The 72,089-nt window shown below is 35.7% G+C and overlaps 3 protein-coding genes across 3 annotated transcripts; 2 read left to right on the top strand and 1 right to left on the bottom strand.

The window, feature by feature from the left end:
* Positions 1-11,031: 11,031 nt before the first annotated feature.
* LOC140856020 (uncharacterized) lies at positions 11,032-11,601 on the top strand. The gene is made up of 2 exons (XM_073253206.1): positions 11,032-11,250; positions 11,386-11,601. The coding sequence occupies exons 1-2, from the start codon at positions 11,032-11,034 to the stop codon at positions 11,599-11,601; spliced, it is 435 nt and encodes a 144-aa protein (XP_073109307.1).
* A 13,862-nt stretch (positions 11,602-25,463) lies between these two features.
* On the top strand, positions 25,464-37,452 carry LOC105042436 (uncharacterized). Its single transcript, XM_010919652.4, has 3 exons — positions 25,464-25,720; positions 36,213-36,363; positions 36,500-37,452. Exons 1-3 carry the CDS (start codon positions 25,613-25,615, stop codon positions 37,186-37,188), a joined length of 948 nt encoding a protein of 315 aa, XP_010917954.1. The 5' UTR covers positions 25,464-25,612; the 3' UTR covers positions 37,189-37,452.
* A 691-nt stretch (positions 37,453-38,143) lies between these two features.
* LOC105042437 (uncharacterized) lies at positions 38,144-51,351 on the bottom strand. The gene is given in 5 exon segments (XM_010919653.4): positions 38,144-38,448; positions 46,793-46,953; positions 50,133-50,234; positions 50,536-50,697; positions 50,700-51,351. Coding segments are annotated over 5 exon segments (693 nt in total). The 5' UTR covers positions 50,860-51,351; the 3' UTR covers positions 38,144-38,340.
* Positions 51,352-72,089: the final 20,738 nt, after the last annotated feature.

The raw sequence follows: 72,089 nt of genomic DNA, 5'->3' as shown, positions 1-72,089 counted from the left end.
CCAGCTTATCCTCTTTTGTGCGCCCTATATTCCACACGAGAAATAGTTTCTCGTGAAAGTCTCCACACATAAAAAAGAAAAAAAAAAGAAAGAAAGAAGAGATAAGGGGCCTGGGGAGGTTCTGGAAAAATTTTGAAGTGTTCAAAATTTATTGAGAGGAGAGAAAAAGGAGAGTGAAGTGGGCGCAGGGTTTTTGGTGTGTACCCTAGGGTTTCTACCTAGAGTTCGGGAAGTGAGATTGATGTGCCACGAGTGTCGTGAGTCCACCAAATTTCAGAGAGAGATCCATCAGCCTCTCAACCAATCGTGCAGATGATCTGGAGCATCCGAAGAGTCGGCACACATCGATCGAAGGAGTTTGATCAACATCAGCCATCAAAAGGGTGAAATCACGAACTAGCATTCGTGAGGAGCCGATCAGATGGGAGCTTCATGTGGATGATCCACAGAGGTCAGACACTAGTGTGGCTGTGACGTGACGATCAGAGCCCCTCGATGGTGATCAGATTGCGGTGATCGACTACCCGTAAAAGGTGATGTATTCTGAACATAGTACAGTAAAAAGTTTACTGTTTCAAATTTGAATTTCAAATTTAAATGCATGCTGTTGTATCATATTTAGATCCTAGTGTAAGGTTAATTAGTATTAATTAATGAGATTAATTAATAATTTTGCTATAAAATAGTAATTTTAAAAAAATTTTAAAATTACCATTTTGCCCCTGCACTGAATTTTCGCTTCAGATAAAGCAAAGAAAGTTGTTGATGGAAGCTTGTAAAGTCAGTAAGGTAGTTACTGAGCACAGTTAGCAAGTAGTTAGAAGTTAAGGAGTGAGAAGAAAAGAAAAGAAAAAGTATCGAAGAGACTTAGGGCTCTAAGGGTTGCTGAAGAAGCCTTTGAGGATGAAGAGTGTAACCCATATAGTAATGGTGAAGACGAAGAAAGTGATGACAATATACAGATGATAAGCTATTAATTGATGGTGATCGGTTGATAGCTGTGAGGGACAAACTAAAGGAAGAAAGGAGTAAGAATAAAAAAGCAGATAAGGTATACAAGGAGCGACCAACTCATATGAGTGGGATTATAGGACCAAGCTCTACTGCTGCTTTGAATGAAGTAGAAGAGCAAACTAGCTACTATAGTAAGTATCATGATATTTTTTGATTTGATACATTTGAGTCAAGTCCTAAGCATGAGGTTAGTGACCATAGGAAGAGGAAGAAGTGGGTTTATTTCATATTAATATTGGCATGTGAGATGTCAATTTTTCTAAAGATATAATATTTAATGCTATAGAGTTGTTCAAAGATATTATGATCAAGAATAGTGTAGCACAAAGGTATGATATGAGATTTAGAAAAAAATAATCGAGACCAATAAAGTACAGGTAAAATGTGCATTCAATGGTTGTCCATTTAGATTATATTCATGTGAAAAAAAATATAGATAAATTTTAAATTGAAACTTATGTTGGAGAATATAGATGTCTAAGAAGCTATAAGAATAGTCAAATAATAGTCAAGTGGATTGCAACAGTGTTCGAAGAGAAGTTTAGGATATGTCCTAGTTCCAAGTCTAAGAAGATTGGAGTATGATATTAAGACAAAATTTGAAATGAATGTAAATGTATCTAAATATTGGAGGGCAAGACAAATTGCTTTGAAGACTATTAGAGAGTCCCATCATAAGTATTATGGTAGGCTACTTTATTATTATGAAGAGATCAAAAGGAGCAACATGGGCACGATGATAATTATTTTCTAGAGGCAGCAACCTAAGAGGATGAGGGGTGGAATTGAATTTCTAAAAATTTGAAATAAAATTTATGCTTAAAAATAATTTTAAAAGCATTTGTATAGTGTCAAGATGAAATTAAATGAGTAGTAGCAAAGTGAAAGTAAAGGCAAGTACACAATCACAAATACAAATAATTTATAATGGTTTGATGCTAAATTCAGTACCTACATCCACTCTTCAAATCAATCGATTTGAAAATTTTAACTATAATCTCTTAAGATTGTAGTATAATTATTTTTTTGAATTTATAATTCAGTTAATTTTTTCTGACTCACCAACCATAACTTTTATAATAGTTGATTTTCTCAGGATCACCAGTAAAAATCTTTGTAACATCTAATTTATGGCTTGGACCAATCCTCAAAGTCTAAGTTTCTTTTCAAAAGAAACTTGTCGCAGTATAACAAAAATGATATACAAGAATTTAAAGCACTAAAAGATAAAATATTTTAGCTCTTGAAGAAGCCGAAGTGATTGAACTCTTGAATGCTTGGACTTCATCTTTGAATGCTAGGAGAGGATTGAATGAAGGCTTGAATGCTTTACTCAGATGGTTGTTGGCTCTATTGAATGCTCTAATTGTCTCACTTGAACTAAGTTAATGTGGAAATGTGAGAATTGAAAGCTCTTTGAATGCCTTCTTCTTTCTCTTTTTATATTTCTTTTTCTTATTGAGTAGCTCTCTTTCTTTTTTGGGTAGATATGTTCTTAAATTAAATTTTTTATATTTATAGCCTCAAAATGGCTAGAAATAACACTTTAACTATTGGAGGCTTAGCAATAATCATTAGATACAAAATATAGTCTTTTAAAATATTCTAGAAAACTAGCCGTTATGTTGTCAGAATTCTATGCGTCGGCTCATCCAAAATTTTAGTCGGCTAAGATAAAGTGTTGAGTCGATTAAGTAAAACTTTGAGTTAGCTCAGAAATAGATATTTATTTTTCTATTTTTTATCTTTTTTTTAAGTCGAGACTAGGTTGGCTCAGATCTCTTCTTAATCAGCTAATTCCATGACTTAGTTAGCTCACTTCTTTTCTAAGTCAGCTTAAAGAATGCTTAATTTTATACTACTTTCCATCTTCTTTTTGGCTCTGAGACTGAGTCGACTAACCAATTCTTGTAATTGATTAATTTTCTGCCTTGATAGACTAACTTGAATTTTTGATTGGCTCAAAAAGATGTCTGAAATCTTTATTTTTCTATCTTCAACCAAATTTTGAAACTAGCTTTCCATTTGTGTTAGTTGGCTATCACCATATCTTGTAGGCTCAAAAGAATACTTGGTCAGCTAAGAAAAAAATTTTAAATTTTATACCATTCTATCTTTCTCTAGAACTGAAACTAAGTTGACTAGGCTTCTATTTTAGTCAACTCAGAGGTGTGCCAAATGTGCCAGAGTCTGCTATCTTTGTTTATGAGTTGGCTCAAAAATATTTCAAATTTTTTAAGTGTTGGACTCAATTTCTTTGCTTCCATTACTTGAAAATTGGGTATGGAAACATAAAATTTAGTCAATATTTGAGAGGACTTCTTCATCAAATAAATTAACCCTTTAAGTATCTTAAGAATTTCTACAATCACTCTCATAAGCATCATTAGTGATTTTATTTTGTACTCAAATACTTTTGATATCATTAAAATTAATTCTTAGATCAACAATCTTCTCCTTTTTGATGATGATAAAATTTTTTGAGTACTAATTTTTGAATAACTTAAAAATTTGATACAAGATATTCTAAAAAGATTTAATGACTAATTTCAAAAAAGATTAAAGGATTAAAAAAATTGTATGCTCCTCGTTTGACTTACAATAAAAGTATTTATCAAATTTAAGCATATTTCAAAAGCAAGAATTATAACACAATCAAAGTTTTGAAATACTCCCCCTTTCTATATGTGATACCATAATTCTCCACCTTTTTATCATAATAAAAAATGATGGATACAACAAAAAATATAGCATTCATCACATACATTCATCCAATTCATTCAATCATTCTAAAAGGAGTAACACACAAAAATATAACATTCAATCACTTATTTCAAGAAATATGGTATATTATTCATAAAAAAGCCTTTATATATAATAGAGTGCATATCCTTTACAAAAGAAGATAGAGGTGGGTGCTGGGTCAAAGGACGGTGGCAGATCTCCGAAATTCAATGGTCCTGAAGCAGACCTAGCTCTGTCTTACCTATCCAGAACCCATCTAATGAGAACCTTCATGGAGCCCAATAGCTTGTGATGGATATGCTCCTCTAATTTTAGAAGTTTATTATTGATATGATCCTTCAGTTCTCTCATCTGATCTTTATCTAATCTGACCTTTGGAGGTGCAGAGTCCTTTGGCTGAGTAGATTGAGCTATAGATATGGAGGGAGCCTGCTCTTTTTGCTCCTCTGGCTCTGAAGGATTAAGCTCTTTTGCAATGTGAGCTCTCTTTCTATCTGACTATTCCCTGTCTATTTCTCATCTCACCCAATGACCGTCAACCTTAGAATATTCCATCCATTGTAGTGATTGATCATTATGAGTATCAAACTATTGCAGCTTTTTGGAAGTTTCTCCTTTCAAGACTACTCCAAACTCGTCAAACACAAGAGTTAGAAACATCCTATAAGGCAAAGATGGCTAAGCACAAAAAGCTGCATCCTATATAAATTTAATCATGAGGGTTGATAGGTTGAAAGGGATCTCTTGAACAATATAATGCATAACAATAACATCCCTCTCAGGGATGAAATCAAATAGGCTAGCCCTTGAAGAAAAATTCTAATAGTTATATGATATAGGAGTCTCATCTCCATAGATAATCATCTTATTAGTATATCCTCAAAATCTATGACATTCTCTTTGTCTAACATAGTACACAATCTATTGCAGAACCATAGTGGGTGCTCTGAGTATATGTCTGAGTCGGTCCACATTGAGTGTAATTTTAACTTTCTTTACTTTAGAATCAATGCTATTGATTCCAATATTGGCATTCCCATAGAATTAATGAACTAAGTTGAAATACATAGGTAAATCCAATATACATAAGTATACCCAATCTAGATTTTTAATCTTTTTTTGTATCTCAAACCCTTCCTTTTCTAAAAATTAAAAATTTATTTTTCTTCCAGTAGTCACTAACCTTGAGGAGGGTGGATGTTGCCCAGCTATGCAACCCAAGAGGGGAGGGTGAATTAGATTTTTAAAATTTTAAAATTAATTTAAAACCATGAGGATTAAATAACAATGAGCAGGATATACGTAGAAGTGATTTAAGCAAGGTGTAGAAATTAGATGCAAGAATGTAAGAAGATAAAAAAATTTAGAAAGAGAGCAAGTAAGCACAACACAAACAAACAAAATTTATAGCGGTTCGGTGCCAATCTTGCACCTACATCCACTCCCCAAGCTCCTACTTGGAAATTTTAAATCTACTAAAATATATTCAATCAAGAATACAACGTCAGTACCTCCGACTCTAGCTATCTCAAGCTAGAACACTTATTTCTTGGGTACAAGCCAACCCAATACAATCCGATTCAAGGTTCGGACCAACCTTTCTAAGTTTTAGAATCCTTCCAAAATTAAAAAACAAGACAAAACAGAGTATATGAGTTAATCACATGAAAATATAAATTTAGCTCCTTTAATAAGCAAATAAAATTTTAAATACACTTTACACAATACGAAGGAAGTTTTTTTGATTTTTCTCAAGGTGGTTGAAGACTTGAATGAGCTCTTGAGAGGTTGGTAAACTTGAATTGAAAGCTTCTTTTACTTGAAGAGGTCTTTTTGCTTAGGACTGAAATGAATGCTTGAATCTCTTTCTTTTTCCCTCCTTTAAGTACCTTTTTATCTTCAATGGATGGTAGAGAGTAATCTGGACAAAATTAGAGCCGTTGGAGTACATTAAATGAACATTAAATATGATCAAAATGAGCTAAAAAACTAACCATTATAAAAATTTTTCATCGTAGGGGTCAACTCATAGGGTCGACCTCTGCATAGGGGTCAACTCATAAGGTTGACCTCTGTGGTGCAGAACAAAAAGTTACTGTTCTATATCTTTGGCTTGCACAGTAATAGAGGTCGACTCATAGGGTCGTCCCCTTTGGGTGTGCCAGCCAAAAATATTATGCTATTCAGCCCTTTTGACAGGGATCGATCGATCCTAGGGGTCGATCCTTTTCTTTAAACTTGATTTTCTCTCAAAATATATATCCAAAAAATATGAAATTACCTCCAATAGATCACAAATCTTCTATTCTTGCTCTTGAGGCTTTTGAATTAGAACTTGATAAAATTATGATTTTATCCCTGAAATATAATAAATCTTTTTCTAAGCCAAAATCATTAATAACCCCCTCAAATATTTTGTAATCATCAAAATCAATTCAAAGAGCAACAATCTCTCTCTTTTTGATGATGACAAAATATTTGAACAAAAGCAAAATATAACATATAACATATATAAAGTATTAATTAAGAATTTCAAATTTATGAAGATGCATCACTTAAATATTATAGCCAATTGTTTGAATAGTAAGCATCATGAGTAGTTTGAAGATTAGTTTTAAGATAGCTTATAAGATTATTGCTTGATCAAAGAGGAAGGAGAACGAGGTGTCAGTTGTGGTGGAGGCAGAGATGGTGCCCATTATTCTGGAGGAGGGTGTGATAGAGCCTCGGATCAAGAAGATGGGGGAATAACTCTTTCTATTATCTATTTTCATCTGAGGATCCGATCTATACTTTGTTCTTCTTTCCTCCATAGAAGATTTGGGCAAATGAGTTCTTGATGGAGGGTGAAGACATGGTCTCCTCATCTGACATGCTAGCTACTTTTTTTAAGCTATTTGGAGACCAAATCCTGCCAAAAATAAAAAAAAGGAAATAGAGGATGGATTTTGGTGGGGCAAGGATTTTCGAAAGGAATGGTTCTAAAAAAGAAATAGAATAGTTAAAGGAGGTCTCTTAGGGCTTCTATTTAAAAAAAATGGATCCCGACATTTGGGTTGACTAAGCTTATAGGTTAGTCGGCTCAAAGTGGATCAACTAAGATTGAAGGTTAGATAGCTAATAGTGGGTTCACTAAGATTTCACATTAGTTGGCTCATATTGGCACAAAAAAATTTCAAAAAGGAAGGTTTCTAAATATGATGCAATTAATCAAAATTTATTTAAAGCTCATCAAAATCAATCAATTAAACATCCAAATATGCATTGAAATATAGAAAAATTCAATACATTTATTCACATAGAAGCAATTTGAATAAAATCAAATAAATCAACTATGTGGATCATAAAGTCTTAATTCTTTTTTAATCATACAAAATCTTTCTTCATTCAAAAGTTTAGTAAAAATATCAGTAATTTGATTTTTAATAGAAATAAATTTAAGCATGATATCATTATTTTGAATATAATGTCTAATGAAATGATACTTAACTTCAATATGCTTAGATCTAAAATACTCAAATAGATTTTTAATTAAATTAATAGCACTTATATTAACACATGTAATTGAAACTTTATTATAAGTAATATCAAAATCTTTTAGTTATTGTTTGATCTATAGGATTTGAGCATAATAACTTCTAACTGTAATTTATTTAGCTTTTACTGTATATAGTATCACTTAATTTTATTTCTTACTAAACCAATAGATCAAATTAGTCTCGTATTTTTTTTATCTAATTTACATCTAGCAAAATCAACATCAGAATATCCAATCAAATCCAAAGAATATTGCTTAGAATATTACAAATCAATATTTTGAGTGTTAATTAGATATTTGAAAATTCTTTTAGCAACTAATAGATGTGATTCTTTAGGATTGAATTGATACTTTGCACACATGTATATATTGAATATTATATCAAGTCTATTAGCTATTAAATAAAGCAGAGATTTTTTAATCATACCTTTGTAAAGCTCAGGATCAACTGCTTTATTATTTTTATTGAGATCGAACATGCAATTTGAGCTCATAGAAGTGCCAATGCTTTTAGCATTCTCTATACCAAATTTCTTTAGGATTTCTCTTGTGTATTTACTTTGGTTGATGAAGATCCTCCTCATTTGATTACTTGATCTAAAGTCTAATAAATAATATCAATTCTCCCATCATGCTTGTCTCAAACTCTCTTTATATTAGGTTATTAAATTCTTCACATAAATTTTTGTTAGTAACATCGAATATAATGTCATCAATATAAATTTGAATAAATTAAATGGTCATTAATTTTTTTAATAAATAGAGTAGTATCAATATTTTTTCTTTTAAAACTATTTTCAAATAAAAATTTACTCAATCTTTCATATCATACATAAGGTACTTATTTCAAACCATATAAAACTCTGTTTAATTTAAAAATATGATTTGAAAACTCATAATTTTCAAAATCTAAAAGTTGTTTAACATAAACTTTCTTCGCAATATGTTCATTTAAAAATATATTTTTAATATCCATTTGAAAGAGTTTAAAATCTATAAAACAAGCAAAAGCCAAAAGTAATCTAATAGTTTCAAGTCTAGCAATAAGTGTAAAAATCTCATCAAAATCAATTCTTTTTTTTTTATTATAGTCTTGAACAATAAGTTTAGCCTTATTTCTAATTACATTACTTTGTTCATCTAATTTATTTCTGCAAATCCATTTTGTGTCAATAATGGGATGAGTTTTAGATCTTTGAACGAAGTTTCAAACATTATTTCTTTCAAACTGATTTAATTTTTCTTACATAGTAATTATCTAATTTGCATCTTTTCAGCTGCAAAAATAATTTTAGATTTAATATGAGAGATAAATATAAAATGATTCAATGCTTTTCTAATTGAAGCTATAGTTGTAATCTCTTGAGATGAATTACTTGTAATAAGTTCTTTAAGATAACTATGAGCATACCTTCATTCTTTAGTAAACTAAGTGTACCTTGACAGTAGAAGTTGACAATTTATAAGATTTTCATTCTCTTCTTATTGTACTTCTTTCTTTTTTTCTTATTCTTGAGAAGAAGTCTCATCTAAAGATATTTTCTTTATTTTCTTTGTAAGAGAACTACATCATTATCTAGATCTACTTCTTTGGATTGAAAAAAGTTAGTTTCATCAAAATCAATATAAATGGATTCTTCTACTACAAGTATTCTTCTATGAAAAACTATAAGCTTTACTGATAGAGGAATAGCCAAGAAAAACATCTTCATCAAATTTTATATCAAACTTTTTTTATTTATCTTTGCCATTATTTAAAATAAAATATCAACAACTAAAAGTTTTAAAGTAAGAAATATTTGGCTTCTTTCTTTTATAAAGTTCATATGATTTTTTTCTTTAAAATAGGTCTTTCTTTTGTAAAGCTCGTAAGTTTTTTTTTTTTAAATAGATCTAATTAATGTATGATTTAGTACATAGCATACAATATTTATAGCTTCTATGTAAAAGTACTTTGATAGGTTGCTTTTACAAAGTATGGGCCATGTCACCTCTTGCAAAGTTCTATTCTTTTTTCTACTACCTTATTTTACGGAGGTATCCTAAGAGCTAAAAAGTTATGACCAATATTATTTTTAAAATATAATTTATCAAAAATTTGATTTTTAAATTTAGTACTATAATTATTTTTAATTTTTAAAATATTATAATATTTTTATTTAAAATTTTTTAAAATAATTTTATAAAAACTTCAAAAATTTCATCTTTATGTGCAAGAAATAAAATCTAAGTGAATATAAAAAAATCATCAATAATAATAAAATCAGATCATTTGCCATCAAGACTAGTAGTCTTGATAGGCCCAAACATATCTAGAGCAATAGTTTCAATGGCCTAATAGTTGAAATAATATTTTCTTTTGATTTGAATGAAGATGTAGCTTGTTTTCATAATTAAAATGCATTACAAACCCTTTTCTTTTCAAAATTATTTTTTGATAAATTTTTGACTAAATCTTTTCTAATCAATCTAACAATTGAATCTATTCTTACATGACCTAATCTACTATGCCGAATCCAACTAGCTTTATTGACTTTGGTATTCATAGCAACTAAACACTCCATGTTATCCTTGTATAGATTATCAAGATCTATCAAGTAAATATTTTTATTTTTTTTCTATGAACTTAATTGTAGGACCTGGTGTGGTGCTCCCAAGGCTCAAGGGACCAAGAAAAAGGCCAAGGTCCAAAGCCCATGAGGCATTCATGGGAGTTCTAGGGCTAGTTTGGGCCCTAAGGTGAAAGATTGTCAGCCTTTACAGTTTCGAGGTCCAGAAGATTTGGGCCTTAAGGGGCTAATTTGTATTGGGCTAGCATTGAGTCCAAGAGAGGTGAGATTGGGTTAAGTCATGGGTGTACATAGGTTTGGGTGAACACAATCTCACATTGAGTTAGCCATGGAAGTTTTTAGATTGGGTCACATTGATCTTGTATATATATACATTGTATTGTGATTCTGGTTGAACCAAGCTGAATACAAAGCTATTTTCTCTCAAAATTTTTTCTCTCTTCATCTCTCTCTCTCTCTTTATCTCTTTGTCTTCTCCACGCCACCAGCAGCCATTCCTAGGATTTCTAGAGTTTTCTTGGCTGCCACCTTCAAAATAGGAAGGTTTGAAGGTGCTAGCCTTCCTTCTTTAGTTTGCCACCCCATCTCAAAGGGGTTCCACGAGATTGCTGCCATCAAAAGATGATTTCTTATCTTTAATCCTCTGGTTTGAAGGTTCTCAAGGTGGAGTTTCAGATCTGGAAGCAAAAAGAATTGATCTAAGGCCCTTCCAAAGGTAAATCTCCTAGATCTACAAGATTACTGAATTTTCTTGTAGATTATTTTGTTCTATATGATAGATCAAAGATCAAAGCTTTTCTCAAACCCTTGTTGCTGGTTCCACGATCATCATGCATCAAGAGAAGATCCCAACATCTGGTATCAGAGCTTTGGGGATAGATTTGGTGGAGGAAAGATCTATAGGGACCGGCACCTGTTTCAGCTTGAGGTGGAGCTAGGTACCTTGTTACCTTCATAGATGACTTCTTTAGGAGAGTATGGGTGTATCTGATCAGAGAAAAGTCAGAGATATTTGCCTGATTTAAAGCCTGAAGAGCTGAGGTCGAGAAGGAAGTAGGACAGCTAGTGAAGTACCTGAGGTCTGATAATAAAGGGGAATACACAAGCCTGGAGTTTAGGAGGTACTGTGAGGAGAATGACATCAAACGTCATTATACAATAAAGATGATCCCTCAACAGAATGGTATTGCAGAGAGGATGAACCGAACACTGATGGAGAAGGCCAGAAGCTTGAGGCTGCAAGCATCACTGCCCAAATCTTTTTGGGGTGATGCAGTAACTTTTGCATATTTTTTGATTAACAGGTCTCCCCATAGAAAACTCAATGGAGGCATTCCAGAGGAGGTCTGGAGTGGGAAGAAAGTGGAGCTTGGCCACCTGAAGGTGTTCAGTTGTCCAGCTTATGCATTGATGGAGGGAGCCGAAAGGATCAAGTTGGACCCGAAGTCATAGAAGCTAATCTTCATCGGGTATCCAAAGGGCGTGAAGGGTTACCTACTAGTGAATCCTCATTTTCAGAGATCTATGATTAGTAGAAATATAATTTTTGATGAGAAGAGCACCTTGAAGAAGCTGGAAGGTGCTGATGAAGCTGAAAAGTCAACACAGGACAGCATTGGACAGCACTCGCATACAAATGATTTACCATCAATTTCTACCTTTAATCATATTTATTTTGAGGTGGAGAAGAGCAGGCATGTTCCCACACCTGTGGAGGACCAGCGAGGAGGGTAATCTATCCAGGAGAAGGTGCAGAGGTAGCCACATGCAGTAGACTTGCAGGACAGCGTAAGGGGAGTGGCACTGCATAAGCCGAAGCGTACTGTTTGCAAATCGATGCGGTATGGCATTGATGAGACTATTTCTTATGCTCTCATCACTATCAATAGAGATCCAGAGACCTTTGAGGAGGCCATGGAGAGTTTGGATTGGGAGTCATGGATGCAGGTCATGATGGAGGAGATGGAGTCCCTCAGGAAGAATCGGACATGGCAACTTGTGGATCTACCAGAAGGTGCTCGACCCATTGGCTCCAAATGGATTTTCACCAGAAAGAAGATACTTTCAGACCAAGGTGGAGTGAGGTACAAGGCTAGACTTATAGCCAAAGGATACTCACAGAGGGAAGGAGTTGATTATTCTGAGGTTTTCTCTCCAGTCGTCAGGCATACATCCATCAGGGTGCTGTTGAGTACATTTACAGCTCAAGATCTGAAATTGGAGCAGATGGATGTCAAGACAGTATTTCTCTATGGACATCTGGAGGAGAGCATCTACATGTAGCAGCCATAGGGATTTCGAGAGTCTAGGTCAAAGGGGGAGGTCTGTTTGCTGAAGAAGTCATTGTACAGACTGAAGCAGTTACCAAGGTAGTGGTACAAGTGATTCGACACCTATGCGAGGAGCATAGGATTTTTTAGGTGTGATTATGATCCATGTGTGTATATTAAATCTCTAGAAGATGGATCTTGATTGTACTTACTCTTGTATGTAGATGATATGCTGATAGCATGTAAGAGTAAGGAAGTTGTGCAGGAATTGAAAGCAGTCTTATCTTGAAAGTTTGAGATGAAGGACTTGGGGCCTGTGAGGAAGATCCTAGGCATAAAAATTTTTAAAAATTGAGCCAAGAGATTGCTGCATTTATCTCAAGGAGGCTATATATAAAAGGTCTTAGAAAGGTATGGGATGAAGGAAGCCAAACCGGCAGTGCTACCACTTGCTGGGCACATTAGTCTTTCGAAGACCGTGTCGCCACAGACTGAGGTGGAAGCTCAGAAGATGGAAAGAGTGCCATATGTCTCTGGTGTAGGGAGTATTATGTACTCCATAGTATGTTGTAGGCTGGATTTAGCCTATGCAGTGAGTCAGGTGAGCAGGTTTATGGCAGGGAGCACTAGCGAGCACTGAAGGGTATCTTCAGATACTTGGTGAGTTTTGTTAGAGTTGGCATCTGCTACAGACAGTTAGGAGGTGTTGAAAGACACTCCAATATGTCCAAGGAAGCTCATGGGCAAATACAAGGGTTTGTAGATGCAGATTTTGGTGGAGATGTGGACACCCGATGTTCAACAATAGATTTTGTGTTCAACATGTATGGAGGTCCCGTTTCATGGAGATCTTGCTTGCAACCATAACGGCCTTATCTACTACTGAAGCTGAGTACATTGGTATCATAGAGGTAGCGAAGGAGGCCCTATGGCTGAAGGGCTTGGCACTGAAGATGGGCATCCCATAGGAGGCCATCAGATTACACTGCGATAGTCAGAGTGCACTGTTGCTTGCACAGAATTCCATTTATCCTGCGAGGATAAAGCACATCGATATCAGGTACCATTAGAATAGAGAACTCATCGAGGATGGTGAGATGAAGCTGGTGAAGGTTCATACTAAGGAGAATCCAACTGATGTACTTACAAAGGTACTTTCGCGAGATAGCTTTCGCTATTGTGTGGGACTGATGGGCTTGATCGACAGGATGGAGTTTGCTGAGGCCTTGGGGCATCAAGATGGAGATTGTAGGACCTAGTGTGGTGTTTTTAAGGCTTAAGGGACCAAGAAAAAGGCCAAGGTCCAAAGCTCATGAGACATTCATAGGAGTTCTAGGGCTAGTTTGGGCCCTAGGATGAAAAGCGGTCAGTATTTATAGTTTCGAGGTCCAGAAAATTTAGATCTTGAGGGGCTAACTTGTATTGGGCTAGCATTGAGTCCAAGAGAGGTGAGATTGGGTTAAGTCATGAGTGTACATGGGCTTGGGTGAACACAATCTCACATTGGGTTAGCCATAGGAGTTTTTGGGTTGGGTCACATTGACCCTGTATATATATACATTGTATTGTGATTCTGGTTGAACCAAGCTGAATACAAAACTATTTTCTTTAAAAATTTTCTATCTCTTCATCTCTCTCTCTATCTCTTTGTCTTCTCCATGCCACCAGCAGCCATTCCTAAGGTTTCTAAGGTTTTCTTGGCTGCCACCTTCAAAATAGGAAGGTTTGAAGGTGCTAGCCTTTCTTCCTTGGTTTGCAGGGGTTCCACGAGATTGCTGCCATCAAAGGATAATTTCTCATCTTTAATCCTTTAGTTTAAAGGTTCTCAAGATGGAGTTTTAGATCTGGAAGCAAAAGAAATTGATCTAAGGCCCTTTCAAAGGTAAATCTCCTAGATCTACAAGATTGCTGAATTTTTTTGTAGATTGTTTTGTTCTAGGTGATAGATCAAAGATCAAAGTTTTTCTCAAACCCTTGTTGCTAGTTCTACGATCATCACGCATCAAGGGAAGATCCCAACATTAATACTATTATCAATAGAACTAGTCACAATGCAATACAAAGATTGAAAAGAAATATCAAAATCTTTATCACATAATTGACTAATACTAAATAAATTATACATTAGTCCATCGACAAGTGAAATATTTTCAATGTAAATTGTAGGAGTGATCCTTATATTATCAAGACTAATAATTTTTTGTCTTTACAATTGTATCAAAAATAACTATTCCTCTATCTTTAGCTTTAAAAGAGATAAATTGAGATTTATCTTCAGTCATATATCTTGAGCTTTCAGTATTTAGATACCATATTTTTTTTATTTCATAGGATGCCAAGCACTCCTACAAAATATAGATCAAGTCTTTTAGGCATCCAAGCTTTGTGGATCCTTTGAGGTTAAGAACAACGGTTCATTTTAGAGCCCAAATTTGTTTCACCTTAATATTTTCAAATTTGAATATATTACAATCAATTAATTTATGACCAATCTTATTGCATTTAAAATAGGTATTGGCATGCTTTTCAGTTTTAGGTTTTATAAATATATTTTTTATTTTATTCTTTTCAAACAAATCATTTTGTTATTATAAAAACTCTTTCTTTTTCTTTTTAAAAATTTGCTTTTCTTCAATTAAAGAATTAATTAATTTTTTATGTTCCTTATTTTTAAGAGAAAAAATTTTCAAATCACCAAGCAATTCATAACAAGCATCATGCAATTCTTTAAAAAAAATATTGTAATTTTTAAAATTTATCTCATCCTCATACGCAATGAGGCAAAGATTTGCTGATTCTTCTTTTGTTTCTTCTTCTTCTTCTTCAGAGCTTACATCTTCATCATTGTTGCAAGTGGCCACCATTATTTTTTTCTTAAATTTTTTATCTTTTTGAGTAGGGAGCGATCAGCTCTAAAATATCCTAGTTTCTTGCATTCATAATATAGTGCCAATTATTTCTTTTTTTTTCTTTATCCTTTTCTTTACTTCCTTCACCTTTGCTAACTCCTTTCTTCTTGAAGACATGTCTTTTTTTTTTCATAAATCTTTTGAATCTTCTTATGATCATAGCCATTTTGTTATTATTATAGGACCTTTCTAATATATCACTTTCCTCATTTTGCTTAACATTGACTTTAAGACAATAGTTCTTCTCTTCTTTACTTCTTTTTCTATATTTTGATTCATATTTAACTCATGAGTCATGAGTGAGCTAATGAGCTCTTCTAAAGATAATTTCTTAAGATCTTTTGCTTCTTAAATAGTAGTTATCTTAGTTTTTCAATTCTTTAATAATGATTTAAAAATTTTTCAAACAAATTCATTATTAGTGGAGTCTCAACCAAGATTTTTTAAACCATTATGATATTAGTAAATCTCGTAAATATATTAGTAATACTTTCAATAAATTTATTTTAAATATTTTTTATTTATGATAAGCATATTGATTTTAGATTTTTTAACTTGATTTATACCCCCATGGATAACTTCTAATTTATCTCAAATTTCTTTAGCAGGCACATATACAGAAATTAAGGATGGCAATTTTTTTCAACCCATCAGATATCGGATCCGATCCGAATAGATTTTATCTGATTTGATTAAAATTTGAGATAGATATGGATTTTAGAAAAAAATTTGAGATAAATTTAGATCGGGTGCGGATAACAGTATGTCTCACCTCGAATCTGATTCAATACTATAAAAGGCTTAAACCCACTACCTCCTAAGACCCTAACCCAGTAACCCCCATAAGCCACTTTTCATTTTTTGATCATTTCTTTCCTAAGGACCCCAACCCACCTGGCCGGCCACCCCCACTCAACCACCTCACGCCTCTTCTCCTCCCTTCCTCTCCATTCCTCCCTATCTCCCATCCATCCGAGTGGCGATGTCTTAAGGAGTGAGGATCATTGCTTCAATTGATGTCATGCTTCTGTCTATCACTGTACTTTTATCCAATACCACACTAGTCCATCCCTTCTTGTGTAAGCTTCTGCTCCTCCATTTAACCATCCCTCCTTAGGTTGCACTCTTCCGTCCGTTCAATGCCAGCTATTTCTCATCTTGATGATTCTTTCTTCCTCAATCTAAGATTAGGGTTTATGTTTTCTAGAATTAGGGTAGGGTGTATGTTTTCTTGACCTTTGTTAGCCCTTCCTACCAGCATGAGCTCAGCGGATTGGCATCCTTCTCTTTTTTTTCTGAGTAGACTAGCATCTTCTTTTACTTGGAAGTTTAAAAAAAATAAAGAATCTAAATCTTGATGGTGGTATTCTTACTAGATTTTTAATAGAAAAAATATAAAATTAGATTTGTTAGTTTTCTATTGGTATATTTTTTGAAATATAATGATATGATTGTTATATTTTAGAAGCTGTAAATCAAATGAGTAATCTATACTGTAATATTGGTATAAGTGTTATATTCTGATCAAAAGATTCACTAGTTAACTATTTTAAGACCTCTCAATCCTTCATAATAATCAAAATAATCTATATCCCTTAATCATGCAAGACTAGATCTTGTTTCATTCTTTTATATGGCCACAACTATAGTTTGTGCATATGAACAAGTTGTTCGTTGAATATCATGATGAATTCCTTTTGAATATCAGCTATTAGAAGTTATTTCTTTTTTTTCTATTTTATTATCTATTCAGTTAGAAAATTTTGTTCAATCTAATTTCAGATTATAATGATAGTTTATATATCTTTATTTGATGAAATATTTTAGACTATAAAATCAAGCTTATTACTTACAATGAGAATAGTGATTAAGAATAGTCCATTAGTCTCATTTACTTATTTTATATATTTATTTATTTACTCTTTAGTCATCTTAATCCTTCTATCAATTTTGTATGAATTAGTAATCATGCCATACACATTTTTTATTTATCAATCTTTTTTGCTTAAAAATTTTTGTGATGATCTGAATTTTTTATTTATATTTCTTTGATACTTTTTAGATCCAAAGTGTCTTCACAAGAAAATAGTTTCTCTCTCCCATCACCACTTGGGAGTAACCAATCTCCAAAAAAGATGACTCTGGTATCAACATCATAAATAAATAGTAGCTCTAAACTAGCTAGTATTGAACCTATTTATGATATTATAGATATTGATGAAAGTAGAAAAAAAATTGACATCTGATATATGAAATCATTTTAAGAAAATAAAAGTTGATGGAAAAGATAAAATACAATGCAATCATTATAAAAAATATCTTTTATGTGGGAGCAAATATGAAACATCTCATTTGCTTAACCACTTAAAAAGATGTTCAGGGCTAAAATATAGGAATATTAAGGATATGAGCCCAAAACTTTTGGTGAATGAGCTAAATAAGATGGATGGTAAACAGAGCTTGAGCACATGTCATTTTGATCAAGATGCAATTAGAAAAGAGCTTGCAAATAGGATCATCTGCATAAATTTTTATTTAGTATAGTTGACTATATTGGATTTAGAAGATATTCATATTCTTTCCAATCATTATTTAAAATAGTTTCTAGAAACACAATCAAGAAGGATATTTTCAAAATTTATGATTATGAGAAATCAAAGGTATTAGCATCATTGGAGAAGATTTAAAGTATGATTGCCATCACAATTGATGTGTGGACTTCAAGCAACAGAAAGAGAAGTTTCATGGTTGCCATGGCACACTTCATTGATGATTTTTGAATATTACAAAATTAGATTTTAAGATACATTTTTTTTTTTCAAATTGCAATTTGCATTTACATATATGTAGTTTCATTTAAGCTGGATGTTTATATTGTGTTTATTTTTTTTATAGGTTTATTTATGTTCCTTCCCCATACACAAAGGAAGTTCTTTTTGATTGCTTGTTAGAATGAAATATTAATAGAAAGTTGTCTACATTGATTGTTGATAATTATAGTACCAATGATGTTATGATCAAAATTTTCTTAGAAAACTTCAAAGAGTTCACTTATATTGCATGATTCACTTATGCATATGTATTGTCTCATATATATTTTAAATTTGATTGTTCCAGATTGTTTGAAAATTAGTGAAGAATGTATTGAGAAGATATGTGATAGTGTAGTATTTTGGACTGGATTAACAAAAAGAATGCAGAAATTTGAAGAAGCAATAAAGCAATTGCATATTTCATGTGGCAAAAAGTTAGTTCTTGATTGTAAAATTTGATAGAAGTCTATATATTTGATGCTTTCTACTATATTATTATATGAAAATATATTTTTTTACTTGAAACAACGTGATTCATCTTATACTTGCATGCTAAGTTAAGAAGAGTAGGAGGTAGTAAAAGATATTTCTAAGAAGTTAGAGTTATTCTATAATTTAACTGAGATATTTTCTGGGACTATTTATCCTATCGTTAATACTTATTTTATAAAGATATGTGAGGTAAAAATAGCATTATCTGGATAGCTCAAGTCTCAAAATGAGCTGATTAGAAATATGGCACAAGTATATTAGACAAGTTTAATAGTTATTAGAATGTAATTCATGGTGTTATGGGAGTGGCAGCTATCTTAGATCAAATATTCAAAATAAAATTGTTGAAGTGGATGTTCACCCAAATCTATGGAGATAAAATTTTTGATGAAATTATAAGGATTAAGAATATTTGTTATGAGTTACTTAATGTGTACACTAAAATGGCTCCTAATACTCATCATTTTGGTACTTCATTTGCTATGATAGAGGCTACTCAATCAATGGAAATAAATTCTTTTTGATTTTGATTTATTTGTTAGTAGTGAGAATAAGGTTGAGAACATGAAAGTAGAGCTGGATCACTATATTGAGGATAGTGTGCTTTTAAGAACCATGGATTTTGATATTTTAGCATGGTGAAAAAATCAAGACAAGTATCTTATTTTGTGGTTGATTGTTAGAGATATTCTAGCTATTCCTATATCAATAATTACTTCAGAGTCGGCTTTTAGCACAAGTAGTAGATTACTGAGCTCACCCTTTAGTACACTTCATTTCAAAATATTGGACATATTGATGAGTGCTCAAAATTAGTTATTGACTAAACTTAAAGGTAAGTAAAATATATTTTTCATTCATTAGGTTATATATAATACTCTATACATTATTGAATCATGGAGTTTGTTTTTTTTTTTAATATTTTTTTAGGTTCATTTATACCACCATAAGGTAGCACAATTTAGATAATCCTTAATGATTATGATGATAATGAAGAAGAAAATTTGGTGATGGACCATGAGAAAGATTGATAAAGTGGAGAAAGTTTTGTGCAAGTACTTGGTTGTTTTCTTTTTAGTTGATTATCTTTCTAAATACAAAGGGGAGATGACTTCCTAAAAAATAATATATTTATTATTTTGTTTCTATTATTATTCTTTTTATGTATTGTTTTATTGTGGGACTTGCCTTTAAGTGAAATGATTCATTGCATTATTGTTGTTCTGCTGTTCAGATATTATATTCTTTTTTATCATATTTTATATATTTTTTGTAGGTTAACTTTGCATCTAAGTGTCAGTGACATCCTTTTTATCCCTCTATTTTTCAATCTATTAATTCAAGATTTAAATGTAAGTTACTTCAATAACTTCGAAGTGCAATCTTTTTGTTCCGAGGTAAGATAGTTAACATTGAGCATAATTTCTATTGTTTAATTACTTAAATTATGTTCGTATTTTTGAATCTTAGTTTAATAAATTAAATAAAAAATTCTAAATTTTTCAAATAGATAGTTTTATTTGGGTAACTTTTTTTTTAAGTCAACTTATAAGTTCTATCATTTATGGTAACGTAATATTTATTTTTTGTTTCCCTCTAAACTATATTATCAGCTAATTGTTTTGCTGTATTTTGTAGATTAAAATGTATGATTTAAAAATAGTTGGTGCTTGTTTAGCATCAATAACTACTTGAGACATCTTGGCTTTACTTTGCTCCCATTTATGTGGGTTCACTGCTGATTTGATTGCCATAAATAATGTAGATTTTACAACTAGTAGCACCTATCGAGAGATTGCTAGAAGGTATTTGTCCTACCTAATTAGGTATCCAACTTATTCTTAACTTAATGGCCAAGTTTTTTTATTAGAAAGTTTGTAGGATGTTAGGATTTCAATTTGAACTCGGTATATGGTGTAGGATGGGTGTTTCCAATGACATTTTTTATTTAAAATAGGATTAATTATAGTCCATGTGTGAGGAAAATGTTAAAAAATGAAAAAAACTACTTTAAATTTAATTTTCATTTCAAAACTCTTCTTTAATTGTTCGATGCTTGATGCTTGTTTTAGTATTTTTTGGATATTAGCTGAGAACTATTATATTTTCTATTTCAACAAGAATATAATTAGACAGTATGAGAGTCACACTGCTTTCACTCTTCCTAGTTTCTATCATATTTTCTATGAAATTGACATTTTTGATCTCAAGTTCTATATTGTCTCCTTGAGAGTAGATATGTCTATTTATTTTTCATATTGGAAAAAAAAGGTGTACTTCTGTTCATAGTTCTAATTCAAAACCTACTGTATAATCCAGAGCAAAATAATGAGCATATGTGAGTACTTAATGACTATTAATTCATATACTGTATATATGATTTTGATTATCAAAAACATTCTGCTTATGTAGTTTAACTTGTGCATGCATTTCATTAATATCTATCAGTTCTATGAGTTGTTGTTTCTATATTGGTGCTATATTTTCATTCTAGAATAACTTAAGCATTGCTTTTTTATGAAATGATTATATCTTTTTAGCATGGTGTCTTGAGTTCTTATATATAACAATGCGCATAATATAAAATAGTTAAAGATATGACCTTGTTTGTGAAATGACTGAAATAACTACATAATTTTTTATTTAATAGAAAGATCATTTTTTTTCAACTCAACAAATATATGCCCAGCCTAATCTGACCCAACCTGATCCAAGGGAAGATATTTGACCCAACTCGATCTAAGAAAAGTGGGTATACTTGACCTGATCCAACCTAACTTGGGTTCTTCATGTTATTCGACTCGACCTGACTTAAGATGGGTATGAGGTGGGTATAAATATAGATTTTTTCATGGTGGAATGGATACATGTATGGATTGACTTGACCCATACTCTACTCATTGCCATCCTTAATAGAAATTCAATTAAATTCATTGGCATTTAAAGCATGGTAAAGAATATTTATAGCTTTAGCATTTAACTAAGATAATCTTTTATCTACTCCATCCCAATCCTTTTCAAGCTTAAAAAAAGATATACCATCAATCAAAATAGTAGATGTTTGAGCACTATTTAGTATGATCTTCCATAAATCATAATCTTATACTTATATAAAATTTTTTATTCATACTTTTCAATACATATAATTTGTACCATTAAATTAAGGTAGTCTATTAGTTGATTGACCTTCAACCAACGAAGTACTAACAGAGATTTCATGATCTTTAACTCTTAATAATTAGATCAATTGGGCTGAGTATCCACTCTGATACTACTTATTTTTCAGAGACAGCAATCCAAGAGGTGGGATGTATTGGGTTTTTAAAAATTTGAAGTGAAATTTATGCTCAAAAATACTTTTAAAAGTGTTTGCACAGTATCAAGATAAAATTAAATAAGCAGCAACATGATGAAAGTAAACACAAGCATATATTATAAATACAAATAATTTATAGTGGTCTGATGCTAAACTCAGCACCTATGTCCAATTTTCAAATCAACTCACTTAAAAATTTCAACTATAATCCCTTAAGATTACAATCCAATTATTTTTTTGGATTCACAATCCAATCCAGTTAGTTTTTTCCGGCTGATCAACTACAATCTTTACAATAGCTGATTTTCTCAGGCTCACCAGTAAAAATCTTTACATATCCAGTTTATGACTTAGACCAACCCTCAAAGTCTAAATTTCTTTTCAAAAAAAATTTGTTAGCAAAATAGAAATGATATACAAGAATGGACTTGGTCTGAATTCATTATACTAAACCATGTCTAAGCGATATCCGAGCCAATACCGGCAAAAAAATGAGCTCTATATCTAGGCCTAAATTTGGCCTGACATTGTTATGATCTAACCCGTAGTCCAACTCAAAGTCGAGCCAACCCAAGTCCATTTCTAGCCTTGGCCACTTTATGCGGAAACAAATAGAGCTCCAAATTAGCTTTGGGTGGAATTTGTCATTATTTACTGGGTGGACTTAGGCCTTGCCCTTGGTTGTTCGATGTAATGGGCATCAAAATTGGCATACCCCATTTTGATTTAAGTCATAATAAGTTAAAATTTGACATATTTCTATGCACTTTATGTTGATCAATGTAATTCTACTTCTAAATTTTAAAAGTTTGGAGACAGAGTTACCAAAAAAATTAGAATGCACAGTGAACAAGTTAATATTATAAACATGCAATCACTTTTGTTATAATTATTGTTGAGTTATTTATCAAGATGAAGTTGGTTATGCAGGCGTGTCATATTATCATATTTGTATTTATTCTGGAGAGTTCACTGGATGCAGTGTTTAGATTTAAGCTTTATTATTTTACTTCCAAACATCAAGATGTATTAACGTGATGTTGGTCTCCACTATCACCCTTGTCGGAAGTTAGGTTAAGGGAATGGCCAAGATCACTCAAATACCCACCCATAAGGAGTATAGACTTGGGCTTACTTATGTGGTCCGTCGGCAAGTGTGGGCCTAATTGAAGCTTGGGCTTGGATTTGTAGTTGCTAGGCACGGTTTGATTGATGTTAAGGTGGACTTGACCTAAAAGAATTATCTTCAATTAAATAAAAGCGTAGGTCCTGGGCAGACTGAGCAATAAGAAATTAGAATATTAAAAAGACTCAATATCCTCTATGGTGCATAGATTATACTATGGAGTGCTGTATAATGCTTGATAACCACCATTAATAAATGGATGACCATCAACAGCTATGCATCGTGTGTGTTACGTAAAGCTATCTTATATGATAGTCATCCATCTTTTGCTGACAACCATTAAGTATGGTACAATATTTTGCGATATAATCTATATTATGTAGAGGATTTATACTTTGCTGAAATAGAGATTTTAAAGGATACAGTTGATGCTTTTTCCAACCCTCACCTTTTGGCTTAAGTGGTAAAATATTGTTACATCATCCATTCTATAAGTCTGGTGGTCTGGCCTTAATCTAATCTCCTGCAGGCAACGCTCGTGTAGCCGATATAATCTTGAAGTAACCTATGTTTGCCAATACATTTGCTTTGCTACATCTGCAAATTTGCGACAACGAAAGAAAAAGATGTCAATGGTTTGTGAACTTTCTTTGCCTCTAAATTCTAGTTCTTATCTTTGATGAACAATGAAGCATGGAAAAAAAAATTAGGAGCATTTTTGGTATTTGGAGATTAGTTTCTTTTATTTTTCCCCTATTCTACCATACATATCTTGTATTATCCAATAAAAAATCAATACATCATTTATTGTTGAAAAAAGATTTGTTATCCAAGCTTGGTAGAAATTTTTAATTGGAAAAAGATTTACTATTAGCCATAGTTAGCTAGCCAATATTTTTTGATGTTTTGAATGGAAACAGTCCACTTTTTTGGATGATATGTTAATTTTTTATTGGATGGTCCAACAAACATGTGGTAGAATGGTTGACAAATAATTTATCGGATGAGATTGTATTTTTAAAGATATTATTTATGTAGATTTTATTTATTAAATATTTATTTCAATATATTACTACAGAAACGAGTGATTGCGGTGGATATTGTGCATGGCCACATGGAGCATACCATGTAAAATATTCTCCCAAGAGAGATGGAGAGAGGAAAGTAGCTAAAAATATATATATATTCTATTATGTGTAAAGATTGAGAATAAGGTGGTCAATCTTACCATTTTAGGAGCTCGGGACTTGCCGATTTCTCTCAGTTCCCTTTCCTAGCTTTTTTTTTTTTTTTTTCTTTTCTAATAGAGACCTGAAAATCCTCTTAAAACGAGCTTACCACGTCTCATGATCACATGGCACACTCCACCGCATGAAAAATTTTTGCATGCACTGCATGCATAGCTGTGTTAGTGCATGTATGATCAATTGCCATGATGTATTACTATGAGCCAATCATCTAGACAAGTACACAACGAATAGAACCCATGTGTGAGCATAGAGTGCTCGGTGGTGCTGCCACTAGAATCCAAATTGAGGAGTTGAGATTGGTTTGTCACCTAGGTAAAAAGTTGAGACCAATGTGAAGCTTCGAGATTGGAAGTTGCATCAAAAAGTTGATGGCAAATAGACCTAAGTCCGGCGCAACGATGCTTAACCAATTTGAAAATAGAAAAGAAAGTTTTCTTGCCAAAATTTGTCAAATGGAGATCCTCGCTTAAGTCAGGTAGAGTCTGGGGAAATAAAAAGAGTTGAGATAGGCAAAATTTCAGGAGAGAAGAAATAAAAAAAAGAAACATACTTTAAGGACCTTCAATCCTCCCATTATATAGAGATCTCATATTGTGTATGTGATGACAATCGTTTTGATTGTGCAATAATGGCCGAGTTAGCGTAACTATCTTTGACACCGTGGTCACGTTCCTAAAAGACATTAACTGTTTTTAAATAAATTTTAATGGAAGCCATATAGTTTTTTTTTCATTGCTCAATGAAATGGGATCTTCTGCAGTATTCAAAAAGTATTGTAGGATGGTGTGCATACTTCGGAGAGGTTCATTAAAAAAAAAAATTATATGATGTTTATCTAAATTATTCAAATATTTTTGAAGTTTATCTATTTATTTTTTTTTAATATTTTAATACGCACACATCCTGTAATATTTTTTGAATATCGTAGAGAATCCGTTCCCATGCTCAATTGGGCCCATTCAGCATCTTGGCCAATATCAAGATCATGTTAACAAATATTCACATGATAGCATGGTCATACAAGCAATAATTTTTCTCACCACACCATGCATAACGTGAAATATGTGTATAAATAATATATTTCAATATTAGAGCTATGTTTAGTTTAGATTGCAGACTCGCCACCCGGCTCTCAGAGTGCTGCCGATTCAGGCTCGGATGAAGACTGAGCGACTCCGACTCGCCACCGTGCGTTCGAGGCAGTGCCAATTTGGGGCTTGGACGGATGGATTCATTTGAGGGGGCAGCGCGGGTCGAGGTCCGAGCGAACGCCCTCGGCCTCACCTCAAGCGTCCATAATTTACGATGCCCGAGCCTGCATTCCGACCACGTGGGCCCGTTTGCGAGGACAGGAGATAAGAGAGATAGAGAGGTGGACACCGCCCTACCCCACCTAACCCCACGCCTCTCTCGCATCTTCTGATCTAATCCAATAACGCACAACGAGCGGAGGCCGTGACCAGAAGGGGACGCCAATCCGCACGCCTTCTCGGATTTCGCACCGAGTTCATCATCCGTGTCCGAGGGCGGGACATTTTCCGCCGCAAGCGAGCGAGAGAGCCCAGAGCGATGGCAGATAAGGGAGCGGAGGCGATGACGGAGACCACACCGACCGCGAAGGAGAAGCCCGAGGTCGTGTCGGTGGAACTCCCGGCACCCTCCGGCTGGAAAAAGAAGGTTGCTTTCCAATTCCCCCCCCCGCCACTTCTCTCTTGTTCTCCTTCTCCCCCCCCCTCCTCCTCCTCTTCTTCGTGTGTGTGTGCGTGCGTGTTTTTTTTCCTTCTTTAATTTGTTTTGGTGACCTAATTTTGCTTCCATGCTCCCATCTTTCGTGCCCTACGTGTTCTATTTTGGCCTCCGCTCTGTTTGCTAGGGTTTCGGAGCTTCTCTTCTGCGTCTCTAGGGGTTTCGTGCTTTGGAGGAGGCCGAATTAGGGTTCTGGGCTCGGAGGCCTTGAGACACTTGTCTCCGAGATGTTCCGCCCCCCCCCCCCCCCCCTCTTTGCTTAATCGATACTGCAAGGAGATAAGAATGAATGATTTTGAAAGCCCCCTGCGTTTCCTCTGAAAATTGCTCTGTTCTATTTCTAGTTTCTATTTCACTCTTAGTTGTTCCTAGGACATCCGGTTGCTGCTTCCGTTGTCCTACTGTCTGACTCTTGAGCTATGCATATTGGCCCTTCTTGAGCTGCATAGGACAGTTTTGAACTTGTTAAAGAGGGGCGCTCTCCTGAGGCATTCTCACGTGCTGATAAGGCTCTATTATGGGATTCACCTCTACAGTACTCATCGACGTACGCCAATAATTTCTGTACTTAGAGGGTTGAGTACATTATATGGTGGAACTTGATGCTTCATCCTTAATTGCTGATTTCTTCGAACCATCCATTGTATTCATGTGCCAGAAAAGTAGCTGCTCATGCTGGTTGGTAATTCAAATATAAGGGAATTTGGAGGTGTTATAATTATTGAATAGGGGGCGTATGGTTAGTAAATGTAATATGGGACTGATATAGCAAGAAACTTGCTTGACAAGAGATGCTTTGTACTTTTGAAAGGCATATCTTGCTTCCGAAAGAGTCAGAACGCCTTTCTTTTGGATTAAAAAAAAAAAAATAAGTCAGGAAACTTAAATTTGTTAGAAATGATGATCTTCTCCTTGTATTGACAATGTCAAATAATTTATAATTATCAAGATCATATCAAAAACCTAGGCTTTTAGTTGGATGGGCCCAAGAGTATATAAGGACCACAAGAGTCCTTAACTTGTCCGATGTGGGACTATTATTCCCCAACACCTCCTCTCACTTGTAGAGCCTGAGAGATGGAACTCGAAATGGGGGTTTAGTAAGCAGGAGCATGGAGGTCCCTGTAGGCAAGAAAGATTGGTGGGCTCTGATACCACTTATCATAATGTGGGAATATCACAATCTTCCCTACCCAGTCTCATGGCACCCTTGTCAGGGTAGGCTCCTACTCGAGAGAGAGAGGCCCACCCATAGCTAGGTCCTACCCGACCCTATCGGGTCCTCCTCAATCCTAGTGTCTCCTGTTAAAGGGTCCACATGACTTATAAAGGTTATGATGCATAATGGGCCTGGCTTTGATACCACGTTAAGGTCGTATCTAAAACTTCGGACATTTAGATGGATGGGTCTAAGAGGATATAAGTGCCGTGAGATCCTTAACTTATCCGATGTGGGACTATTATTCCTTAACAATAATTGCGGATGTGTATAGCATGGCAGCTCATTTTATATTTCTTTTGCTGATACTCATTCTTTCAAAACTCAATGTGGTTGTGGGATTAAACAGTCAAAATGTAAGGCTATTGGATCAAATAAATACTGCGGTCAAAGAGTGTTGTCTTGTGGGACAACACTTTCAAGAATATGTATTATTGAGTATAATGGATAAGTGAATTGCTGAATTGATCAAGCTATTCTAAGAGATCAGAAATCATGTTTTGGAAGTGTTGGAGAACTTTGAAGTGAGAGTGAGTAGGTGGGAAAAGAAGACATTATCAAATCTTAGTTGGTTAAGGGTGGCTTAGTGCACGAGGCTTCTATTGTTGTGGGGTCTGGGGAGGGTCAAACATACACAACCTTACCCTTGGATAAGGAGAGGTTGTTTCTGAGTTTCAAACGCATGATCTGTAGGTGACAATAGAGCAATTTTACTATTGCGTCAAACAAGGTTGCCATCTCAGTACTAGATCCTGTATAGGTACCATGCTGGTACAGTGTCAGTATACTTGATATGGGTTTGGTTCGGCTTATTGAAACTTAGTACCCCACCTCCCTACTGAATCTTGGTTTGGTACTTATTCTCATCCTTTCCTTTTCATTGCTTGGGACTCGTGGGATATTGCTTGTAATTATTAATGCTAGGAGATAGTTGGTATGTGTTGCCTTATTTGGAGATGGATATTTTATTTACTTGTTCCCCAACCCTCGCCCCCGAAATATTTGAGAGATCTTTTGGATGGGCAAATTGAAGAAGTCAGAAACTAATTGGCTCATCTTACATACTTAGAGATTATCAATGGGATGAAGGACTCTAGGAATTGGAGAAAACATACATGAGATTATTCTATGTTATGATTTGGAGATAATGACATATGAGATTATTCTATGGTATGAATTGGAGTTTTGAGTGCATAAGATTATTCTATGCTATGAATTAGAGATAAGAGCATATAAGATTATTCTATGTGGTCCTTCTGTAGCTTGCTTCTAAGAAAATTTTTATGCATTAGAAAGGGAGAGTTTTGACGCTGGTGTTAAATGGATTGGAGATATGAGAACATAAGACTATTCTATGCTATGAATTGGAGATGAGCATATAAGATTATTCTGTGTGGTCCTTTTGTAGCTTGCCTTTTAGAAAATTTTTATGCATTACAGAGGGAGAATTTGACTGCGGTGTTAAAAGTAAGTTTTGTTTGGATTGCAATTTATGGGAACATCCTTTATAAAAAGAACTATGTGGTTGATAAAATTGAGATTGAATTTATAGACTGATCACTTTCTCGTTCATTATTTCTTTCCAAAGGACTGAACTACTGCATGCCAAACAAGGTTGGCATGGGGCACATGTATCATGGTATATCATGCTTTGATACCGAGTCCAACCATTGGTATGAATAAAAGTTTCGTTTACCAGGTAGGCACAAAACAGCACATGCTATGCCAGGGATTTAAGAATCATGGCAACAGCAAAATGCTATGTCTTGACACTTAGCATGCATCAGTGCCTGTGCATACTAGCCGACATGTCATGATACGTACCATGCCATTTCCAGGCTAGCATGATGCCAACACAAAAATTTTAATCCTTGATCACTGGGTAATAATTGGCACACATGGTTATAGTATATATTAAAGGCTTCTGTTTTCTAGCTATTTTTTACCTTCTTTTTACATGTGCATGGACATGTTTTGTACATGAAAAATAATTTTTAAGCAATCTATGAGAAGCAAGCACTGTAGATCATTAAATTTATTCATGTTAGTTGCTGTTTAATATATTCATTACCAAAAGTAAAAAAGACTTCCATGCAAATTAGCATGATAGAATCAAGTTTAGGCACTATGGATGGAAGTACACTTAAAATTTTTGGTATACAACCCATGATACAAAGTTAATACTGTATGTGCTTAATGCGAGTTATCTTTTGTTGTCATATAGATTAAATTTAGGGAATCCTCTGTAGGTTTTACAAACAAAAATAAACTTAGTATTAATTATATAATCTGAAAATCATTATGGCATAAAATGAGTACTTCCAAAGAGAAGTTACAGTTGGTGTGTGCCCATAAATTATCTAATAAACGAATGAAAGATACAGATAATAAGGTACTGACAGTTTAATTTATTTCCTCTTCTTCTTGACGTTTGTATATAATTATTTTTTTGTTGCTTTTATTTTTTTGATATTTCTAGTGACTTTTAAGGGAAAGATATCTAATCAAATTTCTTCTTTTATATATATATATATATATGATTATTTTCAGTCTGCCATGTGTTGTTAACAGCATGTTTAGAAACTTAAAAGTCTCTAGTGAATATCTATCTGATGAGTTCACTCATGAGGCTTCCTTGCATATGATACAATGTGTTGATATTCATGATCATGCTAACAGCACATACAAATCAAAAAATAACATTTCTACTACAATGACATTCATAAACAAATGAAATGTGCATATAGTTGAAAATTGTTCCAAGATAAGAAATAATAGCAAAAATAGCATTTGTTTAAAATCGCAAATTAACAATAAACATAAACTAATAACAGCTTGATCTTTCCTAATTGGATCGAAAGATGATTTCTAAACTTTCGTTTATGTAGGATGATGGTGATTTTGCGTGGTAAATATTACTGATCCTATGATTGGGTATCCAAAGCCTTGAAAAGATAGACTCGTGCGTCAAATGTGGCCAAAACAAGATCAATGAAAAAAGGATCTTTGATGGTCTGGTCTGAAATAGAGTAGCACATATTGGTGTGGTGTGATATAGATTAGTTTACAGTGCTGTATCATGCTCTTATCTTTGTGACACATATTGGGAGTTTAAATCTTGGTCCTCATTTGATTTGTTTGGTTGTGTTTCTGTATGAGTGCTTGGCTTTCTTATCCATTTGCCAGAGACATTAGTTTGTGTTCTGCTTGGAATATATTTTTTGACGGCCTTGAAGAATATGAAAAAAAGGCCTATTTAAGGAGACAGAAGAAAGCCATGCTTTCTCCATGCTTTTGCCAAAGGAACAATTTATACTAGAGTGAATTGTTATGAATATTGCTCTACTTGCAAGGGGAATCTTGTTTTGCATTTTGTTTCATCACTTTCTATTTTTCATTTTTGTTTGTTAAAAATCACTATCCTAGGACCTGGCGTCGCCCGGTCCTAGAAATGAAGTTTCAAAAATCTCTCCCGATTAGAGAGAGAAAGAGGTCATTGCGGTTCAAATCTCCCCATGATCAAAACGAGCGTAACGAGCCATCATTCCTTAAGGTTTGGTTGTATGACCTTAGCTAGTCCTCTACTAGGTTAACCAAGTGTGGACTTGGCCTACAGGCTACTACAGTAGTTCTTAGAGGTTTGTTTGGCCTTGTTTGGTGATACAGGCTAAGGTGGAGGGCTTATTGTGCTTTGTTTGTGAACCAACCCATGAGAAGCGCCCTTGTCATGTTTGATTCATATATGCAAGTCCTTTGTAAGAAAAATTAGTCCCTTTTCTTCAACCAAGGAGAGAAAAGGAACTAGTACCCTTAGCAGAACATAGGGAAGGAAGCAGCTCGGCTTATGTGGCACCCCATGGACATTATCGACTTTCTCTCTTCTTGTAATCCATTAAAAGATTGGAAAGGGGTTTGGCTTTCATAACATGGAAATTCCTCTCACTCTCATAGTATCTCCCTCTACAAACTCCAATCCTTCTAACTTGCTCCTTAGAGGGTGTTGGGATTTAGAGAAACCATAGGAGAGGTGTTGGGTGGGTAAAGTGAGTTCAAGCAATGACTCAGCAAAGGCACATGAATTGTGGGTCATGCCTCATTGTTTTTGTGGTTATGTGGTTGTGAGATAGTCTCAATCAGGTTGCATATATAGATAATATGTGATAGGTATGCATGTGACTCTCGTTTACGTGAATTCTTTGTTGGCAGGAAAAATATGCATGCTTCTCTTGATCTTGGGTGCATTGTTTTTGATTTTTAAGTTGCTTACATGCAACACACTTTGGAATATCTACTAGTATTCATGAGGCAAGATGGTAAAGGAGTATCTATCATTGGATGGAACATACCTCATGGAAAAATGAAGCTGCAAGAACATAGCCATGTCGGTCAATATGGTTAAATCATCTTTCTATATTTGGATTGAGGAAAGTGAACTAAGTTTGCATAGCACTAATGATGTCTTACTATATTGACATTTAGTCTCTGTTGTGCTACTTGAGTTGATTTTTGGGGTATTTTCTTGTAGGCCAGTCATGTGACTTTAATTTGATCATCTGGCCTTTCAATTGTTAATATGATTTTTTAATAAGTGAGACATGCTGGTCCACTTAATGCAACTAAAGAAAGTTTGAGTTTGGACTGGTCATGGGATTTGATTTTGCAGTGTTTTTGAACTCCATAAATACTCTTTATGGTAAGCTTGTTATTTGTTAAGATGTCAAATCAGCAAGTTTTGTCGGCCTTACTAGCCAACCACAAAAGGAGTTATTCCTTTTATTTTTTAGATTCATTCAGTTCGATGGTATGCAAGGGGTATGATGTTGTAATCTTATTTCTTGCCTTTTTCGACTTCTTTTTTTTGGGTACATTATAGGTATCTTATATTCTGCCTCCTTTGGGTGTCCTTGGTGCATAACTCCGACTTATCTAAAGAGAATGTTCACTGATAGATGGAGTGTATTTGTTGGGGAAAGTTGGAAATAATTGAAAAATAGGTAGAGAAACAAAAAAAGAAAAGATTATGCAAGGCATACTAATTAAATTGAATTCTCTCTGATAAGTATTGCATGGTAGTTGTGGATATATCCATGGAAATTTTATATCTAAAATGAATGCCTAACTGTATCAAGATCTTCAAGGGTGGCATTCTTTAAGGATCTTTTGAAAACTATGAATCATGAACATGGATACAAGACACGAAGATGACATGATATGGATACATCCATATGGCAAATCTTGAAAAAGATATGATGTCTAGGATGTGGTAATGAATGAATCTATATATATAGACATTTTTTTAATAGTAAAGGGCATTTATACAGCATGGTAGATTAGTAAAATAATGTATTCTATAATATATACAATAGCATTGGCACCCAAAGACTTAATCATTTACTTGTCATTCAAATTTAGGGACTCCAATCCATGCTCTTAATGATAATGTCAACATCACAAATTGGAAAACTAACCATCCATCATTAAAGGGTTAACATTCACCAGAAAGGTAAATATACCCCTCCTCTTCATCCTTGGAGGGATTGGGGAATTATCTTAGGCTTAGTTGCCAGAGTTGGGAGCATTCAGAGTGTAGGGAAGCAGATATTTTAGAAACACTTATGGTAAGAAAGTGCATAGAAAGCGAGTGCAATTTCAAGATTCTAGGAAGATTCCAAAGCAGATATGTTGCCTTGGAAAGTTCCAGCTGCTAAGATCTTAAGGTATTGAAGCAGTATCTGAAGCCTTTTTAACTTGAAAAATAGGCTATTTAAGTTTCAAGCACATCATAGAAGTATTAGCCAAGTATCAACATCTGTACATATTTATTATGGATGTTGTGCTCTCTAGTTTGAAATCATGTTATGAGGAAACACATGCAATATTTATTTCCACAAAAACATATAAGGTTTTAAGATTATAACCAAGGTTTTATATCCTGTGGGATGGAGCTATCCCGGTTTTGCCATGGAACAGGATGCGCCGCCGTCCCATCCTGTCCCGATACTGGGGACAGAGGAAGTCCCAATCGAAACTCTGGGATGCTATTGGGATAGCCCCGTCCTGATGCATGGGATGGTACTTGGTCCTGGTGTCCCGTGGGACGCCCTGCTAGGACTTGAATCCTTGTTTATAACTCTTTTTTGCAATTTAATGGAGACTATCTTGTGATCTCATGACCATATATGAATGAGGTATGGCAAGGTTCGCGGTGAACTATATTGTACTAGTGCCCAATTGATGGAACATATGGTGTACTGACTATTGGTATGCTGAATTGGCCCATGTACCAATCATACTGATATTTTTCTAACATGGCATTGACATGGGTCCAATACCAAAATTGCGATCCTGGGGCATGGCCTTGGATTCTTGTACTCTCACTTAGTTGTTGCTTGGATTCACATTGCTAATTGGATAAACTTCTAGGTTTTCCAAATCCTTAGATCCTACGAGGAACAAAGGAGAGAAGGGGTAGTAGTATATGGAAAGAGATACCATAAGGGAGAGAGAACAATTTATGTGTTTTAAAGGTTGGTATATTCCTTTTCTTATATTGAAGGTGGTCGCCGAATAAAGATGTTGGTATCCTTCTCTTCTCTTGATCAAACTAGTAAAGAGGCTGGTTATTTGGGAGGCACTTGCTTTAACTGGGCCTCTTCCCTTCAAATTTTGGTCCCAAGAAGGCTAGAGGCTAGTCCAATATAGCAGGTCTCCATACATGCAAGGTCCAATAATGGCTTTCATTTAATATCCTCTCGCATGTAGGCCTACTAAATGGGTCCTAGATGCTTCCTGAGCAAGTGAAAGCCCATGTCGTCCTACAATCGGATCGAATCACCGTGGAAGCTTGGGAAAATCTATTGAAAACAATCTTCAAGTCCATAGGGCCAAGTCTCAGCATGATTAACCCAAAATAGACGTTGAAAAGGCCTCATACAACTTACCATACATTTGGAGGATTTTGCTAAGTGTACAAATGAGTTTTGGAATAAGCTGAATCATCTACAGAGGATATGTCTATGTGGTAGGTCGGCTAGATTAGGGATTCCAATCATAGGGCTTTAGGTGTATGATCAATCAAATTTTGATTAACCTATCACATTCATAATAACCCTTGGACATAGGATGTAACTAACTTGTAGAAATGGTATGACAAGAAACTCCCTAAGATAAAAAAACATCGTAGGATGCAAGTCTCTCTCCATATGATAGCTTGACTTGCTGCATTCGAGTATAGCCATAAACAGTGTTGCATTGACTCAGACATGAGAATTGGATACAGATATGTATCCAAGTGTCTGATTTGGCAAGAGGAGGAAAAACGATTTGGCATACATAGAAATTAATTATTAATAAATAAATTTAAATGGAAAATCTAAATTATCAAAGGGTTCTATCTTCTATATGGTTGGCAACTTGGGATGCATATAGATATGCACATACATATATACACGTATGTCTATTAAATTGTTAAGCCTAAAATCCAAATATATTACTAGAAAAATAAATTATATTATCATGATGATTATAGTTGTGGTTTTAATTTTCAACTTTCTATTAAAGTATTTATATCTCATCATTGAATATAAAAATACAGGTATTATGGCGTAAGCGACTCATAGCATATATGACTATTTTGTTTGTTTATATAAATGAAAATATCTTAACACGATAGAACTGGGCATAAGAATATAAATGTATTATATGTTTTAAAAAGAAGGATTCTCTTAGACATAAGAACCCATGGCATTAAATGCTTTGGGGAAAAAAAGAGTTTTTCCATTTTAAAAGCTAAGGTAGCCTTTGAAGATTTCAATGGGACAGGGCAGGTGTACCTTTCCCATGGCACTTTTATGAAGTAAGTTTTAATCAGTAAAAAATAATTTTAGATTTAACAGTCAGCTGGAATGCTTTATAAGCAATAGGATCTTTTCCCGACAACTAAGGATTTCATGATTGTACCCAAAAAATTATTGGTAACAAATAAAATAAGTTTTATGCATATCACATAGCTGATATGCAATATTTTTATAACTCAAAATAATATATAATGTAAGTGTCACATCAGTCTAACTAATATGATGTTGAGATTTTTGAGTGGTTAAGAAGCATGCCGACAATGAGCACAACACTTTCTGATGTTTAAGTCCCCTCCCCACACCCCCCCCCCCACCCCCACTCTCTCTCTCCCTCCCCTTCCCACTTCCCTCTCTCCCCCACCTTCCTCCTCTCCCTCAGCCCTTCACTTCCTGACATGGAACAAATTTCCTTTTTTCCACTTTCTTTTGTGTCTAGTCAAGTGAACTTAACACCTGGTACAATCAGCACATCACTTCCGATGTCTAAATCCCATTCGCCTCTCCCCCTTCCTCTCTCTCTCTCTTCCCCTTCCCTCCCCCACTCCCTCCATCCCTCCCTCCCCCTCCACTTCCTGTCATGGAACAAATTTCTTCTCTCCTCATTTGTGTCTAGTCAGGTGAACTTAGCACATGGTTCTTTGCTTGACTGCCATTTTTATGTTTAACTAATTACATTTGGCCTTTTACATTTAGTCTTGCATACAGTTGAGCTTCTTTATATACACAGTTATCCCTATTCTACACACATACAAACAGACAAAAGATTAAACAGAAAATGACCATTGATGAGAAAAAAAAGGAAAAATAACCATTGAAATCAAGGACTGGATACAAAATCTCTAGTCAATGGGGATTAACATTGATAGTCAATCCATGGGGCGAACCTAGTTCCCCTGCTAGTGTAATTTATTATGATCCCATATTTGAATGGTTATTTTGGCTGCTTATGATGCTTTGGAAGCTGATACTAGAATTTGTATAACTGTCTATCTCCAGAAATTGTAGTGTCCGGAATTTTTGTTATTACATTTGTCTTTGGTTGAAACCTTTTCCATCTAAACCTAGTCCCATTTGACTCTCACTTAAGTCGTTAGCCTGCCAGTATTGATATAAAAAATGTTGATGTGATGCACATGCTTTTGACACGCTGAAACCTGGTGTAGCATGATATTGTTCCCAACTCCAGCATGCGAGATTTGCCTTATTGGAATTGAAATGATACTGCATGATATCTCACTATGAGAATGATTCCTTAATAATCGAAATGTTGGACTGGATATGAACATGTCATCATCATTCTCATCTCACTGTTATTGATGCTTAATGTTTTTCTGCTGTTAAATCACAGTTCACTCCAAAGAAGGGCGGGACTCCCAGAAGGAATGAGATAGTTTTTATTTCACCTACCGGTGAGGAGATTAAGAATAAGAAACAGTTAGATCAATACCTAAAGTCTCATCCTGGAGGTCCATCTTCATCTGAATTTGATTGGGGATTTGGTAACATGCTCTCTCTCTCTCTCTCTCTCACTCTCACACACACACACAGATATGTTGACATGCATACATGTACAGTTATCACTACATGCTCTCACTCATTCGAATCCATGCTTTCTCTCAATTGGATTGTATACAGGTGACACTCCTAGGCGCTCTGCAAGAATCAGTGAGAAGGCAAAGGCATCGGAAACCCCAGAAAGCGAGCCACCAAAGAAACGAGAAAGAACATCGAGTTCAAAGAAGGGAGCAAAAGGGAAAAAGGATGTCGGAGATGGAGACAATGAAGCTCCTGGAGAAAAAGACACTCCTGTGGTAGAAGCAGAAGGTGGTGCAGATGTTGGGATGAAAGAGATCAAGGATGATGTGGGCAAGGTGAAAGAAGATGCTGCTGCTCCAGAAGTTGTGGCCAATGAGAGTGCTGTTGATGATATGGAGACAAAAGAGGAGGGTGCTGGACCAGAAACTATAGAGAACAAGAATGCTTTTGAGAAAGATTTGGTCGATAACCCAAAGGAAGAAGAAGTGAAGAGTGAGGAGAAAAATGTGGATCCAGCTAGGTCAATCGAGTATAATGCATCTGTGCCGGAGAGAGATGAAGAAAAGCATGAGGCAGAAAAGGAGAACCCTGTGAGTGCTGAAGTGCAACCTCCTCTATCTGGCCCTACCATAGAGGCATCAGCTGAGGAAGAAGTCAAGAATGAAGATGTCATGCCTCTGAACTGCAGCCGCAAGGATGAACTGGGAGACTCGATTTCCAAGGAAGTGCACTCTATCAATCATAATGAGTCGCAGCATCCACCCAAGGCTTCCCCTGTTAACTGTTAGATCTTACAGTTTCTAGGGCTGCAGTTCTGTTTCCTAGCTTCTTGAAGCCGGTCATTTAGTTGATTGTATGCCATGATCACAGTTTAGGTATTGTAACTTATGCTTTAATCGCTATGTATGTGCTATTAGGTTCTGCTGTTGTTGTCATTGTCGTCATGTTTTAACCCATTCATCCTAACATGTGAACTCATTTTACTTAACATGTTATAGTATTTTGCTGTTGTATCACTTTTGTGAATGGGATGCAGAACTTTTAGACCTTCATGGGTAGGCTGGTATGTGTTGGATTTGCTTATTTTGGTGCAATACTGTTGCATGTGGATAATCCTGGATGGTGTTGTTAGTATTTCTACGAGATGGTGGTTAAGATTGGTTGGTTTGGATATTGAGGACTTTTTTTTCCTGTGAAGCTAATCCCTCGTATCTGTGCTGGTTGCAAAATAATTTTTGCAGGTTGTGTACGAGCATATGCTTGCGTCTGATGTGGGTCGCTCATTCGGATGGAATACATTGCCCGACAATTTATGCAGACCAAAACCTCCTCGCTTTCCCAGCATTTCTTTTTGCAAACTGGTGGTATCATGAACGCTTACAATTATGCTACACTTTGGCAGCTCCGTGTAGCTAACCCGCGTGAAAGGGATATCATCAGAGAGTCCTGCCATGATCGACAGAAATCCACGTGTTAATAGGTCAGAGCTGGACGTCCGATCTACTTCTGTTACGCTTGCCTCTCTTGGGGTTCCTGGAGAGCTCAATTTGCACCATGACCTGCCTACCTACCATCTTCATAACTCTTCTGAGACCATTTATTTGGTATATCACCAGCTTCATGCCGGTAAAATCCTTTCGTCAAATTTACGGTGCGACAGCATTTCCATGATTCCACTGATCGTATGGTGCATGTTTGCTACTTCTAGAGCTAACCACAAGGCAAAAAGCAATCATCCAAGGATTTTGCAAGGACAAACCACATTCTCGTCATTATGCAACGGTGAAGTACTTGGCCTTGATACAACTCATTTATAGCAAAATCTCAAAGCAAGACCATGCCCATGGTGCAACCTCAAAGCAAGACCATGCCCATGGTGCAACATGTACATACATAATGCCAAAGGCCAAAATACATTTGACGGTTCATCTTCCCTGCATTCAGTTATCAGCAAGTTGAGACAAGGATCCAATACTAAAATCAAAGTCGATGCATGTCAGTTCACTACCATTCTCTCCAATCATCCTCATGATAAGTGTGTATGAACCCTGCAGTGGAATAGTCAAGCAACTAAAAAGAGAACAGAAAACAGAAAAATTAAAGCAAATAAAATATGCTGCCCTCCTTATCAGTTCCCTAGAACTATATTATGGCATCAGTTCAAGTAACTTGATTTATGACATGGCAAATGTAATGATTAATGAAGAGATCTAGCAGCCACACAGGAAAATAATAAACACCAAGATTGATTAATTGATGTATGTTTGCGATTTGTCATTAGCAGACCAAAGCAGTTTCAAATGTCTTTGGGGGAAAAGGAGCTGCAATAGAAACACATGCTGTTTTTATGTGGCTCACGGAATACACACCTATGAAGCATGATGCCAACAATGTTGAAAGCATAACCTAAACTTAGAGAACATCTATGTATATATGCATGGTTCAACACAGGGTGATTAGAAATAAAATATAATATTTTGACTCTGGTTTCTTATCTCTCTTCACTCCCTTCTCCAGTCTTCTCCATAAATAGTTGGGACCTCTTGGTTGGGTCATCTAGGTTATTTCTACCAAAAATTAGCAGACGTATTAGTCATAAGCTCTTGCATGAGTAGGAATTCAAGGTGGAAAGGTAAAAATTCTGAAGGATTGGAGTCTACTTTTCCTGCAATCCTGACATTTTTGGGATATTGCAAAATGCACATCACCTTCTTAGATGAATTTTTGGCAAGACTGGCCCTAGGCTTTCCACATGCGAGTGCCAAGCATACATGATTGGGTCATCTTGTAGTTTTGAGTTTATAAAGATAGATTTCTGGATTGTAGATAAACCTATGAGAAACAAATACTTTCCAAACATTAAGCATATACACTTCAAAAAATTATAAGCATCTGATTCTTAGGCACTAAAAAATCTAGAAAAATGTATATTTTCCTAGATATAAAAGAAACTTTTGGGATTTTATGAAAATTACCAAAGAGAAGAAAGAGAAAATATAAGGGAAAATTTTAAATTTAGATTTTTTTACCTTAAATCCTCAAGATTTTTAAATACTATCAATCTAATCACTGTTTGTTGTACTTCATATATTGTAGGTTATATATTAGTACCAGGTGTGTGATTTATGGTAATTATTATATCAATTTTTGTATGTATATGTAGTTCCATATTAACATATTATACTACAATAGGCACTTACATTATTAAGCATTCAAGAGTTAGATTATTGTCAAATAGTTGTTCCTTAATGTTTCATTGGTTTTCAAAAGTTAATATAATTCTTCATATCTTCAGGCATTTAGCCCAAAACAATAGAAACCTTAAATTTGATGATCACAAGCAATATGATATTCCATAAGAGGAGTGGGGGGTCGGGTGGCAAGGGTCTTTCATTCTACCAAATTTACTTGGGTGGACAACTGATTCATTCTCTAAAAAGCTTATAAAAAATTTTTAAATGAAAACTTTGTTGAAAAGATAATATTGAGTTATCTTCCTCCCTCTCCAATATTTCCTAGGTGATCGTATCTCTTCCCATACTATGCGGTTTAGGTCCACCCAACAACAGAAATACTATTTTCTACTATATTTGGATAAGGTATATGTGTAGCTCTAAGATTATCATATTAAATGGAACTAGTGGACAATGAAGGGTCTCTAACCCATTAGGATGTCAAAATGTGATGCCAGAGAACCGCTCCATTGATGCATGCCCATGAACTGAGAAAATTATATCTTGCATCCTACACTAATTCAAAAAGTCAAATTAATTTTCTAAATATTTTATATATAAAAATTATTTTATAAATAAAAATTTAAAATATTTAAATGATAAAAAATAAAATATTAGTATTATGTATGGATAATTTAGAAGTATTATCTGAAATAAAAAACTAATTTTTTGCATTATAGTAAAAATTATTTAATTAAGTGTAGAAATTATAAAAAATTCACATTACATGTAGACAATGTCTAATTATTTTTCTAAACTAATATGGAATATTTTCGATAAACTTGTAGGAATGGATCCATGTAGGAAAGACTTGAGGTGACATTGGTTGGAAGCATGGATGATGCTCTCAAGTTGGCACTATAGAAAGTGCAAATGGTGCAATATAGAGTATAAGAGAGGTGAGGTAACCGGGTTGAAGTAGCATCTAGCCAATGGTTAAATGATAAAAAATAAAATATTAGTATTATGTATGGATAATTTAGAAGTATTATCTGAAATAAAAAACTATTTTTTTTTGTATAATAGTAAAAATTATTTAATTAAGTGTAGAAATTATAAAAAATTCACATTACATATAGATAATGTCTAATTATTTTTCTAAGCTAATATGGAATATTCTCGATAAACTTGTAGGAATGGATCCATGTAGGAAAGACTTGAGGTGACATTGGTTGGGAGCATGGATGATGCTCTCAAGTTGGCATAGTAGAAAGTGCAAATGGTGCAATATAGAGTATAAGAAAAGTGAAGTAAGCAGGTTAAAGTAGCATCTAGCCAATGGTTATCTCGACATATCTCGGCACCAAAAATGTGCGTAGGAGGTCTAATAAGCTTATGAAAAAGCATTTTGCTGATTTTGAGACAATGAAGCGAAAGATTGCTGAGAAGAGGACAAAGGTGGAACACTAGGTAGCACAACAACCATTATATCACTCCAAGGATTCGGAGGGCATTGAGAAGTTTGTGACAGATGATGGGGAGGTATAGATTTAGGCTACCATCCAGACAAGCCTAAATGACTGGAAGCAGTAGGATGAGATTGCCATGCATAGGGCTTGGTTTTAGACAATATGAATGACACTCTGGTTCTAGGACCACGAGGGTAAATCCAAAGTTTAAGATTTTCTTAGTTAGGAAAGACGTTGGCAAAGATGGCAGCCAATTAGCATCCATGTTTTGATCCTTAGGGAAGCAAGAATGGGAAGAGGTCCTCTAGGGTAATTCTATCAAAGACCATTATTCATGGTCTAGATCCACATATCTTCTTGAGCAAAGATTCAAAGTAGCAAAGAATAGGCACCATACTAGTCAAGGACAAGAAGAAGGGCACGTGGAGAGCCATTGCATTATGGTTCTACTTCAGTCATATTCTAGCAAATGTGGCAGACAACATGTATTATTGGTCTACCATTGCCTCTATCCAAAGCATGTAGGTGTGGATCCATTAGGTCCAAAGGATATCTATAGTATCTCTTGGACAACAATAAGGGGGAGTTGCAGAAAAGAATAGCACTCCTACTAGAGTAAGTGGGACACGTATGGGTTGATTATGATGTATAATGGTTGAATAGATCCTAACAGACTTTTTTTCACAAGTCAATTGATATTCCTGATAAGTGCATGACACTCGATAAATTCTAAAATTGATAGAGGAGGTGATTGATTAGGTAGAAGAGCACAACATTGTGCAAATAGTCATTGCTAATGGCCCACGGTACATGGCTGCCAAGGAGATCTTGATGGATAGGTGATCACATATTTTATATCCCATGTGCTGTACATTGCATTAATGTCGTGTTGATGGACATCAAAAAGATCCATAAAGTGAAGCGGGTCATAGAGTTAGTCCAGTTCATCACATATTCATATACAACCATGCATGGGTGCTTGGTTTAATGAAGTACATATAGGGCGACATCTTGAGACCAGCAACCATACGGTTTGATATGAACTAATTGCACTCGAGAGCCTCATTGAGAAGAAAGCAAGCTTGTGTCAAATGTTTGTTAGCATCGAGTGACAAAAGAGCAGATATGCCCAAGTCGACACTAATAGAAGAAAGTAGTTTTGGTAGCAGGCTGATAGGATTATGAAAGTTGTTAAGCCAGTATATAGAGTGTTGTAGGCAATGGATAGTGAGAGATACTTCCAGATAAGCTTCCTCTACCATATGATGATAACCACCAAGGTCCAGATCAAGGAGGCTAACCCAAGGTATGGAAAGGAGTATATTGCCTTCATTGACCAGAGTAAGATTATCAGATGGGTAGGAAGTTATATCTAGTAGATAATTTCACTCATTTACTTGCTCATCATATACTGTTACTTATGTGTTTTGAGTACAATTGTTATACTAAATCAATTACAAATTATACTGACAGCCTACTATCTGAACTTGAGATTCTAATACACCGATTTTGGGATAGGTATGAATAGAGAACTTCTGATTACCTTGTGCAATGTTATTTATAAGATAGAGCCTAATCTAGGTGTCGATGCCTTATGTGTAGAAAAGGTGAGTTAACTTCGTCAACTTGTGTAAATAATTGATACCATATAACATGTATCTTTTCCATAGATGAAAATAATTAGGGAGGGCTCAAGCAACTTTGACGACTTGACGGCAGTAGTGAGCAATTAGAGAATGAGTCCAAGTGTTTAAGATATGAACTACAACTTTTACTTGGATGTTATACAATTACGATTAGTAGCTTTGATATATAGTTTACTTGAAAGCTTTTAAAGCCGAATGACGGATCTACTTCGGCCTATCATATGCATCTAGGAACCTAAGACAACTGGTCTCTTATAAATGATTTTTTTGATTGGTTGTGAGCGCAACTAGGCTACCTTCATTCTCATCCATAGCAAACAAAGGAACCGTTTCATGTAGAAGCAGTTAAATGATTTTGTATACATCCACTACAATCTATGCATACAGCTAAGGTGTATTGAGCAGGAAGTCGAACTGAAGTATAGTGATGCACTTCAGAATGACTTTATGTATGACAAGAAGGATCCAATGATTGGGTAGCTTGAGAGCCAACAGTAGGAGCCAAAGCTAGCCAAGCCAAGATCACCTCCTCGACCAATCAATTTTGTAGCGAGAGAAGCTAGGGTGGATGTGAAGCAATAGCAAACCAACATATTTTATGCTTAGATTCAGCTGATCAACCATAGGGTTTGGCAGAGAGTTGATCATTGCATAGCTCTGAGACATCTTTCCAGCAATTTGATTGAGAGATGCCAAGGTGAGGCCACCATGGTACCTGGTCTAGTCAGGGTAGAGGGCCTAGTTGATCCTTCCAGCAAAGTTAGGTTAAGAAGGTAGCTATTTAGACCTATAAGAAATAAAAAGAAAATACACTTGCATCTTCTTTGAAGAGACTCAAGAAGGACTCCATTCACTCTGATTTGGAGACCAATGAACCATTTGATGACTGGTTGCTTAGATCATCATGTGATACTAGCAATGATAGTTTATTTGATGATGCACATGGTGGCTAGGGAGGTAGTATGGCATAGAGCAGCATAGTTTATGACTCACAATCCTATGGTGGTCTTCGGTTCACCAGTGAGTTCTAGTTTACTCATGCCACATGGGATGGAGATCATGGAGCACGATCTGGTAGAGCATACGAGGATACCATTACCTATAGGAGATAGGCTTCTCATGGTAGTTCAGGAGGTGATGTTGCTACAGTAGAGGACATTGCATGTGGAGTAGGGTCCCTAGACATATATAGTTTTGAGTTGCATATCGGACACTATTTCACATCGACAACCTATGATCCATATGTACATGGATCGTCTGAGGCATCGTATTCAAGTGATTACTATCCTTCACAGCCATAGCCATCTTTCGAGTCGGATTTTTGCTATCAGTATCTTCAAATGGCTAGCCTAGTCTCAGACATATAACTCCTCCTAGAGTAGCTATCCAGTGGGTTATAGAAGGATCATAGAGGTTTATCGCAATATGGATCTCTTGGATAGTTGATGTAATGCTCTTATAGAATACTATTATGATCCTAACATCTATAAATATGCTGTAACACATTAAAATTTGAGAGGTTGGTATATCCACCAGATTTTAGAGGTTGGTATATATTTTACTTCTAACACATTAAAATCGATTCAATTTGTTGTATTGTATGTGTTTATAAATATGTTGTTTGGTCTATTCCAATTCCATTTCATGATAAAAATTAAAAAGACATCACAACAAGGTTAAAACCACAAATTAGACAACAATCCCAATAAAATTATAAAGTATAAAACCAAAAAAAATTGAGAAACTAAAAACTAAAAAAATAAAAAAAAAACAAAATAATGGAACGATCAACTGACCAATACATCTTGTCAATACAGGACTGAACCAGCACCATACTTGGACCATACCGTACCTATGGCCAACTAGTACAGATTTTGGTACCTATTCGCCAAATCTTGATAGACCATGCCTCTGTCATTATCATCCATTGGACCATATGATGGGAGAGTTTCTTATTCACCTTATCGAGATGATGAAGATGACAAACAAAAATGAGCCAGCTGGTGCTGTCTAGCCAAGAAAAGATGTTGATTTGGTCATTATATGGCAGGTAGAAGTGGAGCTCCAACATCATATTTGGGTAATTTAACATGTTAGGAGCACTCTTTTTTTTTTCTTGTGATTCCATCTAAGATTAGAATTTTAGAGCTACATGTGTCTTTGATCCAATTGTGCTAAAAACATAAGTTTGTATTACATAGTAGTCCTAAACAACACTCCTCATACTCTCTTTGCCCCCTCTTTCTTTCTCTTTTCTCTCTCCCTTTCCCATGTCCCCTAATCTAATGTGTATTTGCATGTGCTTATGTACTAGAATACTTTTTCTTTTATTGAATTTGTACTTGTATGCTTCAAAATTAAGTAATATTTGTTTTGGTAGTGCTAAGTGTGCCTTGAATTTCTTGATCCACATTGTTCCATGATTCAGTTGGAAAAATTTGGAGGAAAAAATTGGTTGGGAATTTTTCGTAAGGTGTATGATGGAAGTGGAGGGCTTGGGCCAATAGGTCCAAGTTCGAAGCTCACCACCAACCTCTTCTAGGAGTGCAGCTGGAAAGCCCTTGCGGCACAGTCCTGATCTGATTTTGATACATATATCTTCTTTTGTTTCATTTGAGGAAAGTATGAGATATGGGGTGTATTGACATTAGAGTTTTATTGAGAGGCGGCTCTATTCTGTACTCTATCCTTTTTATTATAGTAGAAGTTATGCTCCATCCATGCTAATGGACATAGGCCTATGGCCGAACCATGTAAATCTATGTGTGTGTTTCTCTCTCTCTCTCTCTCTTTATCTATCTATCTATCTTCTCAAATCTCTGTTCTAATTCAGTTTCATTGAGGTCCGTTTCAATAGTTGGCCTATTTTACATTCCTCTTATTTTTCCTATTCTTGTCATCATCTTTTCTTCTTCTTTTTCACTTTTTTTTTTGGAAACTTCAAATCTCAAGTTGAAACTACCAAAATTTCCAACTCTATGGAAACCATAATCAAATTTACAAACCTCGTTTGTACTCATCTACATTAGTTCTCATTTTTTTTTCTCTCGGGTAGGAATCAAAATCCAATAGATCAAGTAGGAAATTACATCAAAGTCAGCAAGAAAAGAACACAATAATTTAGCATGTTTGAACCTTTGATAGTATAATAAAAAAATGAATTCATATGGTGGACAAAGCAAAAGCTAAATAACCTAAATGAAGAAAAAATCCCGAAGTTTTAATTTCTAATGAAATGCTTCTTGTCCTTCAAAATCAGTTATAAACACAACCAAAATTTTGAATTAAATCATAGATCATACATAATATATTTAAAGCATGATCATAAACAAAGTAAAAAAACCTCACTTCTTAGACATCATGGGGCTAGTTCAAAACAATAGAAATAAAGCAAACTATCTCAGATTTTATGTATATCAAAAGCAAAGTCATAATAAAAATACTTTCTACGATTACAAGATTCAACTATATCTGAAATTTTAAAGCTAAAATAAAATATGAACTGAACATGATACAAAGATAATTGAACTCAAAACCCAAACAAGAGCAATACAACTGAGTCTTAAATCTATGAATAAGTGAGTTTACCTCAGCAAACAAACCTCATTAAGCTAACTAATATTTTGTTAGGACTCATCATCAAAGATTGAAAATAGGGTATGACATGATATTCCTTGATGTTTCATGAACGTCAGTTACCATGCCAAGGTTCATAATCTGATGAAACAAATTGAGAAGCTTTCCAATTTTTAATTATTCCATTTTTATTTTATTTTTTTATTTTTTTGAACTTTGAGGGGTCATGGTCTCTGCAAACCCCCCTCCAGCAGCAAATGGACCGCACCTCTACATTTTGGTATGACAAAGAAAATGAATCTTCAAATTCCTTAATTTTCCCTTCCTCCACTTAGCAGCTTCTAAACAGATATCAAATGAATTTGGTGACTTGACAATCTTACCAGGCCTAAGTTGTTTCTTTAAAAAGGTTCCACAAGTAATTGAGGTCACTTGCCATTATATAAATCAGTTTCACAATTTTTGATTTTACCAACAATAAGAATGAAATAGATGAAATAAAAAGATGAAAACCACAGTGCATCTTACTGGTGGAGCATATGATGGAAGCATCTCGTCATGGGATAACATGAAATCACCAATTGATACTGGGCAAGATGTCTCTTTGCAAAGGTCATGAGTCTCTTTGTGAATATGCATCCCAAAGTATTTGATATCAAGAACCAATTTTCCCTTGGATATGGAAACTCCTGCATCAAAACATTAAGAATGGCTAATCGTGTTAGGCATAACAAACAATCCAAGTAGCTCACTGCATTACCAAAATATCTTTGCAATAGCACAAGGCATTAATAAAAGCCAAAGCTGCATCAGGAAATCAATTCGTATAAGGAAAGAAGCCAGTAAAATTTGTATCATAACATGATATTGTTATTTCCCTAAACTAATTATGTCATTTTGCTCAGGCAATTAAACAAACTTCTCGCTTACCTTTTTAGGCAATAGTGCAAACTAGATATTCTTGCTTTCTAAAGAACAGAAGAAAAGTAAATAAAGGAAGATCCATCACAATGAACAACTCTCAACCTTGTAATGATAAATAAACCATCACTTTTTACAAGAACAGAAACCTAATCAATCTTTACTTGACCCCCATCCCTATTGTAAAGCCAATGCACTCATAGCAAATAATGCTTAAAAGAAAAACAAGAGAAAGAAGCCAAAGGGGAGAGCAAACCAGAAAAAGAAGATTCTTTCTCCAATATCCAAGATACATGCTTTCCTTGGATATATGCTCCATACTTACAGGCGAACTGTTGAGGCCAACAACAAATGAATCTTCAAATATGGAAAGATCGGAGTATAGCGATGTTAACTATGAAAATGAAGGCCTTCAATATGGACAAAGGCTGAATTGAATGACCATCTAAATGTCATCAAGCATTGCATTAGTACAACATTGTGGACTAATCAAACCAACCATTTATAGTATGAAAAGACCAATCGAAACCCCATACTTGACCTTTCCTAAACTAGTTCGGACACCAACCTTGTCACAACAGTTAGCATTTTCCATGAGGTGATACATCCTTTAGGTTTAGATTCTGAACCACCACTGGTAAGTAATTATAGAAATCACTCATATTTGCCTGGGTATTAAGCACAAAATAGTAATGCAACAGAAAAGAGGGAAAAAAAGGAGAGAAACTACGCACTTCTTGTTTTAAGGTTTTGAGATGTACAAATGTCTGACAGATGTATGCATATATGTTAAGTACATTCTTTCATTCTTCCATTCTATATTAGTGAAAATGCTGTAGTTCTTTATTTAGAGGGGAGGCTATCTTAAAGAGTGAAGTAGCACATTTTAGGGGCGATCTTACACTGGGAAGCTGTAGGTGAGTAGATAGAAGAAGGGAGGATCATAATTACACCCCTTGTTTCATATCCATTAATGAAGTTGAACCCAGGGGAAAGAACTTCTGTCGCAAATGAGAATGCATCAGTTATTTTCCATAAAGTTTTATAATATGAACTACAGAAAGGTAACTTTATATTTTAAAATTATCATTGCTATCATTGCCCCTTGAATTGGAATGTAGCATATAAACCCACTTCTAGTTTTGTATATACAAATGAGAAATTAATATACAGATACTTAAAAGACAACAAATATAAGATGACCTAACAAATTACTACACTACTTGATTTTAAGCATGTACATGCAGTCCCCTTTCAATATCTACTTTGATAAAAAATCAACACCTTTTTTATGACACACTAATATTTGGACTATAGACAAGCTGCTCACTCTTTGGTATGGTTTTAATAACACTCCTACGGCTATGCTATGACCATGGCCTGAAGCAGGCATCTGCCAATACACTATTATGATGAATTATTATGTGGTCTGAAACATTCAGAAACTATTCTTTGGATTAATTTATCATGATAATGGGCGTTATTTGGCATTAATGACTAGTTATAACAACAAAACTGCATTTTTACGATATTATAAATCTAAATTATATACTATTAGGAAAAGGATAATGCTGGAGATTTTAAACACTCAACATCATCATAACAGTCATAACATATATATTATGGCCATTATTTATAGCATGCTTTGTATGGTTATAATGTAAGTGAGGTGTCTTGCAACCATAAGGACATCAAAGAGATGTCTTTACCATCTAAAAAGAAAAATTTTGAAATTCTAATGAATTCTTGATTGTTTCATAAACTTCTTATATTGCACGTACCTCTACAATATCAACGTCCAAAAACTGACAATCTTTAAGTTTACTAAAGCCCTTCTGAAAACCAAAACTTACTCCTATGCATATGTCAAATAACTAGATTGAGGGTTTTTTATATGTTCATTTAAGCAACTGCTTCCACCCTTTGGAACAAATAGCAGTGGGAGCTGATGACTGCACTTTATTAGCTGCCAGGACAGAAAAACAAGCACTTGCAATAGCACATGCCATGTGAGATATATAACTTCAAAGCTTAAAGGTGATTTAGATTCATTTCAAGTGAATAAGAAATAAAAAGTAGTTTTACAAACTTTTCAAAATTAAAAATGCTCTGTTTTTGAATTATTACAAATGCACTGGTTTTTAGAACTGCTGACAGACATGATTGTTTGTATCCTAGAGGTAGATATCTTGTCCTAATTCACCCCACCCCCCTCCTCGGAAACTTTACATCGGTTTAATGGCACTTAATTTAATATGGAATTTATCATTTTCAATAAGTATTTTAATTTTGGAAATCCAATTCATATGGTTATGACTTGAGTTTCCTCTAGAGGATATATTGATCATTTCAATAGTTTCCTGATAACTATGTGCTGTGCCAGCATTTAGGATAGATCTTGTAACTATGTAGCCATGATCATCAAGCCTTGCCCAACCATCTGGCATTGGCTTCATGAATCCTTCATTCCTTATGTCATAATTAATGCTGATGGGTACCTCTGGAGTTAGCACAATATCCAGATCGTTGCTAAAAGAAGTGCATGTAGTTTTTTCCTGATGCCCCACCTGCTGCATCAGGAAGCTTTGATGCTGAAACTCCAAATTTCATTGATCTGGGCAGAAGATAATCGACATCAAAACAGAAGAGAAGAAGCTACACTATCTTGAGCTTATTACCAATTGATCCTGGAGTTAGATGTCAAACCATCTGCATGATTGTTCCATTATAAACAAGGGCCAGGTTTTCATATATGGACTCAAGCCCAATATAACCCAAGGATTCATAATAAGCACTCTTTAATATAAACCTCTAGGATTTTCAAACCCAATATAAATTTAAAAAAAATGAATACAGCGTATAAGTGATCGAGGCAATGATGTTGAGAAGTGCTCCGAGAAAGAGGGAATAAACATGACACGCAGAGCAGAGGTTGCAGGCTATGTACCAGTAGTTGCTGAGATTCTGAATGTAGCCGGCTTGCCTCGCACAACCGGGTCGGGAGTAATCTCTACCCCCGTGACCTTGACAGCATACTCGGCTTTCTTATCTGCAATCGTTCAGCAGTTTTCATAAGAAGTCGGCAACAAACTCATCGGTCGCGATTCAAGACATTCTTTCAGGACAGGAGAGGATAATAGGAGGATCTGCTACGACTAACACCTGAATTTAACATCACCATTTTTGGAATCGGGATAACAGACTAAGCCGATTTAAACAGAGTGAACGAACATATACTGGAAAAAAATAAATAAATAAATAACAACAACAAGAAGAAAATGCAAATGATGGCAAGAAAGCAAGGGAGGGACACACAGATAGATGGAATTAAAGTAGAGTCGCGCACTGACCGCAGTAATCGACGGCTTCTGGGTTGGTGTGGGCAGTCGGAGGGAGGAGAAAGAGGCACGCCGCTGCCACAACGAGGGAGAAATGGAACCCTCCTCGTCGGATGCCGCATCCCTCCATGCCTCTCACGGTCGATGGAGACTGGCGAATGGAGTGAGAGAGAGATCAGAGAAGAGAAACTTAAAGCTAGGCGCGCATCGCTTTGCTTTGTCTTTGCGTATGGACGAGGCAAAGAAAACACTAGCAACATCCCAGCACCCGCGATACTTCGCCGTGTCCTCTTTCCGTCTTTCAACAACAGCTCTCTGTAATGGCTTTGGGTCCATCACTTAAATGCATGGAACCGCCGAAACATATACATCTTACTTTATCACTGTTTGCACATCAACCAACAAATTGCGTTGTATAACTTGCTAGTAAACCCTTTCTTGCGGCCAAATTTCAAATCGGCGAGACCGAATTTTATCTCTCCAAAAAAAAATATATAATGAAAAAATTTTTATCAAAAAATAAGATGGAGAAGTCCTCAGTTATAAATAAGATGGAAATATCATCGACGAAAGATGAGATAAAAATATCCTCATTTAGAGATAAGATAGAAGTATCCTCATCTAAGAATGAGATAGAAATATCCTCATCTGGAAATGAGAGAGAAATTTTTTCGGTTGGAAATGAGGTGGAGTCTTTTGTTAGATATGAGATGAAAATGTCTTCAGCTGAAGATGAGATGAAGTCTTCGATTGGAGATGAGGTGGAGTCTTTTTGGATGTTAGAGCTGAATCTGCAAAACAAGTCTCTGAACGAAAGAATTTTTGACGAAGATCTTCTGACACTCAAATTAATTTGGAATTGGAGAACAACAGTAAGAAAGAATATTTCGAGACCTTTCGAGAGTTTATTTTGGAGGTCTCCATGTCCTTTTATTTATAGAGATGGAGTTAGAGTCGTACAGAGTTATTTTTATTTGAGATATGATCCGATCGTGAAGATATTTCTTTTATTTAAATTTTTTTAAATTGAAGAAAGTGTGAGATCAATCAATAAAGATTTGTGCATCATAGTTGAAGATCGATTTGGATGAGTCTTGGAGTACCATGATTTTGATTAAGATTTAAGTTAAATTTTAAAAATAATTATGACTGATTTTTATTTATCTCGACTGTATAGTCGGCCAGAGACGGCGATCCACAGCACTCTTCAATGGACTTCCGTCTTATCAATTGACCAGGGTCCTAAATTAGTCGAGGTTCGTAAATAATTATTCTACCCCCCATTCTCTCCATCAAGGATCCAGGAATGCTAAAATCTTTTTCTTTTTCATACAAAAAAAACTCTTTCTCCTCGTCGCCTTCCTTCCGTCTCTATCGTCATCATTATCACCCTGTCGGCATGCCTGCTGGTGGCGCTACCCACCATATCACCCATGAGCACTCCCATCATGTAGCATGCCAGATCGGCAAAATTAGTGTGAAGAAAATAGGGTAAGCGAGACCCAGTTCCAAAGTCTACAAGACCAACAACAAAAAAAGCATGAATTGAGATATCTAGCTGTTCTATATTACGGTGTCTCATGCGACATTTCCTTTTTTTTTACCCCATTGTTTTGATTCCATTTCCTTTGTACCGATTGAGATCATTTATCAAACACCTGGCACGCCAATCACCCACCTCCACTGCTCTGTATGCGATGCGATTCTCTTTCTACTCCCCTCCATTCTCTGTTTTCTTTTTTACTTTTAAGAATATTATGAACAAGATATTGTAATAATCCATCATCCGGTCATGTTGGTTTCTTACGTAATCCAAACTTTGATGTTTTAATAATAGCCTCATGTTGGCACCGTGCCTGTTTTGGGAAGGCCACGCCCAAATGCATATGATCTATTTTTTCGTCATTTTTTTTTCTCTCCCTCTTTCATTTTCGTATCATGATCATCGAGTATCACTTTCAATATAAAATTATTCATTTTTCGGAAGCATTCCTTGCCGCTGGCTCATATTCACATAGGCCTCATAAGAAATGTTGTAGAAGATTTTTGACCCCGTATGAAAATAGCTGGAGCAAACAGAAGACCATCGGAGCGGCGTTCCTGCAAAATAAATTTCCATCGGAATTGGCTCCAGTGAGTACCCTCCGATGATTAAGTTAGAAATCTAACACAATAGAAGAGAAAGAGAGAACGAGAGAGTAGAAAGTATTTTTTGGAGCGCATACGCAAGCATACCTGGGGGTTACCTTCTTACTTCTATTTATAGGAAAATCAATGATAATGAGCTATACATATCATATCAGTTGATAAGTTGTTCTTCACTCGTCGTGCAGCTGACAAAAAGGGAGTGACACGACGTAGGCTTAGTAAGCATATGGGTGACTCATCCTGACTTGACTTGTTTAGACAAAGATTATTATTAACCTTTTGGCCCATTCTCATGGTGGTTGTCTGTGATCCGATGTCCGATCTCTTCTTGAATGCCGAAGTCGGGATTTCGATAGGTCTCTACTATTAAATAGAGGGCATTGGCAAAAGAGGGGGATCGGCTAATTAACTAGAGTTCATCCGTCCACCGATCGATAGGGCTTGGGATCGGCAATGGAGATATAGACATCGGAAGGCTTTTATCAGGGTTCTGTTCGAAGGGTCAACATTGTAGCAGCCAACCTCCTAGGAATGGTTGGTTGTAATGGCAAAAAATCTCTAGTCTGATTAGGGATAAGGATTGGCTAAGAATTTTAGAGAATAGTCATGCCTTTTCTGGCTCAATATTTGGTACCCTGAAGTTACCTTGGGGGGAGATCGACCACCATATGGTTCGATAAGGCATAGGAATATGTGGCTGGATTAGGGGATCGATGCCACCATTTTAGCCCAAATCTCTTCAAGGAAGGTTTGAAGCGGAAGGTGAAAGGATAAAGGGCCATTATGACTATATCCTGTCATATACAACCATATGAGGTATCTAAATACCTCTAACAATAGCTATTAATTGGTTTGACATGCGGTTAGCCATGAAAGAGATGGTGATAAGACATGGTGTGCGGCAGGTGAGCAGAGTGATATGACCAGATGACAGGACTTTTTGGGTCAATAGGGAGGAACGTCGGGTGTTCTTTTGCTTGAATTCCAAGTAGGGGTCGGGGAGGACATAACAGTGCCGAACCTTTATAAAGGAGATCGATTTTGTCCGATGGTCGATGAAGGTGGGTTCCATTATCGAACCTCTATGAAAGGATCGGTTCTATTTGGCAGCCAATAGAAGCAAGCTCTAACTGTAGTAAGGCATCTTCCATTTAACAATTTTTGATATCGTTTGTTTTCTTTTCCCATAGATGGTCCCCGAGGATATCTATTTGGTGATTCTTCTTGGCCAACTGTTAATGAAATCCTGACGGTATTCAAAATATATTTCACTGGACGGGGTGAAAGATCTTTAACAATTTTTGCTAACCTGTAGTGGCCAATGTATCACCCACCCAACATATGCCCCCTACTTCCGAGTTCGAAGCTTAAAGAGTTTGAGGGATGGGAGTACCATAGATAACAAATGACGCATTAAGTACGTTATAGGCTAAAGATAGTTAGCAATGTTGGGGTCTTATATCCCTAGGACCAACTTGCGGGAGCATCTCTTGACTTACTTCCCATTTGATTAAATGGTTTGGTATGAATTTTTGCCATTATTTATAGTCAGTTGTTGGTGGTTTGAGAGTTGCCTGACTTTCTTTTGTGACTCTAGAAAGAGTTACAAATGTTGAACTAGTTTGATGATGAAATGTTTGTAGGGGACTTGATTGATCATTTTGAGACCATCCAGAGTTATATTGCTTAGCCGTTTATGGCCAGGGAGGGGGAAAAATTAATTAGTGTGGGATTCAAAGGCCAGCATGCGTTTCATTTCTAGGGCTTTTTATTATGAGCCGTTCCTTGATTTGTGTTGGCTAATCAGAAGGGCGCTAATGAATGTCTATTCATTGGCCGTCTGAGATTTTAAATTGGAATCATCGGCTACTCTCTATAAAAAGGAAGGGTTTTGGGTATATAATTCATTTTCAACATTTTGAGTATGCACCAGAGGCTTCTCGTTCTCAACCTTCTAGATCACCAGTCACCTTCACCAGTCTTCCCTCCCTTGGTTTTCTCGTTTCTCCAACTGACAGGTGGGTTTGCATTTCTTCCCACCACTTATCTTCTTCTCTTCCCTCTGATTTTCAATGGCGGGCACTGAAAGTTCTGTGGGGAGTTGGTTTTCTAGTCACTCTTCAGTGCTGGGTGAAAACATAAGAGGAAATGGTGTCACGCGAAAAGGTGGATTAACCTTCGTGCCTAACATGATTGAGTCTGTCATAGGTTCAAGGGAGTTAGATTTAGTCCGGGCTCATTTTGGGATTCCAACTTCCTTTAGGTTGGAATCCCCAGGTACCGGTGGTAGGATAGATAGCCCTTCGAAAGTGTGGATAGACTTTTATGAAGAGTCATTCCGAGCTGGGTTCCGGTTATTTGTTCATCCCTTCATAATACAAGTCTTTCATTTTTTTAACCTCTCACCTTGTTCTCTTATTCCAAATTTCTTTCGCTTCATCATAAGGTTCATAATTACCTACTTCTTGGCCAATATCCGCCCATCTATCCCTCTCTTTCGGTATTTTTTTACCTTAAGAAGATGTACCCCAAATTGATGGTACATTTCTCCTCCACAGGGTGCTTCTGTCCTGCTAAAGAGGGCTCCTACCTCCACTCACGAATGGAAGAAGTGATTTTTTTATGTTTCGGATCCTCTTGAGTTGTTAGCGTTATCGAATTGGGATCAACCAAGGAAGGCTATATTCAATGTCTCGAAGTTAGAGGATAAGGATCTTCGTAATTCTGAGATATTGCGAGAATATAAGATCCCTCCCATGAAGGAGCTATTGTCGAAGCAGGCCCTCTTCTATGTCAGACTGAGTTTGGCCGCTCCCAGAGGTCAGCTCGATCGATCCTAGCTAGTTCATCCTTCTTTTTCCCTCTTTTTAGTTTTTTAATACATTAACTTTTTGATTATACAGGGATGAGGCCATAGGAAATGGAGGTGTTCTGAAAGGCGAGTGCTCAGCGAGAGGCTAAGGTACTTCAGAAAGGAGGTGTCCAACATCAACAAAAAAGGAAGGAAGCTATTCTAGTCATAGTGGGGGTTACGAAAAAACCACAGCCTGTGAGAGCGAGCATCGGGGGAGCACCTCCAATATCTCGACCATCAGCTGATGTTTCTTTTGTGCCTTTTTCGAAAGCTGACATCCCTGGTCCAGAGGTGTTTCCTGCATCTCAAGGAAGGGCGGCGTTAACTGATTCTTCTGACCAAGTGGGTTCATTGGAGTATTTAGCCGAAGTTTCCAACGACACCTCCATAGAGAATTATAAGAACACTCAAAGAGCTTTGGAGGGGATGCTGCATGGGCTTGATATTTCAAGAATTGGATAACAAGATCTCAGGCTGTGACAGAAGGAATTAGTATCTTCCTTAGTCTGGGTGAGTTTTTTCCAAACCCTTCTTTGAAATCTCGATATTTTTACTAATTCGTGTTCAATTGATTCAGTTGGGATATCAAGTTGCGGCTTTCATTGTTTGGGTAATGGAAGCAGAGTCGAAGCTTGTCGATGTATATGAAAGGCTGAGGGCAGCTGAAGCCAAAGCTGAACAATTAAAAATGAAACTAGAAAGAATGAAGATGGATAGGAGGAGGCCGAATAGAAGGCCAAAGCAGACTTGGCTACTGAAAAAGAGAGGCATCGGGCAGCATAGGCCGAAGTCCTTGAAGTCGAGAAAAGGATGGAAAGGCAAATCACTGAAGTTGGGCGGTCATCTGTGGAGGCCTTTCGCAAGTCTGCCAAGTTCATTAAAATTAAGGTGGACTTTGCTGTCGAAGCTATGCTCTAGGCAAAAGGGATTGCCGGGCGAAGGTCACGGAACAATTTTTGGACCTTGATTTGTCTTTCTTGGAGGCTATCGAAGAGGCAAGATTTGAAGGGGGTTCAACTCCAATCGGGACCGAAGGGGTGCAGGGGTCCGAAACGATCATGGTGGATCCCTCGCCATCCACCGAGGGCTTAGCCAAAATGGCTTCAGCCAAAGTAGCATCCATCACAAAAGCTTTAAGGGGATGTCTCCAGCTAAAGATGTCTCAAGGCCCCCTCCGATCCACATTAAGGTTAGAAAAACTTAGGGTGCAGCTGTGCTTGTTCATGCTTAGGCAATGTAAATAACATTTTAAACTAATGGAAAGGAAGGCTTTATTTTTGCTTCTTATCAGCATTATTTTTTTTGTAGAAATGATTTTTCTTGATGTTCAACATTTGTTTTCAGTTGAGTCAACATAGACAACGAACTGATTTTTTGATCACAAGATTGGCATTTTCCATCCAACCATAGATCGATGCATTACAAAAGGTGCTTGCAAGACTAAGAAAAATTGCAGCCAAGGCCAAACAGGATCTGTTGATTATGATAAAGAAGTGCAAGGATCTTTCAACCAAAATAGATCACATCCATGAGGGCTCTCAGCTAAATTTTCATGATTATATTGTCAATAAGCGTAAATTAGTCGAGAAAAGGAATGCAATTGCTAAAGCTGCAAGTGAGGCCCACTGAAAATCAGTCGCCCGGATAAGGCAGCTTGAGGGGAAGCTGCATTTGGAACGAGTGCTTGCCCAATGGGGATCGACTGATCGAATGAAATAGCTGGAAGGTGAACTCCATGTAGAATAGTTGAAGGTTTCCAATCAAGATCGGACAATTAGAAAGGAACAGGAACTGTCATCCAACCTTTGATGCGACTTTACCTCGTACGGATGTGCTAAGGCCGATCTCCTTAAGATGATTGGAGAGGAAAGGTCAAAAATGGTGGAACTCCATATTAAGCTGGCAAAAAGCGAAGCTGAAAAGAGGACTGCCGAGAGTAGGGCCAGGAGTAAACTTCTATTTGAAGCTGCCCAGAAAGAAGTGGCCATTCGGGTTGCTAGTGCATCTCATGAGGCTTTCCGAGCTGGGTTCGAGGAATGCGAAGCGCAGGTCTTCAAACTTTTTCTGAGGTAGATGTTGGCCTTCTCCATATTCTAGAGATCAGATCTAAAGAACGAGAGAGTTCGGTCATCGTCCTTATTTATGATCCTGAAAGATCATCAGGAAGAACTGCCTTATAACCTTTGTTAGTCGAAGATGAACCCTTTCTATTTTTGTTTTTTTTTTTTTTTATCTTTGCTATAACTTTTCTGTAATCAATATAAGATACTTCATTTAAGACTATATTCATTCAATCTTTTATGATCCTTCCTCCTGAGATACCTCATTAATTATCATAGTTGCTAGGTCAATAAAACATCTTAATGTCCTACTTTAAAGATCTCACGTCTGAAGTATCAATATCACCAAACTATGGGTGATGAATCAATTTTAGATTTAGATTCATCTTTGGTCCGATCTCGCTTTCATACCTAGACCACCTGGTAGTGTTGCTTAGCCTTGGCCTCAGCCTATCTGGAGATCGGATATTAAAAGGTCTAGAGTGAACTCCTTTGGAGGAGATTGGGATTTGAATATTTATTACACAGCCCCCGAAAAAAAAGACATTCCTTCCATGACTTTAGACACCAAAAGTTCTTCTCTCCGGTGTTTTTTCTTGAAACAATTGCAAATGATGAAGATTTCAATTATATTAGGGCATTAAGCGAGAGGTTTCATACAAAATTTGGACACATGTGTTCGAGTACTGCGGTGTGTTATGTCCCTGTAGTGAAAATTCAAAAAATCTAGGGGAGTGGGGGCTACTCTTTTTTTAGAGTTTGCCTTGGGAGGTGGAGTCGGTGATTTAGACAACACAGACTTCACAAGAATTAATTTTGTTTAGGCATTAATGAGGATCCACTTCGGTCAAAGTCTGATACTCTCATCTAACATTTACCTTTACTCCCACATATCAGATGGGGGATAATCGCATGTGTACCAGTCAAAAAATACTAAGCATTGTTTTAGCTGAAGATTGTGTATAATCTCTGGGACACGTATGTTTCTGTATCTGGATTGAATGTTTATTAGTTCAGAACTCGACAAAGTATGATGGGACAACACAGCTGGTTCATCTGCACCTGTCCTTAGATGCACGTTATCCCAGAAGACGCTCGCAACTATCTAGCAATCCTTGTATTGTGCCAGTTAATATAGATAATCATATAATATTTAAGTTTAGCTCCTCTTTCTATTAGAGGGGCATTTTGAAGATAGGTATTGTATCCTGAGTGTCGTGGAATGAGGGGGAGGCATCCTCCTGCATGTGTGTGATGGGCTCCAACTTAGTTTGGTGAGCTCCGACTTGGTTTGGGAGGTATTGAAAATGGTCATCTCTCTTTTGAAAGAGGCGAGTCCCCTGCCTCGAGGGTTCCTCCAGCCAATGTGCTTGGAGAAGGCGTGGCTACAGGTGGAGCTGCTCGCAGTGCTTAACTGGGGCATTGCTTTCAAGAGGGATGGCCAAAGGGCCATGCAGGTGCTCCTTGGTGCGAATGGCAGTCCTAACTAAATGGAGACGTCATCATGCTGCACCTGCAACTAACAACTTGCTCAATCTCATGGTTATAATGCTGGAGAAATCTAACAAAAACTTTGTGAGCTATGCTCCAGTTAATCGCCGATATCGATCTTTATTTCTTTTTCTATTATCTTTCATCTTTTTGTACTTCTCATGGCGCTCTGTTTTGATGACTAGAAAGAATAGATAAAAATTATTTTAATTTTGTTTATCGTTCTTCGAGCATTGTTGAGACTCCTTCACTAGAAATAAGACTTACTGCTAGATTCAATTTCGAGCGACTCTTCTAGTGAAAATCAGTTGGGGCGAATTTCTTGTGATCATCCCTTACTAGTTGATCTGTGGTCTTTATGCAAAGACTACTATTTAGGCAACGTCCAATGAAACGTATACATATCTTGATATCTCCCACTGAATAGGTGGGGGCTTTACTACATCTTTACCGAATAGGTGGGGGTTGAATGCACTCCCACCAAATAGATGAGAGCTTCACTGTACCGCCATCGAATAGGTGGGGTTTGAATGCACTCTCACTGAATAGGTGAGGACTCAACGCACTCCCATCGAATAGGTGAGGATTTCACTGCACTCCCACTGAATAGGTGGTGGCTTCAATGCACTCCCACCAAATAGGTGGAGACTGAATGCACTCCCACTGAATAGGTGGTGGCTTCAATGCACTCCCACCAAATAGGTGGAGACTGAATGCACTCCCACTGAATAAATGGGGGCTTCACTGCACTCTCACCAAATAAATGAGGGCTGAATACACTTTCACTGATAGATGGAGACTCAACGTACTCCCACCGAATAGGTGGAAGCTCAATGCACTCCCATCGAATAGGTGGGGGCTTTACTACACTCCCATCGAATAGGTGGGGGCTGAACGCACTCCCACCGAATTGGTGGGGCCTTACTGTTGTAGTGGAATGGACATCATCCTTTGATTGAGAGTTGACTTACAAATGAGATTATTCAGAAAGGAGATATATTTTTATTGACCAAATACATCATTTATAATACATACAGAGATTTTCTTAGCTTCAGGGGCAAGAAAGAAGTGTTCCATCCTACCGCTTGAGGTGATAAGTCTCAGGTTTGATGATCGCCTCCACTTGGTAGGGGCCTTTCCATCTGGGGGCTAGCTTTCCATGCTCCGTAGGTTGAGAGACTTCAATTCTTCATAGAACCAGATCATCGATTTTGAATTTCTTATTTCTAACATGGGAATTATAATACCGAGCCATCTTTTGTTGATATACTACCATCCGAACTCTGGCCTTTTCGCGAACTTCTTCTAACAAGTCTAAATTTTCTTAGAGTCGCTCTGCATTAGCTTTGTCATCATAATTTTTCATCCAAAATGATGGAAGTCCGATCTCCATCGGTATGACAGCCTCTATACCAAAAGAAAGTTTGAAAGGAGTTTCACCTGTTGGGGTCCTCTGGGTGGTTCTGTAAGCCCATAGTATATTATATAATTCATCAACCCAAACTCTTTTGGCTCGATCAACTCTAGCTTTAAGTCTCCACAGGATGGTTCTATTGGTAACTTCAGCTTCGCCACTAGCTTGGGGATGTCCTACTAATGTAAAGTGTTGAGAGATGCCACGATCCCGATAGAACTCAGCAAACTTGAACCCGAAAAATTGATGTCTGTTGTCTGTAATAATTACTCGTGAGAGGCTGAATCTACAAATGATAGTTTTTCAGACGAAGTCAATTACTTTTGCCTCAATAATCTTGGCCAAAGGCTCGACTTCTACCCACTTTGTGAAATAGTCTATTGCAACAAGCAAAAATTTTTTTTATCCTGAAGTCGGAGGAAAAGGACTTAAAATATCCATTCCCCACTATACGAATGGCCAAGGAGCTGCAATTGGAGTTAATAAAGCCACTGGCTGATGCTAGACGTTGGCTATCCTTTGACACTAATCATAGTGCTTGACAAAGTTGACGGCATCATCCTGTATTTTGAGCCAATAATATCCCTATCGAAGTAGCCTGTAAGCTAGTGATTCATTGACCATGTGACTTCTGCACATCCCTTCGTGTACCTCTCGAAGGGCATATTCTACCTCAGAGGCGTGGAGGCATCTGAGGAGCAGCAAGGATAAGAACTGTCGGTAAGTTGGCCTTCATGAAGGGTATAATGGAGGGCCTGGTGCTTAACTTTTTTGACTTCTTTTGAGTCAACCAGTAGAACTCCATCCTTCAAAAAGTGAATGAATGGATCAATCCAGCTGGGTTTTTTATCAATTTGTAACATAGGGACCAGATCTTCAAGACTTGACTTCTCCAATACTTCAAAAAATGAACCCCTAGGGAGGTCACCTGGTGTCAAAGTTGCTAACTTGAAGAGGAGGTCGGCCCTCAAATTTTTTGACCAGATAACTCGCTGAATTTCAAAATTAGAAAATATCAAGATAAGATTCTTTTCTTTTAAAAGGTATTTCTTCATATTCTCCTCTCGTGCTTCATACTCTCCTCTGACTTGGCCAGTTACCAGTTGTGAATTAGTATAGACCTTCAGCTTTTTGGCCCTCAACTCTCATGTGATTCTCAACCCAGCCAGAAGGGCTTCATATTCGGTTTTATTGTTGGTGGCAAAAAAATCAAACCGTAAAGCATATTTTACGATAAACCCGTTAGATCCAAAAACCAGCAAGCATGCATCAGACCCAGCAGAATTAGAAGATCCATCCATATTTATGGTCCAAGTCTCATCTTGTATGCCTGATAGGTCCTGATTGGATGCTTCAGTCCTGGTGTCCACTTTCAGTTCAATTGGGTCTTCGAAAATAGTGCACTCTACAATGAAGTCGGCCAGAGCTTGAGCTTTAATGGAAGGCTAAGATTTGAATTCTACTTTGTACTCCATAAGTTTAATTGTCCATTTTGCTAATCATCCAAAAGTATCAGTATGATTCAATATTGCTCTCAAAGGTTGATCAGTCATAACTACAACATGATGTGCCTGAAAATATGGCTGGAGCCTGCGAGCAGAGATGATAAGAGCAAAGATGAGCTTCTCGAATTTAAGGTACCGTGTTTCAGCATCGTGTAGGATTTGGTTGACATAATAAATAAGCTTTTGAATTTTCTCTTGTTCTCGGACTAGGATGGAGCTCACAACAACTGATGATACTACCAAGGATAAATAAAGTTCTTCACCTGTTGCTAGTTTGTTGAGAAGTGACGGAGAAGCCAAATAATTTTTAGGCTCTTCAAAAGCATAATTGCATTCTGGGCTCCATAGGAAGTCCTTAGGCAGTCTTAAAACCTTAAAGAATGGAAGGCACCATTCGATTGATCTGGACACAAATTGATTAAGCACTGCCACCTATCCAGTGAAGCTCTGAACCTCTTTTATGGTCTTTGGAGGGCTTATGTTTTGGATAGCCTTAATCTTCTTTAGATTGGCTTCTACACCTCGATTTAAAATCCAAAACCCCAGGAATCTCCTTGAGGTTACAGCGAAAGCACATTTTATTAGGTTCAACTTCATTTGGTATCTTTGAAGTGTGGCAAAAATCTCCTGGAGGTTGTTCACATGGCAGGATTAAGTCTTGATCTTGACGAACATGTCATCCATATAGACCTTCATATTTCGACTGATCTGATGTTCGACGATTGTGTCTCAAAGCCAATCGTTAGATGATTGTGCCCATCTTGTAAATTGTATGTGAATTTTTATTAATAAAAATTATTTAATTTTTTTATTATAAATTGATCATTTTTGAACTTTTATATTGTAATGAAGTTCTTAGGACTATTATTAATCAACAAAGGAGGATTTATCATTAAGTTCTTAAAAATGTTCACGATCAAACGATACGCTATTACTAGGATGATAGTGATATCAAGTGTAGATCATTGTGTACCATATAAGTTGGTTGTCCTCTTAATTAAAGAGTGTGGAGATACTGTTATGGCATGAAGATAAAATATAGGAGTACATTCGTATCGAACGTGATCATGTATCGAGTACTCTGCTATCAAGAGTAGCTTATGAAGGGTATGGGTATAAGTATCTCTCCAACCTGAGACCACACAGTGACTTGTAAGCAACTCACTGTACTTTAGTATCGAACCATCTGAGTTTCTAACTTAGTAACGAAAGGATACTGCATCCAGTCAAGTACTTATCAAGTCGGTGTGTGAGTCAAGGTGGAATTGATCCCTCTGAATTGATAGGAGATATGCATCAGTGTATTTCAATTTAGCAAAATCTTAATCAGGATAATCTATGAGATGGATTTCAAAGGTTGAAATACAATATGATCGACTTAATTAGAATTGATAGTTAAACTCTAGGTCACCTTGAGCATTTGAGTTAAAAGAATGAATGGTAACCATACACCAATAGGTTCTAGAAGGTTGCTTTGCAATACTTCGACTTATCCGGTCGTTGGGTCATCATTGCTAGATGGTTACATCGATTGGTATAGAAAGTTATTCCTATACTACCAACTTAGATTTGGACCTATGGGGTTACACGTATTAAAATATTTGATCAAATCTGATGGCTGAAGAGTCCAATTGGATTATGACTCTAGTGAAGAGTCCTACTTGGACTAGGACTCTGTGGGAGAGTCCCATTGGGACTGAAACTCTACCATTTATGTAGAATTAATTAGTAATTAGATTATAAATTGACTCAATTTGATTGAGTAAAGAGCTTTGGGACAAGTCTAACTGAATTAGATTCAGTTTGACTCAGATTGGGATTGATATGATCCAACCCGATTATAAGAAAAATTTGATCATGATTCGATTAGAGTTTGGACTCAACTAATTTTTAATTGGGTTAGAAATTTGATGAGATATTTAGATTTTTAATTGGATTAGATTTATTTCTATCAGTAGTTTCAGTCCAAATTTGATTTGGATTAGAATTGAATTAGAAATGAAGAGTCCAAGTCAAACTAAGACTCTATCCTTATCTTTTGCACCACATCTGGATCCATGCCAATTTCTCCATCTCTAATTGGATTTGGGTTGTGATTTTTGGCATCATGAGAGAGGATCCAATAAGGATGGTCGACAATAGTTGATGAGTCATAATATTATCTCTTGCCTAATTCAAATGCGATCCAAATTAAAGATAAGATGCAGACTAGGAAAGAAATTTTTTGTATATGGTATATTGTTGGTATCATATTATTTTTTTTCTTATTTTTATTAAAGAATCCTTTGGCATGTGAGACTTTAAATTTCTTCTCCACATTTTGATAATTTTTTTAGAATTTTTTGAGATGCCGAAAGGAGATTTTGGCATTGACTTATGAAACCCTTCCTTGAAAAGTCCTAATTCCTAGTCTATAAAAAGGGGTCCCCTCTCTTGGACATCCCATAATCAATTTTCTTGATAATTTTTATTTTCAGAGCCTCTTCTCCTCCTCCTCTCTTCCTCCTTCAGATCTTCTATCACTTTAGAGTGTCCAAGGTGCTTGTAGAAGAAGAAAGAGATTAGCCATCGAAGTTGTTCGCAGACTAGCATCTCCGAGCCCCTGATCTGTGCCAGTCTTCGCATGGATTTTTCTATAGAGGCAAGACGACTTTGTGTGGCTGCAAGCAATCTGAGGAACACCTTCTCTAACCATTAGATTAGAAGAGATCAAGATTAAAATTTATTTGATAATGATCTCTAACCTGTTTTGATTCTTATGATAGATCTAATAGTTAAATCTAAAATTTCAGCATCGGTGAGATCGATGTGATTTTTATTTTTAGATCTAAAGTATATATTTTTCATATCAAAAATTTTAATGTGATAGTCTAAGATTAGATCTTATACATATAATTAGAATTAAATTATTTAATATATTATTTTTACTGTATAAAAATTTTAAAATTGCATGCACCGTACTACTACATATTTCATTCAATTGATATCAAAGTCAAGTTGTTTTGATATGAATTAATATAATTTTAGATTTAATTTTTTATTATTAGATTTGATTATTTATGATTTATATTAGATCTAAATTAATTTATTTTTAGATCTAATTATTATTTATTTAGATTAGATATTCTGAGTAGCAAAGTACTTGGATTGGATAATCACCAAGCCATCCAGTCATAAGAGCAAATAGGGTTTCATGACCCTCTCTTCTATTTAATGGGGTGCTCTTCATGGTGTGTAGGGGTGCCACTATGAGGTCCCATGAAGAAGAAAGCAAAAAGAGAAAACTTACTTTCTTGCAAAACTCTAGATCTTAAAACCCTAGGTGTTGTTGTATGTGATGCAAGTTGTAAAGATGGTTAGTTACATCTAATCTTGTTTAATCAAAATTATTTTAATTTAAATTATTAAAATTTAGATTTGATCTAAAAAAATTTATGATCTGATGTAAAAAATTTATATAAAAATTTATTTTTAAAATCTTAACTATGTTGATGTAAAACTTAATTGAGAATTAAGTATCAAGCTAATTGGATCTAGAATTATAATTTAGATATAATGATATTGCATAAAATATGGGATATGGGTTAGCTCAAATCAGGTCCCTCTCTTTAATTGGGTTAGACCTAAGGTTAGAATTAAAAAATTAATTGATCATGTAGAGACATTGATTAAGTCTAACCAAATATTGAATTAGATTATTAGGATTTTTCTAGTACAATTGTTGTAGATGGTCAAGTCCATTTCTTTGATTAGACCAAATGGATCTTGATTGTGGCTCAGTGGTTGAATCTGAATTATTAAGTTGATCAAATTAAAATTAATTAACCAATTAGTATCTAAGATAAGTTTGGTATTTCAATCGATGATTTTTAATTGAGAGCGGCTTACCTGGCCATTTCGATGGTGTCTAAGGTAAGCTTAGCAAACTCTCCCATCGATCTCACTTATCTGACCAATTTGGTGAATTAGATTTTGATTAGATTGCTAAGTGATTCAAGTTAGTCCATGCCATTAAGGTTGATCAGTATGACTGATCTAGGTGCCAGTTCAATCAGCATGATCTAATCCGATTCAGTGACTTGGTGAAATCAGTGAGAGGATTGTGATCTACTGATTGATCATTTCTTTTCTTATTTCTTTTCTAAATCAATTAAATCTTCTAAATTATTAAGTCCCTAAAATGAGCTGGTTATGGTGATAATTAAATCATAGCCTCTCATTAAGGTGAGTGATAATGGATCTTCTGATTGACATTGCAGGCGCCATCCATCTGGTGTTCTTTCTGAATGATGAAATTATCATTCATCATATGATGATTTTGTTGAACTATCTTATGATGGTTGGATTGACCGAACCATCCTCGGGCCTGATCACTCATTAGGTAGAATCATTGAGTAGGTTCATGTTAATGGTTTGTTCTAACTGAAACTTTTAGTGGAGGCCCATCACCTACTGAAATAAAATCTAAGGCTAAATTAAATACTAAAAATTATTTGAAAAAATAATTGGTTGAGAACCTACCCATAGGTGCATATGGGTTGACTGAGCCATCCTCGGGCCTATATGTAGTCTGTGTGGATTCTAGTATCCACTAAGAAATTAAGGTAATTCTTAGAATTGGAAGTAGAGGCTGTCAATTCACATAAAATAATGGAAAGACCTTTAGACTAAAGTTCAAATCTTTAGGATTAATAAATTCATATACTAATTAGGCTTTATATTTTTTTTTTGTGTGTAGATATGGCCTCAAACTTGTCACTTCGATTACTGTTGGACAGTGAGAAGCTTACCGGATCGAATTTCAATAATTGATATCAAAAATTAAATATTATCCTGAAGCACGAGCATATCCTTTATGTGATAACAGATCCGACACCTGAGGAGCCTGCTCCTAACGCCCGAGGAGTGATCCGAGATATTTATTTGAAGTGACTCAATGATCGCACCATAGTTCGTTGCATCATGCGGGCCTCCGTGAATGACGAGTTTAGCCAAAAGTTTGAAGAAGCTCAGCCAGAGAAAATGCTTTAAGTGTTGAGAGATTCTTTTGGTACTCCTGACAACGTTGAGTGACACAAGACTAGTTGCACTATTTTTAATGCCCAAATGAGGGAGGGTGCATCTGTTACCGATCATGTTTTGTACACGATTGAGCAGATTGAAAAATTGAATAAACTCAGCTTTTCTTTGCATGAATAACTGGGGAAGGATGCGATCCTGAACTCTCTACCTAGGTCCTACCTATCATTCCTCAGTCATTTCAGAATGACGAAGCCTGTAGTCAACTACCACAATCTATTTTGGTTGCTACAGACTTTTGAGAAAGATTACCAGCTCCACAAGGAGATAGTGAATCTAATGGGAGGATTTTTTTCGGATAGTCGTCGTCCCTTTAAGAAAGAAAAAAAGAAGAAGAATAAAAAGATGCTTGATATTGGAAGTCAGTCCCAGAAACCCAAGTTCAAGGCTGATCAAAGTCAGGCAGAGTGCTTCTTTTGCAAGAAGCAAGGTCACTGGAAGAGGAATTGTCCTCAGTATATTGCTTTCCTTAATTCGAACAGGCCAAAGAAGAAGAAGCAATCAATTTCTAGACTAGATACTTATGTGATAACACCTTGTAACTTTTCTCTTATGGATACAATGACCTAGGTATTAGATACTGGAAGGTCTATCCATATTTGCAATTCGTTGCAGGTCTTCAGGTCACTAGAAGATTTGGAGAAGGTGAGAGATTCTGAATGTTGGAGATGGAAGATCAGTTCTAGTTCTAGCTTTAAGAATCATCAAGCTTGTATTCGAGTCCAGTATATTGTTCTTAATGAGTGTCATTACTGTCTTAGTTTTTTTTTAAATATTATTTCTGTAGGCTTTTTGGCCAATTCCAATTATGAAATATCAATAAAGATAAATTTTTATGATATCATTTTGAATGGTGTTACAATTTTACATGAACAGTTGAACAATGGTATCTATATTATATCTAGACCTAATGTAATGTACATTTCAAATAAACGCCCTAGAATAGATGATGTCACGAATGCCTACCTTTGACATTGTAGGCTAGGTCATATCAACAAAAATAAAAAATTCTTAATAAAGATGATTATGAATCGTTACCTACTTGTAAGTCTTATTTGCTTGAAAAGATGATCAAGTCACCTTTTACTGAAAAAGGTGAACAAGCCAGTGATATGCTGGGTCTGATACATACTGATATATGTGGATCCATGAGCACATATGTCAGAAGAGGGTATAGCTACTTCATTACGTTCATAGATGACTTATCTAGGTATGGGTATATCTACTTGATGAAACACAAGTCCAAATCATTTGAAATATTCAAATAGTTCTGTAATGAAGTAAAGAAATAAATTAAAAAAATATTAAAACTCTTCAGTCTGATCGAGGAGGTGAATACCTTTCTAATAAATTTTTGATATATCCAGGAGAGAATGAGATTCTCTCCCAATGGATCCCTCCAGGGATACCATAGCATAATGGCGTCTCAGAAAGGAAGAATCGAACCTTGTTGCACATGGTTCGGTCCATGATGGGATTTGCAACTCTGCCGATCTCTTTTTGGAGATATGCACTTGAAATAGCCTATTTTGTGCTCAATAATATTCCAAGCAAGCTAGTTAGTAAGACACTATATAAGATATGATCAGAACGTAGGTCGAATCTCTCTTACTTTAGGATTTGAGGGTGTCCGGCCTATGTTAAACGATTACAAACTGACAAGCTTAGTCCTAAGTTCGATAAGTGTAATTTCATAGGATATCCCAAGAAAATTAGAGGATATTACTTTTACCTGCCTACTAAACAAAAGATGTTTGTCAGCAGTAAGACATATTTTTTGAAAAAAAAATTTCTTAGTAAAGGAATATGTGCCTCTAAAATCGAGCTTAACGAAGTTCGACAGGTAGAAGAACCGACACCAATGATTGAATTTGAACCGGATTTGATAAGATCAAATTTGAAGCCCAATGAACAAACATCTTTAAGGCGATTCGATAGAGTACCGCATCAACCAGATAGATACTTAGGTTTCTTGATCTAGGATGGAGATCCTGTCGAACTCGATGAGAACGATGAGGATCTGATCACCTACAAGGATGCCATGCAGAGATCTGACTCTGATAAATGGCTTGAAGCCATGAGATCCGAAATAGAGTCCATGAAGGTCAACGATGTATGGACATTAGTTGATCCACCTGAAGGGGTTAAACCCATAGGGTGTAAGTGGGTCTTCAAGAGGAAGAGGGGTACAGACAGAAAGGTGGAGACCTATAAAGCCCGTTTAGTTACCAAAGATTATCGTCAGCATTATGTTATTAACTATGATGAGATATTTTCTCCTGTGGTAATGCTCAAATCCATTCGGATCATGTTTGCAATAGCAGCATACTTGGACTATGAAGTCTGGCAAATGGATGTGAAGACAACTTTTCTAAATGGAGAGCTGAACGAAAAGGTGTATATGATACAACATGAAGAGTTTATATCCACAGATGAGTCCAAAATGTGCAAGCTTCAGAGATCCATTTATGGATTGAAGCAAGCATCTTGAAGTTGGAATATACATTTTGATAAGGTGATTAGAACGTATGGCTTTATTAGGAACGGAAAGGAACCCTGCATATATAAGTGGGCAAATAGTTCAATAATTATATTTCTTATATTGTATGTGGATGATATTCTCTTAATTAGAAATGATGTTCCTGTATTATAGGAAATAAAAATTTGATTATTGTCATAATTCTCCATGAAGGATCTAGGAGAAGCAGCCTATATCCTAGGGATGAAGATCTATAGGGATAGATCTAAGAGACTGCTCGGACTATCCCAATCCACGTACATAGATACTGTTGCCCAGATATGGAGCCCAAGAGGAGGGGTGAATTGGATCTTTTTAAAATATTCAAGATTAGTGCATTTAAATAATGTGCTAAGGTGTTGAGTAGAATGAGTTGATTTGCAATAAAGATGAAATCAAACACAAATGAGAGATAAATAAGTATTGAATATAAACAGCAAGTAAAGATATGCAAGCACAACAAACATCAAAAATTTATAGTGGTTCGGTGCCAACCTTGCACCTACATCCACTTTCCAAGTCTCTACTTAGGAATTCAATCCACTAAACAGATTTTAAAGTTACAACACGTCGGACAACTCCGACCCTTGCTATCTAAGCAAGAACATTTATTTTTTTAGATGTAAACCAACCCTCAACAATTTGATTCAAGTTTTGGATCAACCCAACTAAGTTTTGGAACCCCCCAAAACTCAAAAATCCAAATACAATATGAAAAAAATAGGGTACAAAAAATTCAGCACAATATCTCCTTAAATAAATATAATAAATATAATAGAAATGCAATACTTAAGGAGAAGAAGCTTTTGCTGAATATCCTCAATGAATTGCACACTTGATTGTAGCTAGAGAGTGGTTGGTGAAGTGATTAAATACTTCTTTTCCTCTCTTTAGGATTTGTTTGAGCTTTTTTTAGATGTGAACTTGAATGCTTGCAAAACTTATGATTTTTTACTTCAAGAGAGCATTTATAATCATCATTTATACTTGAGAATATCTTAGTATCAATTTAGAGCCATTGAAAAGTATTTAATATGCATTAAATACATCAAAAATGGGCTAAAAACTAGTCGTTATGAAGCTTGCCCAGAATGGATCGTCCTATATGGGTCATCCCACTGTGACTGGAAAGTCTCATGGGATGCCTCATTTGGCCGATTTGAAAATCAGACTTTGTTTTGATCTTAAAGTCTCAGGGATCATCCTAGGTGGGTCATCCCATTGCATGCCACAAGCCAAAACAGTACGTGCCAGCTACTCAATGAAAGGAGATGACCCAGATGAGTCATCCCATTTTGTGCCAATCTAGTTTTTCATGCATTTAAGATTCGAAACTTACCAGAATACTTTCAAACGCTTTCAAATAGCTTCAAATCAATTGGATACTCTTAGAAGGCTTTGAAAGCTTCTCCAACTTGCAGAAACTTAACTTTGACACACTTGATGAAGCTTTTCAAATTCAATCTTTTGGACTATCTGAAACATCACAAGAACATTCTCCAAAGACAAGAAATACATTAGTAGTTTTCTCAAATGGTTTGCGATCATCAAAATCAATTCTTAAAGCAACAATCTCCTCCTTTTTGATGATGACAAAATATTTGAGTGTTCATAAAATAAGTCCTTAAAGCTCAAAGAATTTGGGTTTGTGAAGCACTTGTAGGAATATACCAAAGATAAAAAATTATGAGATATATATTTTTAATAATTTTAATATTTCAATTCATTTTGCTGAAACTTATTTCTGAAAATATTAGAGTTTTTCTAAGGATTGTTCTTAGTCAGTTAAAATCCTCTCCGTTCTTATATGAAATAGATAAAAATAATTATTTTGATCATTTTGAAAAAGATCTCTCCCTTTCTTATATAAAGAGTGTTCAATTTGTAAAATTTTTTTTATTGAAGCAGAGATAGTTTATAAAAAAAATTTATTCTTCTCTTCCTTATTTTTAATATTAGAGCAATAAATATGAAAGAAATGTTTCTTTTTTTTTTCTCATTTTGATATCAAAACAAGGATGAAATCAAAAATTTAAAGAGAAGAAATTGGAGCATTTTGTAAAATCAAAAATAAATGTATCGAGGTATTTTCGCATTCATGCAAAAATAAAATTATCTGAAATATTAGAGTATTTAAGAAAAATAGATGTATCAGAGTAATTTTTTAAATAGTACCAAAATAAAGATAAAAATAGATGTATCAGAGTAAAAAATGGGCGTATCAGTACAAAGTACTGTATCAGAGCAAAAAATTTAAAAGAGCATTTAAATTTAAAAAATTCAGATAGACAATATACTACTTTCTCCCCCTTTTTGACATCATCAAGAAAATGGACTAAAGGGTGTAAGATTTTTATGGTTGTATGTCAAGTATCAAAGTAATAGTGCATTCATTCAAGTATAATAGTCATTCATCCATTCATCCAAAAAAAAGAAGTGTGTCATGATAATAACCTCGTTCATTAACATGAAAAAAAGAGGTTACAAGAGTCATAAT

Source organism: Elaeis guineensis, chromosome 3 (assembly GCF_000442705.2).
Source record: "Elaeis guineensis isolate ETL-2024a chromosome 3, EG11, whole genome shotgun sequence".
In the NCBI taxonomy this organism is placed as follows: domain Eukaryota; kingdom Viridiplantae; phylum Streptophyta; class Magnoliopsida; order Arecales; family Arecaceae; genus Elaeis; species Elaeis guineensis.
This window is presented reverse-complemented; position numbering and strand designations above follow the sequence as displayed.

Bases quoted from the DNA above. Each gene is read 5' to 3' on its own strand.
- LOC140856020 (XM_073253206.1), top strand. From the start codon at position 11,032: ATGATCCCTCAACAGAATGGTATTGCAGAGAGGATGAACCGAACACTG. The intron at 11,251-11,385 runs GTGTTCAGTTGT...CCTCATTTTCAG, and splicing joins TGGAGCTTGGCCACCTGAAG to AGATCTATGATTAGTAGAAA.
- LOC105042436 (XM_010919652.4), top strand. From the start codon at position 25,613: ATGGCAGATAAGGGAGCGGAGGCGATGACGGAGACCACACCGACCGCG. The intron at 25,721-36,212 runs GTTGCTTTCCAA...GTTAAATCACAG, and splicing joins CCTCCGGCTGGAAAAAGAAG to TTCACTCCAAAGAAGGGCGG. The intron at 36,364-36,499 runs GTAACATGCTCT...GATTGTATACAG, and splicing joins TGAATTTGATTGGGGATTTG to GTGACACTCCTAGGCGCTCT.